The sequence below is a fragment of the Schistocerca nitens genome, chromosome 8 (assembly GCF_023898315.1).
Source record: "Schistocerca nitens isolate TAMUIC-IGC-003100 chromosome 8, iqSchNite1.1, whole genome shotgun sequence".
Lineage (NCBI taxonomy): Eukaryota > Metazoa > Arthropoda > Insecta > Orthoptera > Acrididae > Schistocerca > Schistocerca nitens.
The window spans coordinates 137,557,585-137,629,673 of record NC_064621.1 but is presented as its reverse complement, the minus strand read 5'-3'; positions in this window follow the sequence as shown (position 1 = coordinate 137,629,673).

Genomic DNA, 72,089 nt, shown 5'->3' with positions numbered 1-72,089 from the left:
GGTTCGAATCCTGCCTCGGGCATGGATGTGTCTGATGTCCTTAGGTTAGTTCAGTTTAAGTAGCTCTAAGTTCTAGGGGACTAATGACCTCAGAAGTTGAGTCCCATAGTGTTCAGAGCCATTTGAACCATTTGAACAGTGGTGCTGCAAGACGGTATGACCTCTGTTCAAACGTCTCACATACTCCAGGACCGGTTCCGTGAGGATGAATCATCGCATGTCTACTGGCCACCACAGTAATCAGAGCTCAGTATTACTGAGCCTTTGTGGTCTGCTTTGGAGAGAAGAGCGCGTGTTCGCTATCCACCTGCATCTTCGTTATCTGAACTTGCCTCTATTTTGCAGGACGAATGGTATAAGATCCCTTTAAAACCATAGAGGACCTGTATTTGTCCATTCCGAGAGGGCTAGAAGTTGCTTTGAATGCCTACGGTTTTCCCATGTTAGGCATAGTGAAAGGTGGCTACACTGAGCCACAGCGCCAGAGATCGCTAGAGAGCATTGTTCCGCCGCCTCCACTGGCAGTGATTATTGAGATGTCGTGTGGGCAGTGCTTGTCCAGGACTCGTAGTAGTCAGTTCGTGTTCAGATGTGCTAGTAGGGAGTGCTTGCTGAGATGTGATACTGAAAAGTTCTTGTTGAGATGTGGTAATAGCGAGTCGGTGTGGAGATATATTGTAATGATTAGAGTGATTTTGGTCAATATATGAAGGTAACGAAACTTGATTTATTTTTCATTATTTCCATGTTTTAAATAATGCGTCATTACAGGTTCAGTCAACAAAGCATCTGGCTTGTGTTCTTGGATTAGAGTGTAATTCTGGTTCTCTTGAGTAATTATGGTATTTTTATTTTCTTTAATTAATTCAGTATAAATTATATTTAAAATTTCTTGTGTTGTTGAAGAAGAACCGTGCCAGATGCGTACGTTGAGTCATACTTCCACACACAGAACAGTTATACTTGTGCTTTGATTTCGTAGGTTTTATAGTTGCTGGGGACTTAATTAATTAATTGTGTTAATGAAAATTTCCATTTCATTCTTTGTTGTTGTTCTAGCAGTCAGATTGCGTAATAATACTAGTCAGGGCCAACCGTTACGAGACTTCGTAACCGAACAGACAGTTACTGAAACAAAAAATTAAAATTATTTTCATTATATTTTAATTAAGCCCCCATGCACGTGGCGACCGCTGCTTCGGATCGTCCCTTGGAATTCTTCTGATTGTAAAAATAGTAGACAGTAGTATTGTTGTAGTAATTTGTAGTTTAGTAATTGTAGTCTATTTTGCATGTGTAGATTTGGTAATTGTCATTCTTCTAATGGTATTTTTTTTTCTCTGAATTTGATTTGTTGTCTTGTATACGCGTTTGACGATTTAGTGCAATTATTTCAATTGTTCGTTAATCGTGTTTGAGGGAAACATTTCGAGTGAATGGTATTGCTGGAGATAAAGAGTCATTGTGTATAATTTCCGTACAGTGACGAGTTTTGTATGTTTTGTAAATGATTACGCGATCAATGAAAAAGGCGAAAATGATGGATAGTGAGAATGACGAAATTGTTAACATGGCGAACTCGCCAACAGAGGAAAACAGTATGATGGATAATGAACTGGAAAACAATGTAATAAGTCGGGAAAATAGTCCGGAACCATTTCAAAATTTTTCTCAATCAGAAAATTCACAGAATCCGAGATTAACGACAGAAGATTCTGAAACAGTATCGAACACAGATAGCTTTACAGCCATGACGAAAGAAGTTGGTTTCGCGGGAAATGTTGGGGGCGAAAACAATTTCGAACCGGCTATTACGGAGCAGTTGATGAGTGCTATATTAAATTTGGGAGCACGAATGGAAACAATTAAAACAGAGATAGGAACTTTAGCAACACGGTTAGACTCACAGGGATCACAAATAGGAATAATTACAACTGGTATGGGAACAATGGAGCAGTTTCGATCTGAATTTAAAACAGAAATAGGAACAATTAAAACTGAGATGGGAACAATGGAAACACGGTTAGATTCACGAATAGGGACATGTTTCAAAAATATGAAAGATGAATTAAAGAAAGAAATCAGAGAAGAAGTACAACCGATTTTGAATGCTCACAATAATAGATTAATTGCAGTAGAGATTAGACAAATGGAACAGGATAGAGAACAGGAGGAAAGAGATCGCGTGATAGTACGAAAATTTTCAGAGTTAAATTTACAATGCGCACACGATAAGGAAGAAATATTTGAGAAAATCGAGGAATCCGTATCAAATGACAGCATAAATAACTTAACGCAACAGTGTGAACAGTTAACTACTAAATGTGACAATACCGAAACCCGAGTCGCGACACTTACGGAAGACGTAAATAAACAGAAAGAACAAATAGGTGATTTATCGGAAAGAGTTGAGATTTCAGATAAATTGACAAGTCTTAGTTTACATGGGGACAGAGATTCGGATGATACAGCTCCATTACCATTTGCAGAAACCGAAGAGTACCAGAACATAAATAAGCATGTTGAAAATCAGGGAAAATTTAATGATCGCGTTAAAAGGGAAGTTGAGGCATTACAAAAGCAAGACAAACATATTGAAAGCGAAATCGTAGGAAAAGACAACAAAAGAAATTTAGAATCACAAATAGCAGAGGGGTTTGAAGAAAGTAATTTATTTCATTTACGGGATGTAACAAGAGAGCGCCAGGCGCGGGAACTTGACAATAATCGACATTGGGACTGGGACAGACGCGGTAGGTCTTTGTCGCCGCGAGGCGGAAGCTTTGACTGTAAACACTTCTTGACTGTTCGGAAATTTAAGATCTTTTGCAATTCTAGGAATGACATACGTCCATGTTCATGGTTGGATCGATTTACGTGCGCACTTCCGCCAGATTTGCCACAGTGTCACAAACTGGAAATTATGTGCAGGTATTAAAGTCCTCAGGGGATTCACTACACTAAGTGAATATGTGCCGTAGCGCTCACAGGGCCCCGAGCTGTAGTGGTGCTATTTCCCTTTTAGTTTTCAGCACCGCTGCCTACTCTTTCACTATTCTTTGCATCTATAAAAACAACTCTTCTACTATCCATCTATTTAGACAGTAGTTAAAGAATAACCGGATTTGACTGTTTTACCCAAAAGTGACTTTGGAAATTACCGTTTGGACTTATTATATTTTCTGCAGCATTCATTCGTAGTTTAAATGAAATTTTACCTGTTTATCTTCGTGACAATATTACTTCATATGTTGACGATATTCTTATTGCTAAACATTCTTGGAGTGAGTACAACAAAATTTTGGATTCACTATTACGTATTTTTGCAAGAGTTTGGATTACAGTGAACTTAAAAGAAAAATCTGAATTTGGTCGTTCTCAGGTGAAATTTCTCGGTCACATTATTTCTACAGAAGGTATTCTTCCCGATGCAGAAAAATTAGATGCTATTCGTAATTATGCTGTTCCTACCACAAAACGTGATGTTCGTAGTTTCCTTGGTGTCTGTAATTTTCTTAGACGCTTTGTTAGATTGGATGATTTGGCCACACCTCGTTTACACATTTCAGTTATGCACACTTTGGTCCCAGAAAATGCTTTCATAAATTACGAGAAAATTGCTACTTCAGTAATATGGAAAAACGTATTCGATCTGTTCTTGCCAAATGCAAATTATGTCAACAGGCAACGTTAAAATTTTTGTGGAATGACATACTTTTGAGAAATCAACAGTTATACGTAAACATGCAGAGAATACAAGGATACCGCGCCGTGTTCCGGCGGCGGCACATACTCAAAGCAACAGTCAAGTCGGCGCGCCGCACAAGGCAGTCGTTGACCGCAAACAATCGCTTCCTACGTCACGCGCCTACAGCTGATCGAGCGCTCAGTGCGAATGCACTGACAGACGTAAACAAATACACAGTCTAATTTCTCCGACTAAATTCTGTATAAAGCTATAAGGACTTCATAAATTATGTTATTAACGTTCAGTATTTTTCAGGATACGGTTGTATAAAATATTTAAGACCTTCAGGTAAATTCTATGTGTGTCCGACGTTAAAAGGACTTGCTATGGAGAAAATTTCAGGAAGAATGTAATTTAAAAAACAAAAAAAAGAAAGGAAAGGAAGTAAAAAACCAAAAAGGTAACGATTAATTGAGTTTATTTTTCAGGTAACATATTTCCACTTAGGTACGTACTTTAGACGTAATTTGCTGCTCGCGATTACGTGATTCATACTTTGTGCTAAATTTCATGTTCTATGAATTTACTAGTGAAGCGATGTGCTTGCGCACATTAACTGATTTTGACAATGACTGACTAATGAACAGGGTTGTTATTTGTATATATTATGCGTTGCTTGGCTGCACTGCTTTTTCACTGATGTCATATTTTTTAATTATGTGCCTGCTGTGCTTATTTATTTAAATTGTAATTGTCACCTGATTAATTGTGCTGATATGGTTATGTATGTAGGTTACACTTTGTGATTTCTCTGCTTGCGCCTTCATGTTTACTTATTAAGATTACATATAAACATTTATTTGCTTATGCTGATATGATGCTAATGACTTGTTTATTACGTAAGATATATGTTTGCTGCTGTGCGTATGGATTGCATATTTACACATTTTTTTGTTGTTGTCATAACTACTCTTCAATTTAGTATATAGAAATGCTGATATACTGTGTACAAATATAGAGTTTAGGTTACACTGTGGTATTAATTATAGATTGTTCGCTTGGCAGAGCCTCGTTGTAGGAATTGTGCTGCATCCACTTGTTGACATTCAGTTCTCTACTGGTATATTTACTCGCTATTGCATGTTTTGCTTATGCTCAGTGCCTTATCTTTTTAAGATAAGAAAATGAACTGCTATAATTCGACGAACGACATGAGTACAAGAAACTTCATAGAAGTCACATGAGCTGAGGTTTTATGGAAGCTGTATAAATTTATGCTAATAGGAAGGAAGCTAACGACATGACATACCAAAACTAGGTTTAGACCATTGACAGTTATTACACTGCATTTTTCGTGAGCAATTGAAATAGGAAGTGACACTTGACACAAAAAATACTCCACATGTTTGCTTCTGCTATGATTCTTGAAGTGGTGTACACACTGTGAAATATTATGATCATTCACACTCCGTAATCGTACTTAATTACTGAGAGTTATTCGAACTAAGTCTGTTAGAGGTCATGTATGCATTTCTTTTATTTAATGATGGACAAGGAACCAAAATGTATCTTATAATTTATAATGAGTAGAAAATTTGGGTCAGATGGATTACACAGAGGTTGTGTGTAGACACTGTGTCTTCGGATTGTATGGGATGATGAATTGAAGTTGCACTAGGATTTTGTCTGTACTTGTTCGAGGAGACTGACTAGAGGAAAGAGTTGTTATGGAAGTGAAATGATATTGGTGCTGAGGTTTATATATATCGACGTAGTGAAGAGGTATTATTGAAGTATTAAGATTAAGTGATGATTATTGGAGTTTTCGTGGACAAGAGGTAAGGTAAATGATATTGATGATAAGGTTTATATGTATCGACGTATTGAAGAGGTATTAGTGAAGTATTGAGATTATGCTGATGATTATTGGAGTTTTGGTGGATAAGAGGTAAAGTAAGTGAGGAGCATATTTTTTTTGTTGGTCCATATGGAACAAGGAGGATGAAGATGGCAGACTAGAACACTCAAGTAGAAGGAAGATTGTCTACACACACACTTTGTCAAATCACAAAGCAGTATATACTTTTTTTCGAGAGAGGAAGCATTTGCATATCTTGGTACACTGACAGTTGTTCAGCAACCGTACATTTTGATCTGGCTTGGCAAACATTGGTCTTGACATGATGACTATGACGTTGACTTAACTATTATTGACTGTTATACATTGCTGCCACTACTACTTGGTACACACGATGAACATCAAATCTTGGACAGAGTTACATTTACACAGTTAACACTATTCAATTACACAGTAGTACTTAATGTGGATGAAAGATGAGTCAGTGTGTTTTGTGTGTTTTCCTTTCCTAATCCTACCCACCTATCTCCTAAATATTATTTTATTTGTTGGTAGTGGCTTGCACTGACACCCATAAATGTTATAGGTTTACTGGTATTTGTGTATTGTAATAGTTAATAGGACAATTATCTGATATCATTTGTGTGTTTGTTATGATTTGTATGTTTAGTGTAAAAGCATTGTATGTGTATTCAAACTATTGTTCATGCCTGAACTGTCTGATTAGTGATGGTGCTGCACTTTTCAACATGATGTGTGACATTTAGTCATGTTTAATTTCTGCTGATGAACTGTGTGATCAGTGATTGTAAAAATTATGGACTGTTACTTGTACCTTTTCTACATGATTGGTGCCACTAGGACATGTTTAATTTCTGCTTATAAACTCTGATGAACAGTGTGATCAGTGATAGTGAATTTTATGGAACTGCTTCTGCTGAGAAATGTGACTTGTTGCTGTGTGTACCTGCTCAACATTGCTGGTTACCACTGATGGACTGCTTCTACTGAAATGGTGTTACTTGTTGATGTCTGCACCTGCTCAACATTGCTGGGTGCCACTGATGGATTGCTTCTACTGAAAAGATGTCACCTGTTGATGTCTGCACCTGCTCAACATTGCTGGTGCCACTAATGGAACTGCTTATACTGAAATGGTGTTACTTGTTGGTGTCGGCACCTGCTCAACATTGCTGGGTGCCACTGATGGACTGTTTCTACTGAAAAGATGTCACCTGTTGCTGTGTGCATCTGCTCAACATTGCTGGTGCCACTAATGGAAATGCTTATACTGAAATGGTGTTACTTGTTGGTGTCTGCACCTATTCAACATTACTGGGTGCCACTGATGGACTGTTTCTACTAAAAAAAATGACATTTGTTGGTTTTGCACCTGTTGACCATTGCTGGGTGCTACTGCTGGAACTGTCAACTGCTTATTCTTGAGCTATGGAAAGCGTTTATGTGAATATCTGTATAAACTGATTTTTTGTGTATTACTGGTTGTGAAAAGTTATGAGACTCTTACCTGCACATATTCGTCATTGCTGACGCTATTGATTGAATTGTTTAACCACATAATACTTGTGTAAACTATTATGTAAAGTCACATGTATGAAAGAATTTGTATTGCTTACTGTATTCTATATAATAGGTTATTGAAAGGTCAGTGCAAACCCAAAATTTTATCTAGTTATATGATATTTACGTATTAATATTATCTTTTATTTTTGTCTGTATTTTTTTGACGAATTTGGTGGTATTTTCACCACCAATGCTGGCAAAAATACCATCAAATTCTAGCCGTGGAGGAAGGGCATATGAAAGGTGGCTACACTGAGCCACAGCGCCAGAGATCGCTAGAGAGCATTGTTCCGCCGCCTCCACTGGCAGTGATTATTGAGATGTCGTGTGGGCAGTGCTTGTCCAGGACTCGTAGTAGTCAGTTCGTGTTCAGATGTGCTAGTAGGGAGTGCTTGCTGAGATGTGATACTGAAAAGTTCTTGTTGAGATGTGGTAATAGCGAGTCGGTGTGGAGATATATTGTAATGATTAGAGTGATTTTGGTCAATATATGAAGGTAACGAAACTTGATTTATTTTTCATTATTTCCATGTTTTAAATAATGCGTCATTACAGGTTCAGTCAACAAAGCATCTGGCTTGTGTTCTTGGATTAGAGTGTAATTCTGGTTCTCTTGAGTAATTATGGTATTTTTATTTTCTTTAATTAATTCAGTATAAATTATATTTAAAATTTCTTGTGTTGTTGAAGAAGAACCGTGCCAGATGCGTACGTTGAGTCATACTTCCACACACAGAACAGTTATACTTGTGCTTTGATTTCGTAGGTTTTATAGTTGCTGGGGACTTAATTAATTAATTGTGTTAATGAAAATTTCCATTTCATTCTTTGTTGTTGTTCTAGCAGTCAGATTGCGTAATAATACTAGTCAGGGCCAACCGTTACGAGACTTCGTAACCGAACAGACAGTTACTGAAACAAAAAAATTAAAATTATTTTCATTATATTTTAATTAAGCCCCCATGCAATAGTAACGTGTGTTGTTTTTGATATTTGCTCCTCTTTTTACCCACTCCCTTTATATCTTCCTTGCTTCGTCCTTCACGTGATCAACTTCGTGTTCCTAATTCTGATGTTACGTTTACCTTCATTTATTTCGTGAACATCTGCTCTCAGAAGAACACAAAATACTATATTGTTTTTTCCAGTAATATGGATCTACGTGGCATGCATCTAGGCAGTCGCCGTTTCGTATTCATCAAGTCTTCATATAATAAATGTTAACCAAGCAAAAGTTTGAGTTGCCTTGTTCACAGGACTTTTGAGTAGTGGGGCAACAGTGCCATCGATCTATATTGTGCTCAACCTACATCAGGGCCAAGCATATACCCAGGGGCAAACCTATTGTTCTCTTTTGATTGACAGGTTCATAACCTACTGTTCCCCACCCCCCCTCTACTCCTCCCCCTCCTCTTCACCCTCCCCCATTCCACTGGGAACTCGCCTCAGCGACACAAGCATACTTTTGATACCAATTTGATTAACTGGTTAATTAAATCGAACAATTAATTAAATCATTCCTCTGGGTAACCCCCAGCCCTCCCCCTACCCTCCCACTCCCGGAAATTAGCGGAAATAAGACTCAGTTGATTGACCATTTGGAGAGAAATCGATTGCAGTTTATTGCTTGAGCAATTTAGACAATGTGTGGAATATCGTTTATTTAAACTATATACGGGACAGAAGGTGATATATGGAATATTTAAACAATTTCGTTGCTTTTTCATTCTGATCGCACAAGGAATACCATCATGAAACACTCGTCACACATACACTACTCGTCATTAAAATTGCTACACAAAGAAGAAATGCAGATGATAAACGGCTATTCATTGGACAAATATATTATACTAGAACTGACATGTGATAACATTTTCACGCAATTTGGGTGCATAGATCCTGCGAAATCAGCACCCAGAACAACCTCTGATACGCCTGGGCATTGAGTCACAGCTTGGATGGCGTGTACAGGTACAGCTGCCCATGCAGCTTTAACACGGTACCACAGTTCATCAAGAGTAGTGACTGGCATATTGTGACAAGCCAGTTGCTCGGCCACCATTGACCAGACGTTTTCAGTTGGTGAGAGATCTGGAGAGTGTGCTGCCCAGGCAGCAGTTAAACATTTTCTGTATCCAGAAAGGCCCGTGCAGGACCTGCAACATGCGGTCGTGCATTATACTGTTGAAATGTAGGGTTTCGCAGGGATCGAGTGAAGGGTACAGCCACGTGTCGTAACACATTTGAAATGTAACGTCCACTGTTCAAAGTGCCGTCAATGCGAACAAGAGGTGACCGAGACGTGTAACCAATGGCACCCCATACCATCACGCCGGGTGATACGCCAGTATGGCGCTTCCAATGTGTGCTCACCGCGATGTCGCCAAACACGGATGCGACCATCATTATGCTGTAAACAGAACCTGGATTCATCCGAAAAAATTACGTTTTGCCATTCGTACACCCAGGTTCGTCGTTGAGTACGCCATCGCAGGCGCTCTTGTCTGTGATAGAGCGTCAAGGGTAACCGCAGCCACGGTCTCCGGGCTGATAGTTCATGCTGCTGCAAACGTCGTCGAACTGTTCGTGCAGATGGTTGTTGTATTGCAAACATCCCCATCTGTTCACTCAGGGATCGACACGTGGCTGCACGTTCCGTTACAGCCATGCGGATAAGATGCCTGTCATCTCGACTGCTGGTGATACGAGGCCATTGGGATCCTGCACGGCGTTCCGTATTACCCTCCTGAACCCACCGATTCCATTTTCTGCCAACCGTCACTGGATATCGACCAACGCAAGCGGCAAGTCGCGATAGGATAAACCGCAATCGCGATAGGCTACAATCCGACCTTTGTCAAAGGCGGAAACGTGATGGTACGCATTTCTCCTCCTTACACGTGGCATCACAACAACGTTTCACAAGGCAACGCCGGTCAACTGTTGTTTGTGTATGAGAAGTCGGTTGGAAACTTTCCTCATGTCAGCAAGTTGTAGGTGTCGCCACCGGCGTCAACCTTGTGTGAATGCTCTGAAAAGCTAATCATTTGCATATCACAGCATCCTTCCTGTCGGTTAGATTTCGCGTCTGTAGCACGTCATCTTCGTGGTGTAGCAATTTTAATGGCCAATAGTGTAATTACCCTGTTAAAAACCTTTTGATCACAAGGCATGCACCGTCTGCCATCCCGCACCTAATGCCAGCTTACACAAAAAAAAAAAAGCATCAGTTGGCAGGTAACCGAAACAAGCGCCCTCTCTCTCTCTGTCTCTCTCTCTGTCTCTCTTCCTATCTCTCGTCCTGTAGCATGCCACTACCGGACCCGAATGCACCGTTGGTTGTTGTTGGGCCGAACCGCAAACAAGTGACTTAAAATCGATAAAATAACGAAAAAGATGGAAAATACTTATAAATTGAGGGAAAATACGCCGAATTGTGGGGAAATTGAGGGAGTAGTTGCATGTCTTCTGCTTGGTGCTGGGCAATTCTTTTACATGGGAATGGGTATGCAACATCCAGATGAATATCAGGAAACGTTGACATGGAAGTACTGGGAACCAAGGAAACAATCATTCTTCATCGACAGCGATAAGACGGTTGGAATAATTCCTATTGCCCATGTAGTATACTAAACATTTATTTACCTTTACATATTCCCCTCTCAGTGCTTTATAAATCGCTTGACACGTTACTGGGCGCTTCAGTCCGGAACCGCGCTGCTGCTACGGTCGCAGGTTCGAATCCTGCCTCAGGCATGGATGTGTGTGATGTCCTTAGGTTGGTTAGGTTTAAGTAGCTCTAAGTCTAGGGGACTGATGACCTCAGATGTTAAGTCTCATAGTGCTGAGAGCCATTCGAACCATTTTTGAACACGTTACTGGAATTGTTTTGGTTAATTTGCAATATGTTTCTTGAGTACTGAGTTGTAAACTAGATTAGCTCTCTCCTGCACCACGAAATCCCACAGTCATAGTTTGCCTGTCTTCTGCAGCTATAGCATTTCTCAAGAGAGTATTCTGTTTTGCAATATGAGAAGCCAGTTTACTGTGCAAATACTGAAATACACTCTCATACATTAGTAGGTAATGTATCTATAAAACTTGACGTCTTCCAGTTGCAGCCCTCGTAACAAATTTTGCTGAACGCTTTATTATCACGATATAATAACTATGGCTTCATCCAGGTATGTTTCCTTTTTTCCCGGTGCTTTTCTTCCAAATACACACACAGTGCATAATAACAAGTTGTTATCCGCCATCTGGAAATTTGACGAAAAATATGACGACAATGTAATACCCCTCTTTAGCGCCACGCCAAAGATCTTTGTCAAAGAAAGTTGGCCAATACTTGATCATATTTCTTTGTCAAAGAAATACACTACTGGCCATTAAAATTGCTACACCACGAAGATGACGTGTTACAGACGCGAAATTTAACCGACAGGAAGAAGATGTTGTGATATGCAAATGATTAGCTTTTCAAAGCATTCACACAAGGTTGGCGCCGGTGGCGACAAGTACAACGTGCTGACATGAGGATAGTTTCCCACGGATTTCTCATACACAAACAGCAGTTGACCGGCCCTGCCTGGTGAAACGTTGTTGTGATACCTCGTGTAAGGAAGAGAAATGCGTACCATCACGTTTCCGACTTTGATAAAGGACGGATTGTAGCCTATCGCGATTGCGGTTTATCGTATCGAGACATTGCTGCTCGCGTTGATCGAGATCCAATGACTGTTAGCAGAATATGGAATCGGAGGGTTCAGGAGGGTAATACGGAACGCCATGCTGGATCCCAACGGCCTCGTATCACTAGCAGTCGAGATGACGGGCATCTTATCCGCATGGCTGTAACGGATAGTGAAGCCACGTCTCGATCCCTGAGTCAACAGATGGGGACGTTTGCAAGACGACAACCATCTGCACGAACAGTTCGACGACGTTTGCAGAGACCATGGCTGCGGTTATCCTTGACGCTGCATCAGAGACAGGAGCGCCTGCGATGGTGTACTCAATGACGAACCTGGCTGCACGAATGGCAAAACGTAATTTTTTCAGGTGCATCCAGGTTCTGTTTACAGCATCATGATGGTCGCATCCGTGTTTGGCGACATCGCGGTGAACGCACATTGGAAGCGTGTATTCGTCATCGCCATACTGGCGTATAACCCGGCGTGATGGTATGGGGTGCCATTGTTTACACGTCTCGGTCACCTCTTGTTCGCATTGACGGCACTTTGAACAGTGGATGTTACATTTCAGATGTGTTACGACCCGTTTCTCTACCCTTCATTCGATCCCTGCGAAACCCTACATTTCAGCAGGATAATACACGACCGCGTGTTACAGATCCTGTACGGCCCTTCTGGATACAGAAAATATTCGACTGCTGCCCTGGCCAGCACATTCTCCAGATATCTCACCAATTGAAAACGTCTGGTCAATGGTGGCCGAACAACTGGCTCGTCACAATACGCCAGTCACTACTCTTGATGGACTGTGGTATGGTGTTGAAGCTGCATGGGCAGCTGTACCTGTACACGCCAACCAAGCTCTGTTTGACTCAATGCCCAGGCTATCAAGGCCGTTATTACGACCAGAGGTGGTTGTTCTGGGTACTGATTTTTCAGGATCTATGCACCCAAATTGCGTGAAAATGTAATCACATGTCAGTTCTCGTATATTTGTCCAATGAATACCGGTTTATCATCTGCATTTCTTCTTGGTGTAGCAATTTTAATGGCCAGTAGTGTATGATAGTGTAATACCGCCCTAAGCAAGATCGCTGATGTATTGCATTCCAAATGTGGACTCATACTCGATTAAAAAGGTGGCCAGAATATTTTGCCTCATTGGTGCAAAATTGCATCGAAATCAGAGCCGTCCGCGACATTCTCCTTTCCGCGACGAGTGAGGACGAGGCCTCGGTAGGCATTCTCGGCCGATAATGGCAGGGTGCACGGAGGAGAGCTGCCCGTGCCGGGGACTCGGATCGTGCTAGAGAAAGCGTAATTACGTTCGTGATGGGCGCGCGCCGTGTCGGCCTTCAGGAGCAGTCAGTGGCCGGCCCGCCCAAGGCTGCCGCCCGCTGCCCGCTGCGTGCTCGTGCCGAGCGTGAAAGCGCTCTCCGCCACCTGCCGCGACGCCACAATGGCGCTGCCCCGCGGCCGGTGCGGTCCCGCTCGTATTGTCCTCGGTGTTTGTTCTCCGCTAACCAGTTCAACCCGCTTCCTCAACGGTGTGCGGGAATTTGCCACGCCGGACATTTGCCACGATTTTACCTGATCCGAAGGGTTGGGTCCCTTGTCTCCCCCTCCTCCTCCTCCTCCCCATCGTTTACTGAGGCCTTTCCGCTGGTTTACTTAACATAGAACCAGAATCTCTTCGGATTTTCCGCCACATGTCTAGAGAGAGTTTCGTTGTGGAAACTATTAAATGCATCTCGCATTGAAATCCGCACCAAATTTCGAGCCTCAGTAAAACTTCACCAATCTTGGAGATTTTGCGTTCGTCTAAATTGTACTTGCCTTTTTCGGTGCTCCTGCAGCAGTTTTCTGTCGTGTTTTGTGTACTATGGGGGATCAGTTCCGTCTCTTATTATTTGGCCGCCCAGTGTGGCCGAGCGGTTCTAGGCACTTCACTCTGGAACCGCGCGACCGCTACAGTCGCAGGTACGAATCCTGCCTCCGGCATGGATGTGTGTGATGTCCTTAGGTTAGTTAGGTTTAAGTAGTTCTAAGTTCTAGGGGACTGATGACCTCAGACGTTAAGTCCCATAGTGCTCAGAGCCATTTGAACCATTTGAACTTATTATTTGGTATGAATCTCTTCGAGTGCTGTTAATACTATTTCTTTGAACTCACGCCACATATGGTCTTCACTCACATAGTTTGCAAGGATAGGAGACTGTCGCTTAGAAAGACGTCAACCGAATTTTCAGTTGCTTTTATAAAAAGATTCATTTTGCGTTTAGTTTTGGTGAATTTCTTTGTTGTGGAATTGAGCCTCGCTATGACTGTGTGTTCACTAATCCCTGTATCCGTCGTGATGCTCAGGATTATTTGTGGCTAAGAGGTCAAGTGTGTTTTCGTAACCATTTACAATTTGAATGGCCTCGTGAACTAATTGTTCAAAATAATTATAAAATAAAGCATTTAGAACAATTATGGAAGTTGTTTTCTATCTACAACAGGGTCTGAAAATGTATTTTTGTCAACATACGGAAGGTAGATTGAAGTCACTGCCAACAATAATTGTATGAGTAACGTACCTATTTGTGATGAGACTCAAGTTTTCTTTGGACTGTTTCATCTGAGACCGGGGGGGCGGTAAAAGGACCCAGTTATTAATTTAGTCCGGTTGTCGAATATAACCTCTGTCCATACTAAGTCACAGGAACCATCTGCTTCTGTGTCGCTTGTGAGCTGAAACACACATTACATTATTTTTTCTTAAGTTGTGCTTCTTGTTTCTGTTGTAGTGCAGATCATTACAATTACGGCTTTTCCCTCCAAAACCTAGATGCTTTCTCTGTGACCCTGTAAATACCAGAGCTAAACAATGTAGAACAACAAAGTACGGTACAAACATAGCATTCTGTATTACTTCATTTCCTTATTTCTAACATTTTAAAATTGTACGTCGACTTTAGATGACATGTCAATCATAGATGTTCTTAGCTCTATTTAGTGAACGTATTTTCAGTCATGTTTTGAACATTGACCCGCTGCACTTTATTAACTAATATTTCGCCGCTAGGGATATCGGATTTTAGAGAGTAAATTAATATGGAGTATGTCGTTCTTCTTTTCAAACATTCACGTTCCCATTTATTCTTTCAATTGTCTTTTGGGCAAGCAGTTGTAGTAATTAAAATAGGCACAACTGCAGTGATCGAAAAGAAATGATTAGCGTACATTCGCATTCTGTTTACATCGTTCCTTTCTTGTTGCTCCCATGCCGATGGACTGTTTCTATCGCAATCAGTAAGCGTGAAAGGAAGCTATCCTACAGACAGAGGGATCTATATATATATACTTGGCAGAACTAATTACATACTGACATAATCGTCGGTATTGCTTTCGTTTCCCAAAAGTTATAAATATTTCGATTTCGGAAAAGAAGCTCTGTATTTCGCCAAGATGTCGAAGAAGAAGGTCCCTTACGTACTGGTTGTATCGAATAAGATGTGGCGACGGCGGTTTGAAAGCGGACTGAAGATGTACGAGTAAGGGCGTCCCTTACCTGAGGGATCGCTACCTGGTGGAGGGGCAAGTGTGGCAAATGTCCGGCGTGGCAAATGTCCAGCATTCTCCTCAACACCTCTGTCCGCCATGACAAAACAGTCCGCTTTCAATCACTACGTACGAGGTCACAGAGTAACATCTTTGTCTCTGACAAGGGAAGAAAAAATTCCACACTTGAAGGTCAGGATGCGGTTCCTCATCCATATACCAAAAAAGAAAGAAAGAAAGACTTGTATCCAGCGAAATGAGATCGGGTGCATTTTGAAAACACGTGTATGAAAACGAGGAGATGGCTACACAGTCTCATTATCTAGCGCATCGGAATATACAGATGAACGTGTATCATCTTACACCAGTGTACCAACTGTCGTAGCTTTCGTGACTGGGGGGACATCAAACCCACATCCAGCGAATGCCGGATATTTGCCACACCGGACATTTGCCACACTTGCCCCTTCACCAGGTAGCTTGAGTAGCGATCCCTTAGGTAAGGAACGCCCTTCCTCGTACTTCTCTGTCCGCTTTCAAACTGCCGTCTCCATATCTTACTAGAAACGACCAGTACGTAAGGGACCTTCTTCTTCGACATCTTGGCGAAATACAGAGCTTCTTTTCCGAAATCGAAATATTTATAACTTTTGGGAAACGAAAGCAATACCGACGATTATGTCAGTATGTAATTAGTTCTGCCAAGTATATATATAGATCCCTCTGTCTATAGGATAGCTTCCTTTCACGCTTAATGATTGCGATAGAAACAGTCCATCGGCATGGGAGCAACAAGAAAGGAACGTTGTAAACAGAATGCGAATGTACGCTAATCATTTCTTTTCGATCACTGCAGTTGTGCCTATTTTAATTACTACAACTGCATGCCCAAAAGACAATTGAAAGAATAAATGGGAACGTGAATGTTTGAAAAGAAGAACGACATACTCCATATTAATTTACTCTCTAAAATCCGATATCCCTAGCGGCGAAATATTAGTTAATAAAGTGCAGCGGGTCAATGTTCAAAACATGACTGAAAATACGTTCACTAAATAGAGCTAAGAACATCTATGATTGACGTGTCATCTAAAGTCGACGTACAATTTTAAAATGTTAGAAATAAGGAAATGAAGTAATACAGAATGCTATGTTTGTAAGGTACTTTGTTGTTCTACATTGTTTAGCTCTGGTATTTACAGGGTCACAGAGAAATCATCTAAGTTTTGGAGGGAAAAGCCGTAATTGTAATGATCTGCACTACAACAGAAACAAGAAGCACAACTTAAGAAAAAATAATGTAATGTGTGTTTCAGCTCACAAGCGACACAGAAGCAGATGGTTCCTGTGACTTAGTATGGACAGAGGTTATATTCGACAACCGGACTAAATTAATAACTGGGTCCTTTTACCGACCCCTGGTCTCAGATGAAACAGTTGCTGAACAGTTCAAAGAAAACTTGGTCTCATCACAAATAGATACGCTACTCATACAATTATAGTTGCAGTGACTTCAGTCTACCTTGTGTACGTTGACAAAAATACATTTTCAGACCCTATTGTAGATAGAAAACAACTTTTGTAATTGTTCTAAATGTTTTACTTAAATTATTTTGAACAATTAGTTCACGAGGCCATTCAAATTGTAAGTGGTTACGAAAACACACTTGACCTCTTAGCCACAAATAATCCTGAGCATCACGACGAATACAGGGATTAGTGAACACACAGCCGTAGCGAGACTCAATTCTGTAACAAAGAAATTCACCAAAACTAAACGCGTAATATAGCAGCTAATATAGTAATAAAAGCAGCTAAAAATTCGGTTCACATCTTTCTAAGAGCAGTCTCCAATCCTTCCAATCTATGTAAGTGAAGACCATATGTGGCTTAAGTTCAAAGAAATAGTATCAACAGCACTCAGAGATTCATACCAAATAATAAGAGACGGAACTGATCCCACATGGTACACAAAACACGACAGAAAGCTGCTGCAGGAGCACCGAAAAAGGCACATATAATTTAGACGAACGCAAAATCTCCAAGACTGGCGAAGTTATACTGAGGCTCGAAATTTGGTGCGGATTTCAATGCGAGATGCATTTATTAGTTTCCACAACGAAAGTCTCTCTAGAAATGTGGCAGAAAATCCAAAGAGATTCTGGTCCTATGTTAAGTAAACCAGCGGGAAGGGTCAGTAAGTACCATTACTGCGCGACATTGATGAGGAGGAGGAGGAGGGGGGCCGGCCGGAGTGGCCGTGCGGTTCTAGGCGCTACAGTCTGGAGCCGAGCGACCGCTCCGGTCGCAGGTTCGAATCCTGCCTCGGGCATGGACGTGTGTGATGTCCTTAGGTTAGTTAGGTTTAATTAGTTCTAAGTTCTAGGCGACTGATGACCTCAGAAGTTAAGTCGCATAGTGCTCAGAGCCAATTGAACCATTTGAGGAGGAGGGGGAGACAAGGGACCCAACCCTTCGGAGCAGGTAAAATCGTGGTAAATGTGCGGCGTGGCAAATGTTCGCACACCCATCCAGCATCGAGCTATGATTCGGATCCACGTCAGGCTTATTTTTTACCTTTTAGACGTCCGCTCCCTAGTTCTTGACGTTTATAAGCAGGACATCATTTTGTCACATGACTATAGCCTATCACATAGCAATGGGATCCATTAAACTGCATGCATATGTCTACTAACCATAACTGGTCATGTAAAATTCTTGTGTGGCGGTTTCCCGATTAAGTACACAGACGATGAGAACGTTGGTAAGATTTTGGTGCTGGTGCAGCCGATAATCAAGCTGCTGCTACTGTTGCTTATGCACGTGGTGCACGGTACCTTCAAAGGCACCATCCTGATGAGAATGCTTGTCTTTGCCTAAAGCAACACCAGCAGGAAACTGCAAATCTACGTGCACAAGTAATAGACAAAGGTTGTCCAAGGATTATACGTACTCCACAAACAGAGGACGCGATTCTTGAATCCGTTCACCAATCACCTCGGCGAAATACCCTTGATATTGCAGAACAGTTCCAAATATCTCAAAGACTTGTTATTAAAATTTTTCACGGCGAAGATCTGCAGTATATCATTACACGTTAACTCAAAACCAAAGGCCAGAAAACCACATTCGATTAATACAGTTTTGTGAATCACTTTTGAATAAAGAGGAAGTTAACGAACACTTACAAATAACGTGATATCGACTGACAAATCTAGCTTCACTCGTGAAGGTATTTTCACCCTCCACAACAGCCATTATTGGTCGGAACAAAATCCATGTGTCACCTGCGAACGTGGCTTGCAGACACGCTTTGGTATAAATCTTTGGAATGGGATCGTGGAAGGTGTGCTGTTGGGCCTTTACCTATTGCCAGGCGAGTTTACCCCCACCCCAGATTTATGACCTTGCAGTTAGAAATCAACACGTCGCTCTAAACGGAACTAAATGGACAGATATAGAAGTAATTTCAGAAGAAGCGCAAGGAAGTGTTTACAATATACAGGGTGTCCCAAGAGTAATGGTGAACATTCAGGGATATTACAGGCACGATCATTCGAAGCAAAAAGCTCCAGTAATTATGGGTTCTAAAATGTATAACGTAAGAGCTACGAGCACTGTTCCATCTTCAAAATTGTGGGACACATCTCTGTAGAGAAAATGCTCGAGCTCTTAAGGTGCGCATTTTAGAAGCCATGTTTACTGGCCTTTTTTGCTTGTTTTGGTCCATGTTACTTCCTCCGAAAATATGGAAATCAAAAAATGGTTCAAATGGCTCTGAGCACTATGGGACTCAACTTCTCAGGTCATCAGTCCCCTAGAACTTATAACTACTTAAACCTAACTAACCTAAGGACATCACACACATCCATGCCCGAGGCAGGATTCGAACCTGCGACCGTAGCAGCCTCACGGTTCCGGACTGCGCGCCTAGAACCGCGAGACCACCGCGGCCGGCTATGGAAATCAAATATCTGGGCGTAGAAGAGATTTATTTCGCAGTATCGAAGTTGGAAAAGTGCTCACAGCTCTTAAAGTACGCATTTGAGAGCCCATGTTTGCCAGACTTTTTTGCTTTGAGTGAACATTCCTGTCATATCGCTGAATACTGACCATTCCTCTCGGGACACCCTGTATACAGGGTGGTCCATTGATCGTGACCGGGCCAAACATCTCACGAAATAAGCGCTAAACGAGAAAACTACAAAGAACGAAACTTGTCTAGCTTGAAGGGGGAAATCAGATGGCGCTATGGTTGGCCCGCTAGACGGCGATGCCATAGGTGAAACGGATATCAACTGCGTTTTTTTTTTAAATAGGAACCCCCATTTTTATTACATATTCGTGTAGTACGTAAAGAAATATGAATGTTTTACTTAGACCACTTTCTTCACTTTGTGGTAGATGGCGCTGTAATAGTCACGAAAGTATAAGTACGTGGTATCACGTAACATTCCGCCAGTGCGGACGGCATTTGCTTCGTGGTACATTACACGTGTTAAAATAGACCATTTACCAATTGCCGAAAAGGTCGACATTGTGTTGATGTATGGCTATTGTGATCAAAATGCCCAACGGGCGTGTGCTATGAATGCTGCTCGGTATCCTGGACGACATCATTCAAGTGTCCGGACCGTTCGCCGGATAGATACGTTATTTAAGGAAACAGGAAGTGTCAACCACATGTGAAAAATCAACCACGACCTGCAACAAATGATGATGCCCAAGTAGGTGTTTCAGCAGCTGTCACGGCTAATCCGCACGTCAGTAGCAGACAAAATGCGCGAGAATCGGGAATCTCAAAAACGTCGGTGTTGAGAATGCTACATAAACATCGATTGCACCCGTACCATATTCCTATGCACCAGGAATTGCATGGCGACGACTCTGAACGTCGTGTACAGTTCTACCACTGGGCCCAAGAGAAATTACGGGACGATGACAATTCTTTGGTCGCGTTCTATTTAGCGGCGAAGCGTCATTCACCAACAGCGGTAACGTAAATCGGCATAATATGCACTATTGAGCAACGGAAAATCCACGATGGCTGCGACAAGTGGAACATCAGCGACCTTGGAGCGTTAATGTATGGTGCGGCATTATGGGAGGAAGGATAATTGACCCCTATTTTATCGATGGCAATCGAAATGGTGCAATGTATGCTGATTTCCTACGTAATGTCCTACCGATGTTACTACAAGATGTTTCACTGCATGACAGAATGGGGATGTATTTCCAACATGATGGATGTCCGGCACATAGCTCGCATGCGGTTGAAGCGGTATTGAATAGCATATTTCATGACAGGTGCATTGGTCGTGGAAGCACCATACCATGGCCGGCACGTTCACGGATCTGACGTCCCCGGATTTCTTTCTGTGGGGAAAGTTGAATGATATTTACTGTTGTGATGCACCGACAACGCCTGACAACATGCGTCAGCGCATTGTCAATGCATGTGCGAACATTACGGAAGACGAACTACTCCCTGTTGAGAGGAACGTCGTTACACGTATTCGGTCTAAGGCGCTGCAGTCATGGACTCTGCGGCTGATCCCGGCGGAGGTTCGAGTCCTCCCTTGGGCATGGGTGTGTGTGTTTGTCCTTACGATAATTTAGGTTCAGTAGTGTGTAAGCTTAGGGACTGATGACCTTAACAGTTAAGTCCCATAAGATTTCACACACATTTGAACTTTTTTTTTTTTTTGTTACACGTATTGCCAAATGCACTGAGGTTTACGAATATAATTTTGAGCATTTATTGCATTAATGTGGTATTTACAGTTAATCACGCTGTAACAGCATGCGATCTCAGAAATGATAAGTTATCAAACGTACATGTATCACATTCGAACAACCGAAATAAAATGTTCAACGTACCTCCGTTCTGTATTTTAATTTTAAAAACCTACCTGTTACCAAATGTTCGTCTAAAATTGTGAGCCATATGTTTGTGACCATTACAGCGCCATCTATCACAAAGCGAAAAAAGTGGTCCAACTAAAACATTAATATTTCTTTACATACTACACGAATATGTAATAAAAAATGGTGGTTATTTTTAGAAAAACGCAGTTGATATCTGTTTGATCTATGGCAGCGCCATCTAGCGGGCCAACCATAGCGCCATCTGGTTTCCCCCTTCAAGCTAGACGAGTTTCGTTCTTTGTAGTTTTTTCGCTTGATGCTTATTTCATGAGATATTTGGCCTGGTCACTATCAGTGGACCACGCTGTATAAATAATCTCGTGGACAACGCTGGAGACTCCATGTGACTGTCCGCAGATGATGCCATTGTGTACCAGAAGGCAGCAACGGCAGAAACCTGTAGCGATGTGGAAGAAGAGCTGCTGAAGATTGATGAATGACGGAGGGGCCAGCAGTTGACACTAAATCTAACTATGCATATATAGGGCGTTTCACAATTCGTGTTACACACTTCTGGAGGTTGTAGAGGGGACTTAGTAGATCAAGTTTTACGTAGCAACCCATGTCTGGAAACGTCATCGAACGACGCTACAGAGAGTCAAAATTACATGCGCCGGCGCCTGTTATTATATGTATGTACAGGGTTATTACAAATGATTGAAGCGATTTCACAGCTCTACAACAACTTTATTATTTGAGATATTTTCACAATGCTTTGCACACACATACAAAAACTCAAAAAGTTTTCTTAACATTCACAAATGTTCAATATGTGCCCCTTTAGTGATTCGGCAGACATCAAGCCGATAATAAAGTTCCTCCCACACTCGGCACAGCATGTCCCCATCAATGAGCTCGAAAGCATCGTTGATGCGAGCTCGCAGTTCTGGCACGTTTCTTGGTAGAGGAGGTTTAAACACTGAATCTTTCACATAACCCCACAGAAAGAAATCGCATGTGGTTAAGTCGGGAGAGTGTGGAGGCCATGACATGAATTGCTGATCATGATCTCCACCACGACCGATCCATCGGTTTTCCAATCTCCTGTTTAAGAAATGCTGAACATCATGATGAAACTGCGGTGGAGCACCATCCTGTTGAAAGATGAAGTCGGCGCTGTCGGTCTCCAGTTGTGGCATGAGCCAATTTTCCAGCATGTCCAGCCAGATACACGTGTCCTGTAACGTTTTTTTCACAGAAGAAAAAGGGGCCGTAAACTTTAAACCATGAGATTGCACAAAACACGTTAACTTTTGGTGAATTGCGAATCTGCTGCACGAATGCGTGAGGATTCTCTACCGCCCAGATTCGCACATTGTGTCTGTTCACTTCACCGTTAACAAAAAATGTTGCTTCATCACTGAAAACAAGTTTCGCACTGAACGCATCCTCTTCCATGAGCTGTTGCAACCGCGCCGAAAATTCAAAGCGTTTGAGTTTGTCATCGGGTGTCAGGGCTTGTAGCAATTGTAAACGGTAAGGCTTCTGCTTTAGCCTTTTCCGTAAGATTTTCCAAACCGTCGGCTGTGGTACGTTTAGCTCCCTGCTTGCTTTATTCGTCGACTTCCGCGGGCTACGCGTGAAACTTGCCCGCACGCGTTCAACCGTTTCTTCGCTCACTGCTGGCCGACCCGTTGATTTCCCCTTACAGAGGCATCCAGAAGCTTTAAACTGCGCATACCATCGCCGAATGGAGTTAGCAGTTGGTGGATCTTTGTTGAACTTCGTCCTGAAGTGTCGTTGCACTGTTATGACTGACTGATGTGAGTGCATTTCAAGCACGACATACGCTTTCTCGGCTCCTGTCGCCATTTTGTCTCACTGCGCTCTCGAGCGCTCTGGCGGCAGAAACCTGAAGTGCGGCTTCAGCCGAACAAAACTTTATGAGTTTTCTGTAGTGTGTCGTGACCATACGTCAATGAATGGAGCTACAGTGAATTTATGAAATCGCTTCAATCATTTGTAATAGCCCTGTATATACTGGGCGATTCCGTGATGATGTTACATATTTTCTAGGATAATAGAGAAGGGCAAATATATCAATTTGAGGTGAGGGGTCCCTGTAACGGAAACGAACGAGTCGAAAGTTATAAGTGAAAACTTTTCTGATACCTCTGACAGTGGAATGGATGTAATGGAACTGTTGTTGCTAAGACAGCTTTGAGTGATGGTAGTATGGACCAAAACAACGAAAAAATGTCCAGTAAACATGGGCTCTAAAACGCATACCTGAGGAGCTATGGGCACTTATTCATCTACGCTATTGTGAAACACATTTCCCATATTCAATAAGTGCTCATAGCTCTTACGGTATGCAATTTACAGCTCATGTTTACTAGATATTTTTTCTTGTTTTGGTCCACACTACCGCTCTGAAAGTTGCCTACCCCACACTCTCGCTAACAACGATACCAGTACATGTGTTCCACAGAACCTCTAGAACAACCTCTAGAAGAGTGTAATATGAATTATGAAATACGTTGTATAGGAAAAGAAATTCACTGCTGCACAACTTACACTATTGTTAACAAACTGCTAGAAACAGCAAGTACCGTAAAGTACTTAGAAGTAAACTTGCGGAGCAACCTTAAGTGCAATAATGGTTCAAATGGCTCTCAGCATTATGGGACTTAACATCTGTGGTCATCAGTCCCCTAGAACTTAGAACTACTTAAACCTAACTAACCTAAGGACATCACACACATCCATGCCCGAGGCAGGATTCGAACCTGCGACCGTAGCAGTCGCGCGGTTCCGGACTGCGCGCCTAGAACCGCTAGACCACCGCGGCCGGCTAAGTGCAATAATCATACCGACATCTACATACATACTCCACAAGCCACCGAACAGTGAGTGGGGGGAGGGTGGACTGTACAACTACTAGTCATTTCCTTTCACGTTCCACTCGCAAACAGAACGAGGAAAAAACGACTATCTATACGCCTCCTTATGAGCCCTAATTTATCGTACCATATCTTGTTCATTACGCGAAATGTATGTTGAAGGCAGTATAGACTCCTTCGGCAGTCAGCTGAAAATTCTGGTTCTATAAATTTTCCCAACCGTCGGACCTATCCAGAACAAATCTAGCACCTCGCGTTTGAATTGCTTCATATCTTGCTTTGATCCGACCTGGTGCGTATTCCAAACACTCGAGCAGTACCCAAAAACAGGTTCTAAGAAACAACCAGTAGGAGAAGCAGATGCCAGACTGCGATTCATAGGAAGAATCTTCAGGAAATGTATATGTTCCACGAAAGAGGTGGTTTACAAAATGCTTTCGCGGCCGATTCTTGAGTAGTCCTATTACTCACCAGTCTGTGTCCTTTACTAGGTTGGATCAGTAGAAGAGATGGACAAGAACCACCGTAGAGCGGCGTTTTTCGTTATAGCATTGGTTGGTCGGAGCGAGGGCGTTACGGAGATGCTCAACAAACGCCTGTGGCAGACGCTACAAGAGAGGCGTTGTGGATCACAAGAGGTTTACTACTGAAATTCCGATACGTTCCGTTCGGGGGATAGTCGGCCAATGTATTACCTCCTCTCACACACGTCACGAAATAAGCTTCGACGAGAAAATTCGAGAAATTAGAGCTAATACAGAGACTTATCCACAGTCATTCTTCCTACCCACGATTCGCCAATGGAACAGTGAAAGGGAGATCAGACAGTTGTACGAAAAGTAGCCCGCCGTCACGTGTGGATTAAGATACTGCTCAAGCGCCAAGAGGAAATCATTAGAATATCTCAAATACAGGCGCTGATACAAAGAGAGCGTCATTGGGCATAAGACCCCCCCCCCCCACACACACAAAGAACAACTTATTAACGATGTATGTGTTATTAAGAAGAACGATGTAACTTTTCTTTGGGCATGGATATATGTCCTAAGGGGCAGGCACTGCGGCCTCTACAGCCGTTAAGAAATACACTCCTGGAAATGGAAAAAAGAACACATTGACACCGGTGTGTCAGACCCACCATACTTGCTCCGGACACTGCGAGAGGGCTGTACAAGCAATGATCACACGCACGGCACAGCGGACACACCAGGAACCGCGGTGTTGGCCGTCGAATAGCGCTAGCTGCGCAGCATTTGTGCACCGCCGCCGTCAGTGTCAGCCAGTTTGCCGTGGCATACGGAGCTCCATCGCAGTCTTTAACACTGGTAGCATGCCGCGACAGCGTGGACGTGAACCGTATGTGCAGTTGACGGACTTTGAGCGAGGGCGTATAGTGGGCATGCGGGAGGCCGGGTGGACGTACCGCCGAATTGCTCAACACGTGGGGCGTGACGTCTCCACAGTACATCGATGTTGTCGCCAGTGGTCGGCGGAAGGTGCACGCACCCGTCGACCTGGGACCGGACCGCAACGACGCACGGATGCACGCCAAGACCGTAGGATCCTACGCAGTGCCGTAGGGGACCGCACCGCCACTTCCCAGCAAATTAGGGACACTGTTGCTCCTGGGGTATCGGCGATGACCATTCGCAACCGTCTCCATGAAGCTGGGCTTCGGTCCCGCACACCGTTAGGCCGTCTTCCGCTCACGCCCCAACATCGTGCAGCCCGCCTCCAGTGGTGTCGCGACAGGCGTGAATGGAGGGACGAATGGAGACGTGTCGTCTTCAGCGATGAGAGTCGCTTCTGCCTTGGTGCCAATGATGGTCGTATGCGTGTTTGGCGCCGTGCAGGTGAGCGCCACAATCAGGACTGCATACGACCGAGGCACACAGGGCCAACACCCGGCATCATGGTGTGGGGAGCGATCTCCTACACTGGCCGTACACCACTGGTGATCGTCGAGGGGACACTGAATAGTGCACGGTACATCCAAACCGTCATCGAACCCATCGTTCTACCATTCCTAGGCCGGCAAGGGAACTTGCTGTTCCAACAGGACAATGCACGTCCGCATGTATCCCGTGCCACCCAACGTGCTCTAGAAGGTGTAAGTCAACTACCCTGGCCAGCAAGATCTCCGGATCTGTCCCCCATTGAGCATGTTTGGGACTGGATGAAGCGTCGTCTCACGCGGTCTGCACGTCCAGCACGAACGGTGGTCCAACCGAGGCGCCAGGTGGAAATGGCATGGCAAGCCGTTCCACAGGACTACATCCAGCATCTCTACGATCGTCTCCATGGGAGAATAGCAGCCTGCATTGCTGCGAAAGGTGGATATACACTGTACTAGTGCCGACATTGTGCATGCTCTGTTGCCTGTGTCTATGTGCCTGTGGTTCTGTCAGTGTGATCATGTAATGTATCTGACCCCAGGAATGTGTCAATATAGTTTCCCATTCCTGGGACAATGAATTCACGGTGTTCTTATTTCAATTTCCAGGAGTGTACATGAAATGTATTCGGAGTTAATACAAACAACTACCAGCTGTATAAGGGAATGACGACAGTGAAAATCACATAATGTGTGTACGAGTACATGTGGAAGCTTAGGTCTGGCTGTGAGTCGTGCATGGTTAGCCCTTTGTGTACAGCAGGAAATCCGGGTTCTAATTCCGGTCTGACAGAAATTTTCATTGTACTCATTACATTATACAGCTGATGGTGGCTCGCATTTGCAGTTGCGAATACATGTCACGTATTTCATAATGGATGTAGTCGGCACAGTACCTATTCCTTCGGACATACATCGATGTCCAAAGAACAATTGTATTGTTATTCTTAAAACCACAGGAACTGCATTTTCGTATTTAACAAACCTATATCAGGCACCACCTGTCCTACCTCTTGGGGGATTACGTTACGTCTACAAGTACAGGTTGTGACGCAGGACCGACGACATGGGTTTGGGTCTAGCCGTGGGTCGCGTACTAATAGCCAAACCGCTCGCGTAAGAACAGAAAGAAAGCTAGTATTCCGCGTGCCGACTCGACGCACTGTACAACGCAGGTAGTGCGCGTATGGGTGTACACCAAGGTTACTAAATAATAAGGTTGGGCAGTAAGCGCTCTGCTCTGCCATTGGCTGGCCTAGTGACGTCAGCGTGGAAGCAAGCGCTCACAAGCAGACGACACGGCATGTGCGTTTACGTCAAGTTTTTGGCGGAAGATTTTGTTTATACCAGAAATGAGATGTCTAAACTGCTTTTCTGCTGCTAAAATATTACAGTTAAAACTGATGAGTTATACTCTTTCGCAGCTTATGACTCACACATCGGTAAAATGTCAGATCACAACCACACTGACACACACTTGACATTCGAAACCTCGGCTCAAACAAATCAGAAACTATTCATTTAATCGCATTGAAATGAATTTACTTAAGAGCTCGAAGTTGCACACACTTGTTTGTAAGAACAGCATTCCTTCTTTCTAAAGCCGCTATAGTATTCATCAAAGTAACTTTATCTGTGTCTGAAAAAAAACTGTCATCTGTATATGTGCTCTTATTATGATGTTTCTTATTTGGTGACAGCTTTTCCAGAGTTTCCAGAGATTTCTTATGTAGTTCTCGTTTCTTATACCGTTTGGTTCTGTCTTCTGTTGCGAGTGACACATTGACAGTCGCACTACTGCATGGCAAATTGCACGAAGGAACTGCATCTGGCTTGAGCATTCTTTTTCGGGGCAAATTAAGCAATTCAGACTGTAAATCCCTTAAGTAATCTGTTTCTGCGAAATGGCGAGAACATATTCTTGCATGCGCAACATTTACACTGTCTTTCCTACAACATTTCGACAACCATAGTTTTTGTCATGTTTCATTACGCGGGAAACTGTGATACATTACGTCAGTTCCCTTTGTGCTCCAGTTGTAGGAAAAACAGGCCTTTACAGCACAGCCTGGCGTTGTAAAAATTAATTTTCTCACTCACTTGTAGATTCTCCAATAGGAATTTCACAGGACGAACGATAAACTATAGAGCTGGCGAACACAATGTTGATTCCGCTGTCCACTATCGCTAACTATTTCAGTTCCGAATCAAATATTAATTACAGCAAAACCGTTAACACTCCCGAATTCCGAATGTTTCCGCTGTTGACTGAGTACCTCAGAAGAAAGAACTCAATCAAAATACTCCTTCAAACACAAAACAACACAAGAAAAACAATCACACACAATTCGAACTGTGTAGTTTGGCACAGCTGCTTCCACCGTGACGTCATGCGCACAACTGAGAAAACACGTTGCTTTCTGCACATAGCTGTCTGCGCCCCCCTGGGTGTACACAGTCAACGCTGGTTAGACCGCTAAGTCAAATGCAGCTGTGCCATTGCTGATGGAGCGTCAGAAGTGCTCCGTTAGCTCTGTAGTCTTTCTTACCCGATTTTACAGATATTACTCTTCAAAAAAAATTGATTTTTAATTTGCGTATAACTTTATATCTCAGCTTCATGGTGACGTGCCCATCATCTCGCAAATGACCATACTAATTCTCATTTAAGTAAGTCGCTGTGTGAAATTCGGGAAAGTTTGCAATGAAAAATATGGGTCGCTGTGATTTTGCGTTTGGTGCTTATTACACCATATGTCACTTGTGACATTTAGCGTTCGCAGCTCGTGGTCGTGTGGTAGCATTCTCGCTTCCCGCGCCCGGGTTCCCGGGTTCCCGGGTTAGATTCCCGGCGGGGTCAGGGATTTTCTCTGCCTCGTGATGACTGGGTGTTGTGTGATGTCCTTAGGTTAGTTAGGTTTAAGTAGTTCTAAGTTCTAGGGGACTGATGAACGTAGATGTTAAGTCCCATAGTGCTCAGAGCCATTTGACATTTAGCCAAGATATTGAATTTTTCTTTAGACTCGGGAGGAGGTCTCTGTCCGTCTCCAGTCTCGATAAAATGGAAATTATGTAGCACGTACACTTTGACCGTACAAACGCGAGAATGAAATATTCGCAACATACCTCATATCTCCTAAACCGTTCGAAATAGCGATACGAGATTTTGGCAAGTGATACCACGCATAGACAGAGTATTTTGCTATGTGGTTAACATTAATCAGAATCTAAGGAGAAATCAGGTCAACAATTACCAAGAGGTATACCCCCGATAAGAAAATGAAGCGTAATTTCTTCACTTATGCTGTTGCAAAGCTCCACAGCAAATCTCGTTTCATCACCTACCGCTGGCCCTTAAAAATTACGTTGTTTCATTTCTTTACGAACAGCTTCAGACTACTTATTACGGCTGAAACGGATTATAAATATATATAATCTATTTTTAACACATTAAAAGATAATTGTGGTTGAGAAGTTCACCATTTCACTCTGAATGGTAATAGGAACAGAAATATGGTACACTATTTGCTGCGAATTACTTTCGTATTTATAAGTTGAAAAACACGGAGAGAACCATTCATTTTTGGAACACAACCTACGACCAGCTTAGAGACAGAAGTGATGACACTTTCTGCAGGACCTGACCATCATTTTACAGGACAATGCTCAAGCACGTACAGTGCAGGCTGTTACTGATTTGTTTGACTGATGGGGCTGTTCAGTGCTGTACCACTTACTGCACTCCCCTGACTTAAGCCCTCGTGAGTTCAACTCGATTTCTAAAGGAAGGAAACACGTCACGGCATTCGCTTCAGAACTGCTACAAATTCGTCGGGCAATAGACCACGCCGTTCGAACTGTCAACACAACTGGCACTGCTAAGAGTATCGTACGACTTCCACATCGCTAGCAACGGGTTATACACAATGCTGGTAACTACTTTGAAGGTTAGTAAAACTTTGAAACACGTATCTATTTTGTACGAGCTGTAAATAAATAGTTGCCACTGTTAAAGTTCCAACCATTGCATATGTAGCAGCATGACAAGAGCTCAGCTTAAGCAACACTTCATTTTCATTTAATGGGTATGATCTACACAGCAAGCTGCGAAAAGCGAGTTATCATAACGGTAAGAAAAAGACACGATGAAATGAACATGAACCACAAACAACACTGGCACAACCAGATCAGTGTAGAACACAGATAGGAGAATAACAAACAGTACACACTTAGATGTAAAGCTATGTATGTGAAGACGTCTCTAACTAAAAGGAAGGAATAAGGAAAGAAAATTTAAAGAATCTTCTCTATTCTATATTTATCTATCGTATATCTTTTTATTAATATTATTAATATTTGTATTAATATTTGAAACTACCAGTTGATAATTGGCGCAAAGTTGCGCTCCGAGTCTCGTGGAAATGAAATCCACCCCGCCACATCCAGTAAACTTGCAGTAAAAACAGAAATTCACATCTTAAATCTGAGACGATTCTGTGAGCTTAACGTCTGAGAACTTAACGTTGAAATTTTGTTGCGAAAGTAGCCAAACAATTTAGCAAACCGCATTTTCGATGGGGAAAATGTGTACTGTAACTTCACAAGGCGTGCTTTCCAGATGACCTACATATACACAAGATTCCATTTCAGTATGCTGGAGCCGGCCGAAGTGGCCGTGCGGTTAAAGGCGCTGCAGCCTGGAACCGCAAGACTGCTACGGTCGCAGGTTCGAATCCTGCCTCGGGCATGGATGTTTGTGATGTCCTTAGGTTAGTTAGGTTTAACTAGTTCTAAGTTCTAGGGGACTAATGACCTCAGCAGTTGAGTCCCATAGTGCTCAGAGTCATTTGAACCAGTATGCTGGAATCCCAAGGCAGTCTCACGTAATCCATTTTTGCTTATGCCCTGAGTATCACTGAGAGGGAGCAATACCTCAAATAACTGTCGTGTAAATAATAAATTGTAAAAAAGTGTGGTGCAGCTAGTGATGTTCTCAAACAAGTAAGGATTGTGCTCATGAGGAAGAACTGTATGAAGCAAGACTGTTACGAAGTTAAATTAAAAAAAAAAAGAAAAAAAAAACGACTAGAAATGGGGAGACTACATTCGAGCAGTTTCAGTGTAGTAAAGGGGAAACTGTGGTATAACACAGCAGTGGTTTGTTGGTTGATTTGGGGGAAGGAACCAAACAGCGAGGTCATCAGTCCCATTGGATTAGCAAAGGATGGGGAAGGAAGTCGGCCATGCCGTTTGAAAGAAACCATCCCGGCATCTGCCTGAAGCGATTTAGGGAAATCACAGAAAATCTAAATCAGGATGATCAGATGCGGGTTTGAACTGTCGTCCTCCTGAATGCGAGTCCAGTGTGCTAACCACTGTGCCACCTCACTCAGTCAGTGTTTTGGCCCAGAATTGTTTGTGATGTCCGAGTTGTGAATATTGAGTTATACAATACTGGCAATTTTTACGTGCAAAGCTATTGTACTGAAATGACTGAATACATCAGATTAACAACAAAGATCGATGTAATGTATGAAAACATAAAAACTCTAAATTATGTGTCATACATTTGCTTGTTATTGATTACAAGGCTGCAGTCAACAAAATATGTTTTTGGTGTAGACAGTACCATAACACACTCATTACGCAAAGAATATAAAATAAAATAAAATAAAATAAAAAATAAAATTCATGACTCATCTCCTTACTGACACACTCATCACACATTATTATGAAATGGTCCATACATAAATATCTGTCACATCTCTTGCAAGTATATTTTCTTTCTCAGTCTTCTTTCCTTGGACATTTGACACAATTACTTTGTTTTTTTCTGAATTTTGTTGCAAGGTCCTTGAGGTAAAGATTCTATTGAATGTCATCGGACACTTGCAGTGAGTTCTGTAGGGAGATTCAAATTTTGTCTCTGATTCACTTGGCTCCTAATATGCTGAAGAGACAAATTCCTCAAGAACTTCCAACATATATATTTCGTTATTGTATTAAAATCATAAATTATTTGAGCATTAATTCCTGACACATTCATTAGAGCAAAGAACAAGGTCAGTGGCCACTGCCTACAATTTCTTGATTTATCATATGAGGCAGAAAGTTAATTTACAACATCAACACCACATTTTGTAATATTTTAGAAATTATTGATTGCCGGCTGACTCCTGTCACCTGTGGAATCATCAATGGCAGCATCATTGTGCACTGTTGACATCAGTAATACCACTTTATTCTTCTTGCGAATATACAAAACCAAAGTTTTGCCCTCATGAAAACCGAAAATGTTGGAATCAACTCTTCATCCTTGTGTGTTTACGAATGATGGTGGAATCTCTCTCTTGTTTTCCCATGTTGTACCAGCCGTTGTAAGTTTATGTTCCTTTAGAGGTTTGGAGGCAAGGCCGCAACTCGTGAACAACGTATCTGTCATAACATTCCTACCAGAACCCGAAATTAGTTGTATAAATCGTTCCACTAAGACTTCTGTTTTATTGATAACTCTGAAAGTCCCGCCTGGCTGCTGACCTACATTAACTTGTAAGTTCATGGTGTAACACACCCTGGCAACCACGCAACACTTCTAATTTTTCGTCTAGTGTGACATATTCACTGACGGAGAAATGTTTCTTACAGTTACCCACGGCCTGGGTAAGAATATCTCTAATTGGAGCCAATTTGTCTACTTCTTTTCTGGCTGCTCGAGTACCTTGGTCATCAAAGCTAAGGCACTGCAAGAGTAATCGCAATCTTTGGAGGGGCATAGTTGCCCGAAAAATCTCTATACCAGTTGCATGTTTCGTTGCAGGTTTTAGTAGGTGTTCTTGTGAATACTTCCCTTTCTGACTCTCTATGCCCTTATTTATACACAAAACAATTTGTTCAAAAACATCAGGGCATACGAAGAGACTGAAATATCCTAATAGTGTAGCACATTGCTTGGAATCACCAACGATGCCTGGAAGGTGGATAATAATACCGCGCGACCTTGTTCTAACATTTGATCATGGGAATTCTCTACATCATTTAGTAGTTTCGTCTTTTCCATCACTGACCTCATCTTTATAATTTTCATATTCTTCTTGCTCTGATGATGTGTCGTGGTCACTTACACTAACAGCATTTTCCTCATCATCGGAATCAATAGGCCTCTCGTCAAGTACATCACCAATCAACGCTCGTAGTTGGTGTGTAACAATATTTGCTAATAATAATTATACGATTAAATGTTTTATCTTACGGAAAGACGTTCAAAAATGCAATGAATTGTTATCTTCACTTTTCTTCTTGCGGGAAAATAGTGTGTGTTGGGGTTTTACAAACCCCAATCTGCTCCAAATTGTTTCAATAGCACCTCATGAAGACCTGTTCACAATTAAAGTTACGGAAACTCACTTGTATTCCTCTACGGACATCTCGCGTCAGCTACCTGGAACAACAAATCAGGTCGACGTGACATCTAGCGATTATCAACAGAAATTCGTTGTATGGGGTGCACCACACCCCTACACACCATTGCTGGGTTAAGAAAGTTTTGTTCCCGTTGCGAAGGGGGAGTTGTTCCGGACTTGGCTGGTTCAAATGGCTCTGAGCACTATGGGACTCAACTGCTGAGGTCATTAGTCCCCTAGTACTTAGAACTAGTTAAACCTAACTAACCTAAGGACATCACACACATCCATGCCCGAGGCAGGATTCGAAACTGCGACCGTAGCGGTCTCGCGGTTCCAGACTGCAGCGCCAGAACCGCGCGGCCACTTCGGCCGGCTATGTTCCGGACTTGCAACGGTGGGCAGTAAAGGTATCCAAAAGCAGCATGGCGCATGCAAATGAAGATTAAGCTGTGTTACTTACTGGAATATAGTAGTAAGGAAGGGACTCTCGACTTCTTTAACACCCTTGTTACTCTTCTCTGCGTTTGGAAGAGCCTGGGGCACGTAAAACCACGATGAAAGAAAACACTAGGCACCTACGCTCGTGACACACGTACAGTTATATAGGACGCTACATCGATCGACTGTGGTGGATAAAAAACCCAATTGCCGAGCTGTGGACCGTACGTTGCATTATACACCCATGTACGTGCCAGCATTCTTGCCGCCCGACGAACGTAGGGACAAGGTGAATTTTAAAATCTGAAGCGCAAAGACACTTATGCAAGTGCGTATTGAGGGTTTCTGGAGAAAAAATAAATGTACCCCCAGTAAAAGCTCGTGAGTTACCACAAAAGAAGAAATCTCGAGACTTTCCAGACCTAAGATTACTGAGAATGAAATGATGATTTAAAAAAGGAGAACGTACTATTTTTATATATTAGATAAGTTACAATGATTTTCTTGTGAATAAATACATTGTTGTTACTATAGTCGAAAGAACAGAATGAAAGACCATTTCATATTACTGTAAAAACTGATATGTGAAAGAACCAAATATCAAAGAAACGTGGACTATAATGAAAACGAAGATTTTGCAATGCCCGAGAACACTCTGGCGCAAGTGAAAGGCAGTATGTAACAAACATTTTGTGAAGTGAATCATTGGGCTCAGACGTGTGAGTGTAAACTGCCCGGCTTCGCCCAAAGGGGCAGTGAAGCGTTACAATAATTAATTCCGGTGTAAGATGGAGTATTATGATCTCTGTAGAAAAACAGTACCTATGTTAAGGTTGATCTTGTTTTGTCACATTCTTGTATCTTTGCCATTTTAGCGTTGAGTAGGACTTGGGCGCCGGCCGGCGTGGGCGAGCGGTTCCAGACGCGGTTCCGCGCGACCACTACGGACGCAGGTTCGAATCCTGCCTCTGGCATGGATGTGTGTGGTGTCCTTGTTCTAGGGGACTGATGACCTCAGAAGTTAAGTCCCATAGTGCTCAGAGCCATTTGAACCATTTTAGGACTTGAGCAGATGGGAGCAATTCCTTTCGTTATCTAATAATAACCATTAAAGTGAAGAAATCGGTGTACACAATTATTATTATTGTCGTGTGGCATCTTTTACTGTAGAGAAGGCGAAGAAGTTTAGCTGTTCTTCGAGGCTGTAAGAGGAGGTAAGTGAAAGGATTAATTCCTGGTTGGCTTTCATTGTGTCAAAATAGCCTCTTGCACAGAACGTAAAAATTACGCGCGTATATTCTCACCCTTTTCAAGATCTGGCAGTCTTTAACTTTCAGATTTCACATTCAAAACATAAAAGGAATAATACTTTGCCCCAGGTCAGCTCATCAAAGAAACCCTCTGCCTCCTGCCTATCATACCGATCTAAAGCGAGACAGGTTTTTCTTTTTCTTTTTTTAGATCGTAAAACTAACCATAATCATTAAATATGACACCAGGAAATAACCCGTTCGTACCTCTCTCGCTAATGTAAATCCCTTTTGGGTGCTGCGACTAACGATTCCATCGAAAATCATCCTCAAATTGTGGGTGTGCCTGATTTTCCAAATTATTAAATTATTTTTTTCTCACTAAACAGTCAACAAATCTTCTATCCCTATCAACAAACGCAAGTAATATAGAAGGGGATTTTACACAGCCCAATTATTGTTGGTCGTGACTTCAATCTACCCTCTACATGTTGATATGGAAATGAGCGTTTGGCGTCATTGACCGGGAGGCCCCTTGCGGGGCAGGTCCGGCCACCTTGGTGCAGGTCTTATTACACTCAACGCCATTTGGGGCGACCTGCGCGCCGGATGGGAATGAAATTATGATGAAGACAGCACAACACCTAGTCCCTGAGCGGAGAAAATCCCCGACCCAGCCGGGAATCGAATCCGGGCCCGTAGGACGGCAAATCCGTCACGTTGACCACTCAGCTATCAGGGCGGACTATATGTTGGTGAAAATACATGTTTAAAGTCGGTGGTGGACATAAAACGACGCCCGAACTCGTACTGAATACTTTTCCAGAAAATTATATTGAACAATTAGTTCAGAAGCCCACTCTAAGTGTAAATGGTTGCGAAAACATACTTGACTAAATTACAGACCCGTATCACTAACATCGATTTTCAATAGGATTTTGGAACATATTCTGTTTTCGAACCTTTTGAATTATTTTGAATAATCGTGAGCAAATAGGGAGCATCATGATGGGTACCGGGATTGGTGACAACGAGGTCGTGTAGCAAGACTGAATACCGTAACATGTAAAAATATGTTTAAAACAACAGATAAGAATTCGTTTGACGCCTTGCTAAAAGACAGTTTCCGTTCCTTCTAATCTGACTAGGTAGGCGTAAAGCAGATGTGGCTTAAATTCAAAGAAATAGTGTAACTGAGAGATATATAACAAGTAAATTAACAAGAGATAGTACTGATCCCCCACAGCACAAAACGAGGTAGAACACTGTTGTACAAGCAACGTAAAAGGCATACCAAATTTAAAACCACGCACAATCCCCAAGATTAAGTTTTACAGAACCTCGAAATTTAGAGCGATCTTCAATGCTAGATACTTTTAATAGCTTCCACGTCGAAACTTTATATCGAAATCTGGCAGAAAATCTCAAGAGGTTCTGGTCGTACATGAAGAACACTAGCTTCTAGACGCAGTCAATATCTTCACTGCACGATAGCAATGATAATGTTACTGTGACAGTGCTGCTAAACCAAAGTTACTAAATATGGTTTTTCGAAATTCCTTCACTAAAGAAAACGAAGTAAATATTGCAGAATGGGAATCAAGAACCATTGCCAGCAGAGGAGCTTGAACTTAGACATCCTCAATATAGTGAAGCAGCTTAAATCACTTAATAAAGGCAACGCCTCCTGTCCAAATTATACACCAGTTATGTCGCCTGCGGAGCATACTGATACAATAGCTCCGTACTCAGCATTAATATACAAACGCGCGCTAGTCGCAAGATTCTGGAAAGTTGTACAAGTCATATCAATACTCAAGAAAGGAAATAGGAGTTACCTGCTGTACTACAGATCTGTATCACTAACATCTATTTGCAGTAGGATTCTGGAACGCATACTGTGTTCGAACCTTATGAATTACCTCCAATAAAACGATTTATTGACAGATAACCAACAAGGATTCAGAAAATATCGTTGCTGTGAAACACAACTGGCATGGACAGGGGATCTCAGATTGATTCCATGTTTTCAGACTACCAGAAGACTTTTGACTCCGTTTCTCAAGAGGGACTTCTAATCAAGTTGTGTGCCTGCGAAGTATTGTCTTCGTTCCGCAATTAGATTCGTGATTTCCTGTCAGAAAGATCACAGTTCGTAGTAAGTTCCAGAAATTTATCGACTAAAACAGAAGTAATATTTGGCGTTCTCCAAGGAAGTGTTATAGACCCTCTGCTGTTCCTTACCTATATAAACTATTACGGTGTAAAGTCAGCGCTGGCACGTCAGTAGAGAGCGACAGAGAAGAGGAGGCTGTGAGAAAAGGTCACCCAATCTTACGCTGATTGAGCTCCCCTCCAGAACGACAACGTGGCAGCAGTGGCCCCTTTGTGAAGAGGACATAAGCGCCGCGCCCGACTGGTGGCAGCCCACTTGGATAGCAGCTTTAACGTTAGCCACTTCTGAGCCATGGCTGGCTCATGTTATCCGTTGGATTAAACCTTGGTTGCTATTCTGTGTTTAGCCTCCCACGACTGGCAGCAGCAATGTGTATCTATATTCGCACCTTGTACTATCTTTGGCCTGGCGCTGTTTCTGGCTGTGCTGTATGCGACCAGTTAGTCGGTTGGCATAGAGCAGCGAGGAAATCTCTGCGGTACGTAGTTTGGCTGGGGCCGCTGGCGGCGTCTATGTGTGGTTGGAGTGCATGGTGCTGTTACCATTGCGATGAGGTCCGTGGCTCACCGATCCTGGATATGAAAGTTGAGTTTTGACTCAATCTACCAGCAAGTCACGACTGTTCACATAGTGTCATCTGGATTTTGTTTTCGGCTGTTGGGACATTCCCGCGAGCAACAACGTGTGTTTTCAATTGGCTAATCTTAACCACCCTCCGGTGGGGCTTAACTGTGCTTGGTTATTTTGAATTAAAATGCAGCAGCGGAATTATCTACCTTGTGGCCATTAACGTTCCGGTTACTTGCCCTGGCCGTTGATGTAAATTCAGGTAGTGTATTTTCCTCATCGTGTTGTCGCTGTCCAGCACGGTGTGTAGTTTGACAGCTCAATGTATGATTGGTTGTGGGCACCAATACTTTCTACGTTGCTCCATTGAACTCCCTGTTGTGTGCTGGTCAGGTGGAGCGGCTTGCTAAGAAAGGACCACCTTGTTTACGAGTTGGCAATAAGGCACACACCGATTGAGGGCAGTGTTCCGGAATAGGAAGCCCGTTTGTGCACTGCCATTCTTCAGCCAGTTGACGTCACGTCAGTGGTGGTGGGTGAGACAAGAGCGGCAACTAAAATTTGTTTGAGGCTATTAAAGGCCTTGAGGACACTATTTGTCTTTTGGAGGGAACCCAACCTAGTCACAGTCAGTTGCATAGGGTGCAGGCACAGCTGATGCATTTAACTAATTGGATAGCGGATCTAAGTACATTAGATTTGGAAAATCATCACAAAAAATTAGCCATAGAGTTGGCAACTTTCATGAGCGCGTTACAGTTTAAGCTTTCGAATTGGATGGAAGGTTTAAGATAGGGACTTGTTGCTGTCAGGAAGAGTGCCAGCCTGTTAAGTTAGATGCTGTGTTTGCCAAGGTGCCTAACCCTCTGGCCTATTTCTTCCGAGATATTACTGAATTGGTTGTGGAGCGACTCAGTCAGGTGGAAAAATTACTGTGGTTATTGGTTCGTCTAGAACAACATGCGACCATCTTTCGCGTTCCACTCCAAGTTATTTTGTCGTCGTTGTACCCGTTAGCTAGAAGTGAGTTGCAGAACCTCCTCTCGCGAGCGATGGCGGAGGGGTTTTCTTTGCAGCAATTAAGGGAGCTCGTAATGAGGCAAAGGTTGACCACTGGGGTTTGTAAACAGCTTGAGTGTCGTTACATTTGGGAAGTGCAGCGGGGTGAGGAGCAATTACATCAGTATGTCTATGGAGTTCAGACAGCCTCTTTGGCCTTGCTAATTGATTTACCTGGACAAGAATTGGTCTCTATCGTTCTTAGGGGAATGCGTGTGGTGGATAAGTCAAATTTTGTCTTCCGTAAGCAGCCTTCAACCAGGGAAGAGCTCCGTGACGTGGTCATAGCAGCATCCGCATTACCACTTGAGAATCATGTAGGTCACGCGGTTAAGGGGTGAGACGTCGGCGCTAATTCCGGAGTATCTACATCCGCTGAAGTTATCAAAAGGAAACCCCGGAGTTGTTTCAGGTGCAGCAGTACGGCTCATTTGGTGTGCACTTCACCCTCGTGCACCCAGAGCCAATAGATCACACAGGGTTGGGCCACGAACTCAGGTTCGAGCATTCAGACCTTGACGTACTCAGGTGGTCGCTCCGTCATCATCCCCCTTGCCTAACGTTTGTTTTCAGGTAGGTGGCGAGCTGATTTGTGCTCTTTTGGATTCTGGTAGTTCCTTTTCGTTATTGAGCCTCGAGTAGTTTTTGGAATTTAGGCATCTTACGAAACTTCAGTCAGTCCCTTCGCCGGTGTAGACATGTTGGGTGGCCACGTGTTGCTTTTGGATGGTTGGTTCTGGGGGAGTATATCGGTCGGCGATTTTCCCTGCCCTGGGTCCTTAGCCTTGGTTAAGGAACTGCCCGTTAATCTAATTTTGGAGTGTGATTTCATCAACAAAACTGGGTTGGTCTTGGATTATTCCGGACACACGTTTTCCTTAAAGTTCGCTCCTGAAGAGAAGTTCGGCCTTTGCGAATGCGCTAAACCTATTGTGCATCCAACTGTCGGATCGTCGGCTGTTGCTAACGAGTTTTATCTGGCCCATCTCTTGCCCCATCAGGCTTCTCAGTTACACAATTTGTTGCACAGTTTTCCCCAGCTCCTTAGTGATAACCTGGGTGTGACTAACGTTCTTGATTATCATATCCGTCTGTCCGACAATATTCCGGTTAGACAGTCCCCATAACGCCTCTCACCCCCTAAGGCTAAAATATCTCAGATACTCCAACAAGGAATGATTAGGCCTTCTATATACGCTTATGCTTCCCCAATATTTCTTGTACCTAAAGGTCAGGGGTGTGATTTCAGGCCTGTGGTTGACTACCGCCGTTTAAACGCTAAGGGAACCCATAGCTGATCTGCATAATTCTTTTACTTGGTTTCCCTCTGCTAATTGGTTTATGATCCTTGATTTCAATCAGGCCCTATTATCAGATTTCATTGGCTGAAGAATGTAAAAGTGTTACCGCATTTTGAACTGATTCGAATTTGTTTAACAGAGTTCCTTTTGGGCTAGCAACTGGAGCGGCCATGCTTACTCGTTTGTTGAATAATATCCTTGTCTGTGTGTATAATTATTGGGACGACTTGGTCATCTATAGTCATTCGTTTGAGGATCATTTGGTGCATATCCAGCAAGTTCTTTTGAGATTACAGGGAGTCGGGCTGACCCTTAAGCCTAGTAAGATGACGCTAGCCAAGCAGCAGGTATCTTTCTTAGGTCATATAGTGTCGGGTCAGAGTATTCGCATTGATCAAGAACGAACTAAAGCCTTACGGGCTTTGCCTGGGCCGACGGATAAGCGTTATTTCAGGCGTTTCTTACCCAATTTCGCTCAGTTGGCAGCACCCTTAAGGGGCTCCGGAACGCCCTATACTTGCAATGTTAAAATAACGCTTATAAATTACATCTTTCCTCACAAAGTATTTGAGGTAGGAAGTTGAACTTTTTACAGATTATTTATTGGAATATGGGCGACAACTTAACACAGGGATTTTACAAAATTTTAGTTCAGTTATTAAAGATGATTTTTTTTTCAATTGTAATGAAAATTCACAACATTTTTTTGCAATTTTTTATTTATATATTCAAAAATATACAGTTTTTTGGAAAAAGGCTGTGTTAAATTATGCAGAAGGTACTGTGTAACATTTACTGAAAGTTTGAAACAAATATGTTTGGAAGATCCTTAGAAAACATGTAATTAGTATGAGAAAATAAAAGTTTTGGGAATCGAGCGACAAAGATTGGATTAACTTTTTAGTGCATTCCAGGTCCATAGGATGGATTATCTTCATCCTCTGCAAACTCCTCCTCCAGCTTCCTCTTGTTCCTCCTCCTGTTTACTCTTGCTTGTATTTCTAGACTCTTTACAGCCCTGTCTGCAGCCCGAAGGCGTTCCTTGTCTAAAGCAAGCATCGCTCGTACCATGTTAGAACCTATCTTCATTCCCATATTTCTAAATACCTTGCACCTTACAATGTTGCCATCATTGAAAGTCGCAACAGCATCATACACACCAAAGTGAAGTGTTTCTATTCCAACAAATACAGTCTTGGGGATTCTCGACCATATAACACTATTTACACTTTCATTGGGGTTTTGAGTTTTTCCGTGAATACACTTTTTCAACAGTTCAGGTGCTGCTAAGTCTCTGAAAATAGGTTTTATCACCTCCATTATTGCATGAGGCAGACTATGCTTATGAGTGTACACTTCACCAGTTAGCAATCCTTTGTTATATTTACACCAAGTGTCTTCTTCTTTGGGACACAAGCTATGTTGGGGATTTTCATCGTCTTTATTGTTTACAGTAATAACACATACCTTTGGCTTTCCAACATTTCTCCTTTTCTTAAAAGCCTTCAGAGGATTTCTAATAACTTTACTTTTACTCATTATTATACTTCAACAAAACAGAGACTCAAGAAACAGAATTAATTACGAATATTTTCGTGATAACGACAGAGTAAATAAACATGAAACAATCGACAATCACACCAGCGATATATATTGAACCATCACAGGTTAGCCACAACACATACTTCATCTCACATCACTAAAATGTACATGATGAACACGGACGTTAATAATAACACCATTTGACAGCAGTTTAACAGCGCCACAGTGGGTCACGCCCATGTAGAACACATTTCAAAAAAAAATTTAAAAATAGTTCTAGTCTTCGGAATTGAATAAATTATATATCTATTAAAAGGTAATAGTCTACAGATTCAGAAAACGCAAAAAAGTAAAAATTGAACTTTTCATGATTCTGAGCCTTTCCGGAGCCCATTAAATCAGTTACGCCGGAAGGGCACCCGTTTTGAATGGCGACCCGACCAGGAGGCTGCCTTTGAGCATATTAAGGCAGTGATAGCCTATCCTCCGGTCCTTGGGGTACCCGATTTTAATAAAAGGTTTATTGTTCAAACTGACGCTTCTAATGCTGGTATTTCAGCTGTTTTCCTCCAAGAGTTTGAGGGGCAGAGACAACCATTAGCCTACGCATCTCGTCGGTTAACTGATGCCAAACTCAAGTACTCAGACTATGAGTGTGAGGCTTCGGCCATTTTATTTGCATTAGGGAAGTACTGCTTCTACCTTGAACTACGGGTTTTCCAATTAGAAACCGACAATCAGGATTTGAGCTGGGTGCTGGCTAGGCCGCGTAAAACTGGCCGTATTGCCAGGTGGGCAGTACGCATTTCGGCATTTCAGTTTGAAGTTAAACATGTGAAGGGCTGTGAAAATATCCTTGCGAATGTCCTCAGCCAGATGTTCGCCGAAACTACACCTAGTGAGAGAAACCAGCAGGTAGAGGGAGACAGTCTTAATTGTATGGTGTTGGGAGAAATTCCCCTCTTGTTTGAAGATGTTGTTTAGCATCAGGATCAGGACCCTGTTTGGGGCCCCATTAAGTAACGTGTGTTGGCAGGAGAGCTGTCGGATGAGTATATTGTTAAGATTGGTGGACGATGCTAAGCAGTCTAAGATCTGTGACTCTTGAAATTTTCCTGGCGTATCAAATATTCCACAAGATTTCGGGATTGCAGCCGGATCTCATCGACTTCTTTCCACGATATTTCGGCTGACAACCTTGCAGCCATCTTCAGGCGAGTGTTTGACACTGAAGATTGCTAGTGCAAGTCGCTCTATTTATACGTAAAAGTGCCGCAGGCGTGCATGCGCAAGTTACCGTAGCATGCGCGCCACCTGTCGATTCCAAGGCCCTCTACAATATTACTGCATCTATGGAGCGCCAACGAATGCGAGAAAAAAATAAAATATGCACGCAGACGTGTCCAAAACAATAAAATGCAAAATTTCAATATTAAAATTAAAATTACTTGTTGCTCGACATGTCAGAAGCCATAAAAAGTTTTCTTTTGGTTGAAGTTAAAGAAATCAACGGGTCCCAGGCCTTATTCAATAAAAAGCCGCCATCACGATTAATGAGATTTTCCGCTAAACGTATTTCCACGGATTGATTCACAACTGAATCCCAGAAGGATCTCGATGGGGCCAAGATTTTCGTGACCGAATAATCCATAGTATGTCCTGTGGAAATACAATGTTCGGCTATGGCCGACTTACTAGGCTGTAAAAGGCGAGTGTGGCGCTCATATTCAATGCAGCGGTCGTGTACTGTGCGTGTGGTTTGACCAATGTAGGCTTTCCCACACTCGCAAAGTACTTTATAAATTCCAGCCTTCCGTAATCCCAGATCATCCTTGGCTGAGCCCAGAAGAGCACGTGTCTTTGTAGGTGGCCGGAAGATTGCTTTCACACGATGTTTCTTTAAAATTCTGCCTACTTTCGATGAAATGTTCCCGACATATGGGAGAAATGATCTGGACTTAAACACCTCCTTATCCTCTTGATCTTGTGGGTGGTCACGTTTTTTTCCTCCTTAAAGCAGTACTGACCTGATGTGCAGAATATCCATTATGTTGAAATACCGATTTCAAGTGCTCAAATTCGTCTGCAAGGCTGTCTTTATCAGACACGACATGTGCCCTATACACCAACGTTCGAAGAACACCAATAGTTTGTGACGGGTGATGACAGCTTGGCGCCTGCAGGTACAGATCCGTATGCGTGGGTTTTCGATAGACAGAATGCCTCAATGACCCATCCACCCTGCGTTTAACCATGAGTCCAGAAATGGTAGGCAACCATCTTTTTCAACTTCCATCGTAAACTGAATGTTTGTGTGGATGGAATTCAGATGTTGTAAAAACCGTGAAAGCTCTTCTTCACCGTGAGGCCACACTACAAAGGTATCGTCCACGTATAGCCAGAAGACTGTTGGTTTCAACATCGCCGAATCGAGAGTCCTCTCCTCAAAGTCTTCCATATAAAAGTTTGCTACCAGAGGGGACAAAGGACTGCCCATGGCAACACCGTCAAGTTGCTCAAATATTCATTATTAAATATAAAGTAAGTAGAGGACAGGGCATGGTGAAACAGCGCCGTTATATCGGCCGTAAACTTATTGCCGATAAGTGACAATGAATCCAAAAGAGGGACCCTCGTGAAGAGTGAAACTACATCGAAACTTACTAACAAGTCCGAATCCTTCAGCTGTAGTGTTCTCAGTGTATTGATAAAGTCCGCAGAGTTGCGAATATGGTGCGTACATTTGCCAACGAAAGGTCTCAGTAGCGAAGCCAAATGACTCGATAAATCATATGTTGGAGCACCGACATTGCTCACTATGGGGCGTAAGGGCACATTATCTTTATGGATCTTTGGAAGACCGTATAACCTAGGTGGAACTGAACTGTGAGGTCTCAATCTTTTCACAACTTCTTGCGGCAGAGAAGAGGAGTTTAGCAACTCTGACGTTTTCCTTTCTACTTTCCGAGTAGGGTCTTTATCAAGCTTCCTGTACGTTGTCTCACTCAGCAAACTATATATCTTCTGATCACACATATCACGTGGCAACAGCACAGTAGCATTCCCCTTATCCGCCGGAAGGACCACCGCCTGAGGATCTTCCCGTAACTTGCGCAGCGCAGCCCTTTCCATTGAAGAAATGTTGCTCTTCTGAGGCCGAGTTCTCGTAAGGGTGCGACATGTTTCCCGCCTGATTTCTTCTGCTGCTTCACTGGATAGAGGCCTGACAGCTTCTTCAACAGCACTAATAAAATCTGTTAAAGGTAAGGTCCTAGGTGTCGGTGCGAAGTTCAGACCTTTCCCAAGTACCGACAGTGTCACGTTGTCTAAATCCTTATCCGTGAAATTTACCACAGAGCGTCGAAAAACATCTTCTTGTCGTGACGTTGCTGAGAGTCGGTCGAACTTCGATGATTGTCTTAAAGAATACTCCTGACGGACCCAGTCTGATTTGGCCCATGTTACACCATCGACCCATTCCCAGGAGAGGGAAGGAAGATTAGATGCAATCTCCATATGCCAATAAAACAGCTCTTTCGAAACCATGTCCAGTTCCCGGCGAGTGAAGCGTATCCTCTCCTTCACTAGGGCTAAACTTGCTTTACGAGTGATGAACTTCGCAGCGGCGGTCTTGATAAAATGTGTCACTCTGGCGAACTTTGGAATAAGGCCATTATCCCGGCACTTCAGTAAGAAACATAAAGCACTTAACAATCTCACACGTTTGTTTCGTAACTTATCCAACTTCTGGATGTTAAGATGCCATCTCCTCCCCGAAGAGGTATTTGATATGACTCTTGAAATTTTCCCGGCGTATCGAACATTCCACAAGATTTCGGGATTGCAGCCGGATCTCATCGACTTCTTTCCACGATAATTCGGCTGACAACCTTGCAGTCATCTTCAGGCGAGTGTTTGACACTGGAGATTGCTAGTTTTTTTTTTTTATTATTTTTCCTTTATTGTATTTCAATTCCCCATCGGGGCGGGCTGGCAGCAGCATAGGCGCTGCTCTTCAGCCGAAAGACATAGAACAAAACAATAGAAGACAGTTAAAAACAGCAAAGGAGAGAATAAGGTGAACATAGATATAAAAAAGGGGAACATCATGGAAGGCAATAGACAAAAAACGGGGTGACTAAAATGGAGATAAAAAAACTGTTTAAAAGTAGCACACACAAAAAGCCACACACTGCGACGGTTAAAAGAACACGAGGCACAGTATGACTGGAGCATAAAGGTAGCGACGTATGGCATAGCACATAATGTAACACTGACGGCGAACCTCAAGGCAGGACACAATTAAAATCACAACTCTTGACGCACACGAGAAACAGCACTAAACAACACTGATGTGGCACACTGATGAAGAGCAACACAGAGGATCTGCCAGGCGCTAGGAGATGAGGGAGACCTGAAGAAGGGAGGGAGGGGAAGAGATGGGGGAGGTGACCGGGGGGCGCGTGGAAGAGGGCCAGGGAGGGAGGGATGTGGGAAGGAGAGAGGCAAGTATGGGGTGCAGGGTCTCAGGGGTGGGGGGGACAGAGGAAAATCCGCTCTGGGAGAAGGAGGAAAGAGGGAAAGGGGCCCTGGGGAGGGGGGGGAACAAGGCCAGGTTATAGTTGGAAGGAAGGGTAGATGTCACGGCGAAGTTCGTCATCCGGGAGGGGGAGGCGTTGGAAATTGCCCTGATGAAGGAGATGGAGGGTGTGGAGGTGGAGAGAGGGAGGGATACAGCGATAGAGGCGCGGTAACGGGCGGGGGGTGGAGAGGAAGGAGGAAACCAGAGGGTGGGGGGGATCAAGCCTGCGAACAATGTAAAGGATGCGGAGATGTTGGAGGAACAGGAGGAGGTGGGGGAAGGGGATCAGTTCATACAGGAGCCGTGTGGGGGAAGGAAGGCGGATACGGAAGGCAAGGCGGAGCGCGTGGCGTTCAAGGATTTGGAGGGCCTTGTAAAAGCGGGTGGGGGCGGAGATCCGGGCAACGCTGGCATAACAGAGGATAGGACGGATGAGGGATTGGTAGGTGTGGAGGATGGTAGAAGGATGCAAGCCCCATGTCCGGCCAGACAGGAGTTTCAGAAGGCGGAGGCGGGAATGGGCTTTCTGCTGGATGGTCAGGAGATGAGGGGTCCAGGTGAGGTGGCGGTCAAGGGTGAGGCCAAGGTATTTCAGGGTGGGGGTGAGTTGGATAGGACGACCATAAAGGGTGAGGTAGAAATCATGGAGGCGGAAGGAGCGAGTGGTGCGGCCTATGATGATTGCCTGGGTTTTGGAGGGGTTGAGACGGAGGAACCACTGGTTACACCAAGTGGTGAACTGGTTAAGGTGGGTTTGGAGGGTACATTGAGACCGTTGAAGGGTAGGATAGAGAGCCAGGAAGGCGGTGTCATCAGCATACTGGAGAAGGTGGACTGGTGGGGGTGGCTTGGGCATATCAGCTGTATACAAGAGATAAAGGAGAGGGGAGAGGACAGAACCCTGGGGGACGCCAGCCATGGGATAAAAGATACGGGAGTTGGTGTTGTGGAGGGTGACATAGGAAGGACGGTGCGAGAGGAAGGAAGCGACCACACGGACAAAATTGATAGGCAGGGCGTAGGTTTGGAGTTTAAAGAGGAGACCGGGATGCCATACACGGTCATAGGCATTTTGGAGGTCAAGGGAAACAAAAATGGCGGAGCGACGGGAGTTGAGCTGGAGGGACAGAAGGTGAACAAGGTTGAGGAGTTGGTCGTCAGCAGAGAAGGAGGGTCGGAAGCCACACTGGGTAAGGGGGAGGAGGTGGTGTTGAGCAAGGTGCTGATGGATACGGCGGGAGAGGATGGATTCAAAGACCTTACTGAAGACGGAGGTGAGGCAGATGGGACGATAGGAAGAGGCGGCAGAAGGGGGTTTGTTGGGTCTGAGGAATAAGAGGACGCGGGAGGTCTTCCACAGGTCAGGGTAGAAGCCAGTAGAGAGGACGACATTATAGAGATGGGCGAGGACAGTCAGGAAGGAATAGGGGCTTTCGCGAAGGTGACGGTAGGTGACACAGTCGTGACCAGGGGCCGTGTTGCGTTTGGACCGGAGGATAAGTTTAATGTCTTGTGCTGTGATGGGAGTGTTTATGTCGGAGGGGGGCAACTGCCCCAAGTACTGGAGACTAGGAGCAAGAGGAGCGACCGAGGTATCGGCACGTTCCATGACCGAGGGGAAAAGAGAATAATCAAAGTGGGGATCATCGGGGATGGAGAAGACCTCGGAAAGGTGGGAAGCGAAGTGGTTGGCCTTACTGAGGTTGTCAGGAAGGGGGCGATCGTTATGGAGAAGGGGGTAGTGGGGAGCGGAAAGGGAACCAGTAAGACAATGGAAGGCGGACCAGTACTTGGAGGAGTTGATAGGGAGGGTGGCGTTGAGTCGTGTGCAGGTCTGGCGCCAGTCTCGGCGTTTCGTTGCTGTAATAAGGTTCCGTACGTGGCGCTGTATTTGCCGGTGGCGTTGGAGTGTATCCCTGTCACGAGTGCGCAGGAAGGAGCGATAGAGGCGGCGGGATTCACGGAGGAGGAGGACAGCCCGCGGAGGGAGAGTGGGACGGTGTGGGTGGATGGGTTTAGTAGGAACATGGGCCTCCACGGCGTCAGTAATTACCTGCTGAAGGAAGGACGAGGCGTGGTTGATGTCGTCAGGATGGTGATAGGTAAGAGGGTGGCTTTCGACCTGGGCGGAGATGGAGTCCCGGTAGGCATCCCAGTTGGCACGGCGATAGTCATGGACGACCTTGGGAGGGGGTGCAGGGTGCGGAGCCGGAGGGGGGCGGTTTGCAGATGTGATGGTGAGGAGGACAGGGAGGTGATCGCTACCTGTGGGGTCAAGGACGGCGACAGTGATACGCCCAAGGAGGTTGGCGGAGGCAATGACAACATCGGGGGTGGTGTTACTTTCAGGTCGGGTGTGCTGGGGAAGAGGAACAAGGTCACCTTGAAGTGTGGAGAGGAACTGATGCCACCGCCGAAGGGCAGCAGGAGTGCGGCTATGGATGTTGAGGTCGGCGGCAATCACATAGGTGGAGAATGTGTGGTCAATGTGTGAGATGAAATCATAAGGAAGAGGAGCAGTGGGGCGGACATAGATGATGGCACAGGTAATGGGGAGGGAGGGGAAGAAGACGCTAAGGATAAGGTGTTCAGTGGGATCATTGAGGAGAGGTTGTGGCCGGACAGGGATATGCTTAAGGTGGCCAATCGCGACTCCACCCTGCGCACGAGGACCAGGAGCGTCAGTGCGGTGGAGGATATAGGGGGAGGTGCGGATAGAATGGTGGGGCTGGAGAAAGGTTTCGTTCAAGAGGAAGGTGTCGACCTGGTGGTGGGAGAGGGTGTGCATGAGGAGGTATTTGTTGGAGCGGAAGGAGCGAATGTTCTGGAAGAGGATGCGAGACTCGTGCCGCGCCATGACGGGAAGGAGGGGGGGAAGAGAGGGAAGGGAAGAGACTTAAACTAGGGTGTCGAGGCGGGTGAAGGTGAAGTGGGCTTGGTTGTGGGAGTAAGTGGCGAAGGCGTTCAGGTGGAAAACAGAGCGAGCAGCAAGGGATATTTGTTGGAAGGTGTGGGGGCGCTGAAAAGGGTGAATGTTTTGGAGGACAACGGTAATGAACCGGATGATGTCCTCGGCCGTGGGGGGTGGACGGAGGGAATTGTTGGGATGGACAGGGGGATCGACGGGACGAACTGGGACCGTAAGTTCAGGGGTGGCTGGAGGGGGTTTAGCTTTACATTTGTGGGAGTATGTGGGATGGGGGCCATTGCAGGTATTACAGGAAGGAGGAGCAGCGAGGTTGGGGCAGTTTTTAAGAAAGTGGGAGGCCTTGCAATGGGGACAGGTGGGGGGGTTTTTGCAGTTGGGAGTCAGGTGGTCATTGTACATCAGGCACCGCTGGCAACGGTAGGATTGGGGAGGGGATTTGGAGGATTCAACAGGGTGGCGACGGTGGTATATCAGGGCACCCTGGGTGAGGAGATGGTCTATGGATGGGGCGGATTCAGAGAATACCCGCATGAGGTAGGTGGGACCAGAGGCATTGTGGATACGGCGGGCAGAGCGGATTTCCAAGTCCGGGTGGGAGTTCAGTTCTACCAACACTTCATCCTCTGTGATCACCGGGCTGAGCTTGGTGATCACAGCGGTGTAGGTGGGGGGGCGACGGGGAGGCTGGGGCTGACGAGGAGTGGAAGCGGAAAGGAAGGGTGTCAGAGAGGCGTGGGGGCCAAACATAACTCGTGGGAGTTTTCGCAGGAGGTCTGTGTGAAAGGATGGGGACGGGGACTTGATAAGGACTGAGTCCCTGCGGGGAATGAGTTGGGAAATGGGAGCACCAGGTAAGTACTTTCGTATTTCCTTGGTGAGGGTACAAGCGTCGAGGAACTTAGGATCGGGAGTTGACAGGACGAAGGTGTGGAGGGTGGGGGCCAAGGTATGGGTGGCAGGAGGGGGGGTGGTGTCCATGGTGACGGCAGGGGGAGGGGGAGGTGGTGTTGATTTTTTGTGGGAAGTCTCGGGAGCAGAGTCGGTAAGGACGCGCTTTTGGGGTTTTTTGGAGACTGGAGGCTGGGAGGAGGGGAGAGGGACGGGGAGGAGAGGGAGGTGGCGGGTGGCAGATCCCTGTGGCGTAGCGGAGGCACCGGGAGAAGCAGCTGGTTCAGTGGTGGCGATGGTGGCTCGGCGCGACGTGATGCGTGCGGGAGATGCAGAAGACGAAGCGACGGGGTCGGTGAGAGAGGGGAAGCCAACGACCTGAGGGGCGGCAGCAGAGGCGGCAACAGAGGCGTACGTGAGGGCGGGGGTAGGAGTGGGAGCTGTTGAGGGCGTGGAAGCTGGAGGAAGGGTGTAGAGGTGTGGGTATACAGCAGGGGAGGATATAGGGGGATGTGTGAGCGGGGGAAGGGAAGGGGAGGCGGAAGGAGGGAGGCCAGGGGCGGCACTCCAGGAAGTGACTGTGGGAGAAGGGGAGGGGGAGGTGTAGATGACGGTGGAGGTGGGAGTACTCATTGCAGACGAACGGCGACGGACAGACGGACGTGCAGCAGGCAGCGGCGGCGTCAGCGTCGGCGTCGGCGATGGTCGGCGGCGAACAGCAGGCGGCGGTGGCGGCGGCGGCGGCGGCAGCGGTTACGACGACGGCGATGGACAGCGAGCAGGCAGGCAGGCAGGCGGACGGACGGACGGACGAACGAACGAACGAACGAACGAACAGCGACAGCAACAAGCGGCGGGCACACAGACAAACACACACAATCTTCGAAGACGGAGATTCCACCCTGAGAGTAGCCCAGGCTTTGCAATCTGACGCTTTCGAAGGAGGGGATCCAACCCTCTAGATGGAGATTGCTAGTGCAAGTCGCTCTATTTATACGTAAAAGTGCCGCAGGCGCGCATGCGCAAGTTACCGTAGCATGCGCGCCACCTGTCGATTCCAAGGCCCTCTACAATATTACTGCATCTATGGAGCGCCAACGAATGCGTGAAAAAAGTAAAACATGCACGCAGACGTGTCCAAAACAATAAAATGCAAGATTTCAATATTAAAATTAAAATTACTTGTCGCTCGACATGTCAGAAGCCATAAAAATTTTTCTTTTGGTTGAAATTAAAGAAATCAACGGGTCCCAGGCCTTATTCAATAAAAAGCCGCCATCACGATTAATGAGATTTTCCGCTAAACGTATTTCCACGGATTCCTTCACAACTGAATCCCAGAACGATCTCGATGGGGCCAAGAGTTTCGTGGCCGAATAATCCATAGTATGTCCTATGGCCGACTTACTAGGCTGTAAAAGGCGAGTGTGGCGCTCATGTTCAACGCAGCGGTCGTGTACTGTGCGTGTGGTTTGACCATGTAGGCTTTCCCACACTCGCAAGGTACTTCACTCCTGCAACTACCATCTATATGCCGACGACATCCAACTGTACATAAGTGCAAGCCCCAAGAACATTTCTGACGCAGTAGCGAGTATGAACGCAGATCTTTGCTCTGTTTCTCGATGGGCACAGAACCTAGGTCTGAAACTAAACCCCAAGAAATCCCAGGTCATACTTATATCTCAACCAAAGTTAATCAGTCGGTACTTTCGCGAAACAGTCCCTCAAATACTCCTCAATGGTACCCAACTACCATACCAAAAAACAGTAAAAGACCTTGGAATAATCTTGGATGAACACCTAAACTGGGAAGAACAAACAGTCACAGCTTGCCGGAAATCGCTCTCCTCCCTACATGCAATTCAAAAATTTAGAAAAATATTTCCAACCCATGTTAAACAAAAATTAGTCCAAACACTAGTCTTGCCTAATCTTTACTACTGTGATGTAGTTCAACACGGCACAAATAGTGAAAATTCGAGATGCCTCGAGCTAGTGGTGAATGCTTGCGTTAGATACGTATGCAATATACGGTTGTATGATCATATCAGTCCTTCATACTCCCAGCTAGGTTGGATACGCCCACATAAGGCACGCGATCTCCACACGATGTGCTTACTTCATCGATTTCTTAGCCACTGGTGCCCCCAATACTTATCTTCTCACATTAAACACCTCTCATCATTCCACAACCGCAATACCAGATCGGATACGTCTAGCATCTTGGCTGTACCTTTACATAACACAAAATCTTTCTCCGTGTCATTCTCCATCTCAGCCATACGACTATGGAACGCGCTCCCCTGTGATCTGCGTCTTATCCAAAACCACTCAGCATTCAAGAGGGAACTCAAGACTTACATATTAGGGACGGTATAGCCACCATTGTTGTGCCCCTCTCATCTTTTTCTTTCTCCTCTCCATCATAACTTCGAATTTTACCATTCTATTTCTCTTCCTCTAACCTATCTACCTCTTCTATATCTCTTTCACCCCATTCCATCGTCTTATGTCTCTGCTTGCTGAGAATAACTCACAAGCTGCAAGAATATAACGAGAAAATTCCCAACTAGCAATAGGACTGACATTCATAAAAGAAAAATATGTTTACTTTCATATACAAAGTCATTATTATTATTATTATTATTATTATTATTATTATTATTCTTGATTGTTATAATTATTTTTTGATTGTTATAATTATCATTGTACTACTTTTATAATCTCTATTTTTTTCTTTAACATTAATACTGTATAACATGTTATATGGCCTTAATGTTCTGTAGAAACTGAAATTTGTTGAATCTGAGTATGCCTGGTTAGGTGTAAGAGAGGGCCTGAAGGCCCTAATCTTGCCAGGTAAAATAAATGCATAAATAAATAAAATAAATACTTTATAAATTCCAGCCTTCCGTAATCCCAGATCATCCTTGGCTGAGCCCAGAAGAGCACGAGTCTTTGTAGGTGGCCGGAAGATCGATATGTACTAGTTATTATCGATTCGTTCACCAGATTTACTTCGCTGCTCCTAAGCCGTAACATTACCGCTGCCACCTCTATTTATCATTTAACTAATGTCTTCAGTGTTTTTGGCCCACCCAAGCAGCTTGTTAGCGATAATGCTCCTGCTTTTCTTTCGGCTTCTTTCAAGGCCTTCTGTTTTCAGAACGGTGTCAAGCATATCACCACCATCCCATATTATCCACAGGGGTCCTTTGCGGAGGGAGTTAAACGAAATCTTAAGTCCGCGTTGATTATTTATCATCAGTCTTCCCTGGCTTAGTTTTGCCTTTAATACCACCAGTCATGAAGCTTTGCGATTGCGAGCTACGCCCGCTTCCTTGATCCTTTCCTACCCAGTTAATTCCTCTCATTCGCACTTGTGGGGAAGTGAAGTCAAGATCTTATTCCAGCCGCTATTAGTCCTCGTGTTATCAAGGAAAACTGGAACCGGGCCAGGTGTAATACACTCAGAGCCCATTATAAAAAACCTGAGCGTTATAATCATAATCGAGAAACCTTTAAGAGCAGGCCAGGGGATCAAGTTCATGTCCGCAATTTCCCAGGGACGCAGGTGCGTGGCGGGAATCTTAGTAAATTTCCTCCTCAATTTCTGGGGCCTTGCACTATCGTGACTATTTTAGGCCCGGTAAATCTGTTGGTCAAGGAGAACAGTGCAGGTAAGCAATATCGGGTTCACCTTAGCCAAGTTCGGGTAGCTCAGGGGTTGAATCACCCCCTCCCTGTGTTAAGTTTGAGGGGGGGGGGGGGTTTGAACCATTGCTGGCTCATGTTATGCATTGGATTAAACCTTGGTGTATCGATATTCGCACCTTGTACTATCTTTGGCCTGGCGCTTAAGTTTCCAGCTGTGCTATGTGCGACCAGTCGGTCGGTTGGCGTGGAGCAGCGGGAAAATTTCCGCGGCGCATAGTTTGGCTGGGGCCGCTGGTGGCGTCTACGCGCGGTTGGACTGTGTGGTGCTGTTTCCATTGCTGTGAGGTCCGTGGCTCACCGATCCTGGACACGAGAGTTGAGTTCTGACTTAATCTATCAGCAAGTCATGAATGTTCACATTGTGTCGTTTGGATTTCGTTGTCGGCTGTTGGGACATTCCCGCGAGCAACAACGCGTTTTCAAGTTGACAAATTTTAGCCACCCTCCAGTGGAATTTAACTGTACTTGGTTATTTTGAATTGAATTGAAGTGCTCCAGCGGAATTTTCTGCTTTGTGGCCATTAACATTCCGGTTACCTGCCCTGGCCATTGACGTAAATTTAGGCAGTGTATTTTCCTCATCGTGTTGTCACTGTCCAGCAGTTCAATGTGTAATTGGCTGTGGGCACCAATACTTTCTAGGTTGTTCCATTGAAATTCCTGTTGTGTGCTGGTCGGGTGGAGCGGAAGTTATCTTGTCGGTGGGTCCATAGACTGTCTGTCGGTTGGGTTGTCGTCAGATCGAGAATGGTTGGGCCGACTGCCTGTCTCACCTAAGCGAGCATTAGTGTTTGAATTCCAGGCCGACCCTCGGAAACTACTGAGCGCCTTTGGGTGTACTGTCTTTTCTTATTTCTTCTTGTTGTTTGTATTTGTATGGCTTCTAGACGACTTTTAAATTAGGGTTGTTTTCCCCCTTAAAGCGTAAGATTTTTTGGGCCATCAGCCTAATTTAAAGAACTGTTTTAAGTAAGGCCTTTGGCCTTTCTAAAAATTTAAATTTGTTGAGTCTTATGTGATGGGCCTTCAGCCGATTTTGAACTGAAGTTATTTTGCTCTTAAGGTGTCAGACTGTTTGGGCCTTCAGCCTAATTAATGAACTGTCTTAAGGTAAGGCCTTTGGCCTTCTAAAAATTTATTTTGGTTTGAGTCTTAAGAGATGGGCCTTCAGCAGTATTTTTTTATTTAAAGTTGTTTCGCTCTTAAGGTGTGAGATCATTTGGGCCTTGAGCCTAATTGAAAGAACTGATTTAAGATAAGCCCTTCTGCCTTTTAAATTTCCATTTTGGTTTCCGTTTTAAGTTATCGGCTTTCAGCCGATTTTAAATTAAAGTGGTCTTGCCCTTAAGGCATGAGTTTGTATGACGTATTCAGCTGGTTATTAAGTTCCAAAAACTAATGCTGTGTGTTTTTTTTTTTAATTTTCTTGGATCTTGTAATGTTTGGTCAAATAAATAATGTTGTATGTTCGAGTGTAACTGACAGCCGCTTATTTTGGCCCCTTTCCACAATTTAAACTACCTGTCCTGTCATGCAGGTTTAGCAGGGCGTCTCAACTTCCTTAGAAATCTTTAGGCAGCACAAACTAGTGTTTGTCTATACTGAAGACTGATTATTTTGTATGTCGACCTTTGCTTGCGACACGTCTTCCAATGTTAAGTACTGTAATTGTCTTTTGTAATAAAACTCATTAATAGTAGTTGTTTGAATGTTTGTCTAGCAAACCGAGTATGCAGGATTCCTAGACACAACGTAAACAATTTGGAGACAATCTGAGCAGCCCTCTTATGTTGTTTATAGATGACGATGATATTTACCGTCTTTTAAAGTCATCAGATGATCAAAACCAATTGCAAAATGGTTTGAATAAGATATCTGTAAGATGCGAAAAGTGGCAATTGACTCCAAATAATGAAAAGTGTGAAGTCGTTCATACAAGTAGTAAAAGAAATCCGCTAAATTTTGGGTACACTATAAATCGCGCAAATTTAAAGGTTATGCGTTCATCTAAGTACTTAGGAGTCACAACCACGAATAACTGAAACTGGAACTATCACAGAGATAATGTTGTGGAGAAAGCGAACCAAAAATCGCTATTTATTGGCGGAACACTTAGAAAACGCAACAGGCCAACTAAAGAGATTGCCTACACTACGTTCGTCCATCCTCTTCTGGAGTAATGCTGCCTAGTGTGGGATCTGTATCAGATAGGGCAGCCGGAATATAAGGAAAAAGTTCTAAGAAGGGCAACTATCTTTGTATTATCACGAAATAGTGGAGAGGGTGGCACGGATATGATATGCGAATAGTGGTAGCAGTCATCAATGGCGTTTCTCTTTGCGGCAGTTGCTCCTCATGACATTTCAGTCCCTAGCTTTCTCTTCCGAGTGCGGAAATGTTTTGTTGGCGCCCACTTACGTATGGAGAAATCATCTTCATAATAAAATAAGAGATATCAGAGCTCGCACGGGAAGATTTCAGTGTCCGTTTTTTCCGTGCGCTGTTAATGTGTGCAGCGGTAGAGAAATAGTGACTGTGGTCCGATGAATCCTATGCCAGGCAGTTAATTGTAAATTGCAGAATAATCATGTACATGTGGAAGATTTTGTGCAGAAACTTTTAACAATCGGTCGTCTCGTTAGCTATTAATACAAGACCTTCATGTGGTTAACAGACGCATTGCCACAAACTTTACTATACATACCATTACATACTGAGCTTGTTTACGAGATGTCGATAGAATCAAAATGCAACTTTTGATCAACAAGATTTCCATGTATTTCCAGTGTAGTCTGCGTCTGTCTCTGGACTCTCTGTGTCTTACTATTATATAATCTCTCTGAAATCTTCCGATGGCCCCAGGTTTCTTCCACGTATACAATTGTTTTTCGCGACACTTATAGCAAGTGTGGGCAATAATGAAATTGTCTTCTGTGGAGAAAACATACCATGCAACAACCCCTTTCATTTCTTTCCTCAGTCCCCGTTGTCCTAATTTTCCATCTCTTCCTCTCCACCCCCCCCCCCCCCCTCCTTCAACTGCCCCTGTCGCCCTACATCCTCCCGCCTCGGTACAATAAAATTTTCGTCTACTTCAACTATCCGAATAATTTCTTTTATTTCATCACACATTCTTTCAATTCCTTCATAGGGTGTATTGCAGCTGTATGCAAACACATTGAATAATTTTCACTGACATGTATAGAAAGTTGTGCGGAGTTGTAGTGGGTTCGAAATACATTTGAATTAGTGAGAATTTTTGGAAATGTGACAGAATTAGTGAAAAAACTGCAAAAAATTCTGTTGGATATCGATGACACGAGGTGGTAAATAATAACACATTTGTATAACAAAAAGCACTGTTAAAACAAAGCCAAGAAAACACTGTAAAGAATTGCTGTATTTAGGAATCGAAACTATGAAATATAGATAATATGCGCCAAAGTGGCGTGACACGTGCATATAATAGTTTGAGAGTGAATACATCGAGAATGCAGAGAAAAGTCCAGAAATTAAAAAACAAAAGCGCCAGCACATAAACCCGCGGCCTCTTGGGAGGAAAGCCTAGTTGGACAGTTGGAAGCTCATAGGACTGAAGGGATCATAAAGGTCTCTTGAACCGCAGGGACACATTCTCAAACCTCCATAATAAAGTCGGTTGTTTCCGTCAGTCGTGGATTCGTATTGGTATGACACTGGGCTGGTTCCCGGGAGATTTCGCTTCAAATTCCCGCCCAGACATCAGATTTACGTTTTCTGGGGTTTCCCCTGTGACTCAAATAGTCAGGTGGTTCCTTTCAACGGGACACGGCCGATTTCCTTCCCTATTCTATACGTCTCCTAATTCGAGCTTACGCTTCGCCCTTAATGACCTCGTCATCGACAGGACTTCAGAACCTACTCTTCCTTCCTCTTTGTTCGAACATCGATATAACGCTGCTAACATGGTGCAGCATTGACGTAACATTCACAATGGGACATATCTGGTGGAACCAGTATCCTCGATGAGAATTTGTATTTCTAGTCCTCGGTCTTCCCAAACGCTAATTTAATGAATATAATAAAGCTGTTTTATTTCACATTACTTATACTCAGAATGTTAAATGGTTCAAATGGCTCTGAGCACTATGGGACTTAACATCTTAGGTCATCAGTCCCCTAGAACTTAGAACTACTTAAACCTAACTAACCTAAGGACATCACACACATCCATGCCCGAGGCAGAATTCGAACCTGCGACCGTAGCAGTCCCGCGGTTCCGGACTGAAGCGCCTAGAACCGCACGGCCAACGCGGCCGGCTTCAGAACGTTAAACGCAATAAAGTTGTTACACCAGTTGTCAGATAACTTTTATGCATGTTCTTAAGCCCAGGAGGTTCAGTTAATTTTACACTCTTTTAAGGCCAGAGCTTTTACACTCTTGAGAAGCAAGGAGTTCCCGTTTAACAACGCACTCGAAACTACTGCCTGAGGGAGGTGTTACACATAAGCTTTAAAGCTGTACCACCCCCTTTATGAGGTCCTGGGCACAAAAAGCTGACAGCCCTGATTTTATTGCATCGCTAACAACTGTAAGACACTTTTATACACTGCCAGTTGATGACCTCCCTGTTAACTTTCCTGAAGCTAATTCCATTTTTTGTACAGAAGAAACAGATATAACCAACTGGTAGAACATGCTCCAAGACGCCTCGTTAAAGAAGGTTTCATCATTAAATCTTGCTCTGAGACAGACAAATGACTTATAAACGTGGCTAAAAACGTCACCTAAACTACTACGCAATGCAAAATGTGACTCGTTCTAATCGACTCAAATGTGTATTCTTAATCAAGGATTGTAATCATTACACAGATACACATCGTTATATAATAAATAAAAGAATTTCTAGAAACTGCGGTATAATGTTTTAAATTAATGTCTTTTTCATCTCCCCATTCATTGGGTATAACGATAAAGCCGCCGGCCGTGGTGGTCGTGCGGTTCTAGGCACTCTAGTCCGGAGCCGCGCTGCTGCTACGGTCGCAGGTTCGAATCCTGCCTCGGGCATGGTTGTGTGTAATGTCCTTAGGTTAGTTAGGTTTAATTAGTTCTAAGTTCTAGGGGACTGATGACCACAGCAGTTGAGTCCCATAGTGCTCAGAGCCATTTGAACCATTTTGAACGATAAAGCCCGGTGTACTGCAATTAAGGTGAGAGTGTATTTACATTATGATGTCACCTACAATTACAATTTAGTTATGTCTTTTGATGTTGGTAAATAACAGAGCCGTGTCATCAACTGCTTAGATGTACAAAGTGAAGTACCTACCTGCTTCACCTCAAATGTTTTTTGACCTGTCTTAAGGATATTGGTTAACTGTTTTCACCAATACGAAGAGTGACAAAAATTTCATTAAATAGCTAAAAATGTTTTTTCGTAACCTTATGAACTATTGACGTACAAGCTTCAACTTTTTTTCTCAGGTACAACATACTCTGTCATTAGAACAACAGTGTGAAAAAATCTATGATAAAACTACAATCATACTTGTTAAATTGCAGCACCAGGATGTATGCATGAGCTGAAAGTAACATTGTACTGCAGATTAGCTATGTGACAAGACCCAAAAGACTGGAACTGTAGAATTATTATGATCTCTGACATTGAAAATTCTGTATGTGATAACCAAACCTAAATGACTTCGCCTTCCAGCAAAGAGCTGTTGAGAGGTTAGTTTCACATCATCAGTATCTTTATGATTTAAGGCATCCAGAATTACCTTTAACGCATTTCAGGAATACTTTCCACTACAAAATAAAATAACTGAAAAAATCGGTCAAATATTTTGTGTAATCTACATGATTTCGAGCATCATTCAACGGCTCGTCAAATGCTATTTTAATTTATTTCTCACTTTTACACCAATCATTTCGCAAAACATGTGATAGATTTTTTTTCAATTTCTTTAATTAATTTTCAAGTATTATTCAGAAATCAAGTTGCTACTTACACCTCATTTGCTTTCCTAGCGTCTTCCGTTCTCGAAATGTCTTGAATTTAGTACTTGATTCGAGAAACATCATTCTGTCAATTAAGGACCACACTAATGTAACTTTTTGTGCACAAAATAGCTACGCCTTGAAAAAGATAAACTTTTTGACATCTCGTCAGCCTTTCTAGCATCTTCTATTGTCGAAATGTCCGAAATTTGGTATTTGATTCGAAGGAAGTCATTTCGACAGTTAAGTATCACAGCAACGCGACTTTTTTTCCCAAAAATTGCTTTCTTAACGAGATGAGCTTTTCTGGTACTTCATGTTCGCAGCATCAGTCACTGTTGGTGAAATATTTTGATTTTTCTTCAAACCACTAAATAAGTTTTTCTTCATTACCCTTATTACTTTCAAGCAATTAAATAAATTTTTGCAAAACTAGACCTCACGCTGGTTGGTTTTATATCGCACTTGTTGATTTCTCATTTTTCGTTTGAGTATGAAAATTCGTACAAAAATTCATCGTGTAATTTTCCCTCAAATTACAAAGTTTTTTCTTAATAAATATTTTCCTGTAAAAGTAGACCTCACGCTGGTCAGTTTGGTATCCCATTTGTCTGTTACCCAACTCTTCATATGGCTCTGAAAATTTGTGCAAAACCGATTGTGTAATTTATACGAAGTCTTGTTTTGCTCTGCTCAAACATTTGATCAAATACAAAATTTAATTAAAAAATAATGAATATAAGCTCGTTAGTCTTATTTCACAGCAGATTTGCTTTTGACAGTATAAACCGAGAAAGACAAGTCTTTAATGAAATGAATTATCTCAGTAAAACATGTTGGTTAGACTTCAGCACTTGGATCACTGTTGTTAGTCATCACAGCAGTTAAGTTTTCGCATTTTGACTATTGCATTTATCTCGTCTTCATTACAGTGAAGCTGTCGATGGTGGGAAGCTAAATGGGTTATAAGATTCCACCGAAATTGCTACAAAAGTGACGATTTATTTTTATCAGTCCTGATACCCTTTCTTTTGTCAAAATACAGCACATTCTACAAAACTTCACGTTGCTCACCTTATAATACAGTAGCAGTTAAGACTGAATCCTGAAACAGAGTGATTTATTGTCAATAACTTATGAGAAAAATCATTACCGGTATAAAAACACACGTGCAGTTTCTTCTCTTACACTGTTGCAATCCCTTAAAAATTACATTATAACATTGAAATAAATAATTAGTTCTATATCTCGCTATGTAAGAAAGTTTCACATTTTAATCATTTGACCAAATATTCCTGTCTTTGTTTGTTTATCGAATCGTTTGAGAAGGATTGCAGAGCAACCATGCGTAGCGAGTCGGCCACTACCAGTTGTGAAAGTGGTGAACGCCAAAGGATCAGTTCACACACGCGCCCCTAATGAATGGGTCATAATGCAACACATGCACTGGGAAAAATCGTCATCTCAAAAATGAACATGCACTCTCCTTAATTTATGATCACAAACTACCCAAATTTGATGTCCTCTTACCTCCCCTCATTCCTCCCACTCCCTTCCTCCTCCACCAAAGGGGAATATACACGCTTTTTCAAACGGTCAACTGCTATCATACTCCACACATTTACCTGTGGCTTACCGCCTTCCAGCTGGTAGATGAGTGGCACCTGGCCCACCTTAAGGTGACAGTCTATCATCGGACCTTCGCCAACACAAAAGGATGTAACATCAATTAAACAATACGAGATAAACGATGGCCGCCACGCCCTGGTTGGGGCGCAGCTGCTTAGGTCAAACCTCTCCCCCCCCCCCCCCCACCCACCCACACACGCTTATAATCAAGCACCTGTGAAAAAGAAAAACATGATTGTGACGATAATACACACATTCTTCCCACTAAAATAGGCGCAGTCCATTTTCTTTTAGTTTTACGAGCAAAGTCTATGTAGCTTTTATGTTCGACTTCAGGATACAAGTCGCATCTCAGTTTTTTTCGACATCCAACGAAGTGCACCACCGCTGATTACAAACGATCAGATTCCAGAGGCCTATACATGTCCGCCCTGCATGAAATTGGGGGAAAAAAAGTTCCACTATTTTGCTGCGAAAACTACCAATAATCACACACTGTCCTAATTATTTCGAGACCATCATCCAAATAAAGAAAAAGCTAGAATGTAAACTCGGAAGAAAAAATATTTATGTTGAGTAACTTTTTTCAGCTCGATGGACAAATTACACGACCTGAGAGTATCTCTCGCGTTCAAATAAGTATCTGTAAATAAACTGTCATACACCTGTGTACTACAAACATTACGGAGTACAATCTTTCACGCCATTTGGTCACATGTGGGAAAAAAACACAATCATTTTATGTTTGACAAGAAGCTTAATTCAGGAGTATGTTGCTGTGTTGTACACTATGGCAGGTTCCGTTTTACCAATGCTAAGCAACATCACACTGGAGTTTACGAAACAAATCGTGAGAGCCTGTCTTGTAATTGAAACTCCTACAAGATTTTACCATGTCTCTCTCTGTCTCCCCCCGATACATCGAAATCAAATACCGGTAGTGTGGCTATATTCGACATCTTTTATGCATAACTCACCTCTACCGACCTGTCTGTAAAGTTTCTGTCATACAGAAGACAATGAATCGCAATAGCCGCAGATTCTTGTGTTCTACACTCCTGGAAATTGAAATAAGAACACCGTGAATTCATTGTCCCAGGAAGGGGAAACTTTATTGACACATTCCTGGGGTCAAATACATCACATGATCACACTGACAGAACCACAGGCACATAGACACAGGCAACAGAGCATGCACAATGTCGGCACTAGTACAGTGTATATCCACCTTTCGCAGCAATGCAGGCTGCTATTCTCCCATGGAGACGATCGTAGAGATGCTGGATGTAGTCCTGTGGAACGGCTTGCCATGCCATTTCCACCTGGCGCCTCAGTTGGACCAGCGTTCGTGCTGGACGTGCAGACCGCGTGAGACGACGCTTCATCCAGTCCCAAACATGCTCAATGGGGGACAGATCCGGAGATCTTGCTGGCCAGGGTAGTTGACTTACACCTTCTAGAGCACGTTGGGTGGCACGGGATACATGCGGACGTGCATTGTCCTGTTGGAACAGCAAGTTCCCTTGCCGGTCTAGGAATGGTAGAACGATGGGTTCGATGACGGTTTGGATGTACCGTGCACTATTCAGTGTCCCCTCGACGATCACCAGTGGTGTACGGCCAGTGTAGGAGATCGCTCCCCACACCATGATGCCGGGTGTTGGCCCTGTGCGCATCGGTCGTATGCAGTCCTGATTGTGGCGCTCACCTGCACGGCGCCAAACACGCATACGACCATCATTGGCACCAAGGCAGAAGCGACTCTCATCGCTGAAGATGACACGTCTCCATTCGTCCCTCCATTCACGCCTGTCGCGACACCACTGGAGGCGGGCTGCACGATGTTGGGGCGTGAGCGGAAGACGGCCTAACGGTGTGCCGGACCGTAGCCCAGCTTCATGGAGACGGTTGCGAATGGTCCTCGCCGATACCCCAGGAGCAACAGTGTCCCTAATTTGCTGGGAAGTGGCGGTGCGGTCCCCTACGGCACTGCGTAGGATCCTACGGTCTTGGCGTGCATCCGTGCGTCGCTGCGGTCCGGTCCCAGGTCGACGGGCACGTGCACCTTCCGCCGACCACTGGCGACAACATCGATGTACTGTGGAGACCTCACGCCCCACGTGTTGAGCAATTCGGCGGTACGTCCACCCGGCCTCCCGCATGCCCACTATACGCCCTCGCTCAAAGTCCGTCAACTGCACATACGGTTCACGTCCACGCTGTCGCGGCATGCTACCAGTGTTAAAGACTGCGATGGAGCTCCTTATGCCACGGCAAACTGGCTGACACTGACGGCGGCGGTGCACAAATGCTGCGCAGCTAGCGCCATTCTACGGCCAACACCGCGGTTCCTGGTGTGTCCGCTGTGCCGTGCGTGTGATCATTGCTTGTACAGCCCTCTCGCAGTGTCCGGAGCAAGTATGGTGGGTCTGACACACCGGTGTCAATGTGTTCTTTTTTCCATTTCCAGGAGTGTAGTTTTGTAAGCAATTTGATCTTCACAGCCTGTTCCAAACAATTCACTCATATGTAAGGAAAAACATTATGATTCTAGGTTCCACAGTGAGCTATAATTCAAGTGGTGTGTTCTTTATAATTAGATTTTATAAAGTATGAAATAACATAGGACTTGCGGTAACACCTAGTTTTACACACGCAATCATGACAATAATAATAAAAATTTCATGTTTCCACAAGAAGAGATACAGCAAATTTCCATTAGTTTTATGAGAAAAATTGGTGAAGTTTTGAGAGAACTATCTGCATAATAACTTGAACCAGTTATGCCTTGTAGTAGAACTTTGTATAAGATTTTACCACGTCTCTCTCTTCTCATCTATCGAAAAACAAATATCGTCTGCATGTTGACATTGAGCATATTACATATAGACGTATGACTCCATCGAGGCCGGTGACAAGTCGTCAAAGTGGCCTGCACAGACCTGCATAAAGTTTTATTGACTGTACTGGAGGAAGACCATATCCAACAGACTATCAGTCACACGAGACTCTACCTATATTGTTCCTTCTTAAGCACTTTAATACATTCCTTTTTTTTTTCGTGTGCAACATATCCAAGCCGTGTACGACTACAGATTTGTACACAAATACTCGCTTTGTTCTCTACCATGACTTCGAGCTCTGCGTCAGGTGCTAAAATGACATTAACATGTTTCGATCCACTGGCTCTCACAGAAAACTGAACATCACATGGTTTAAACTACGCAACTCCCACAACACACAGATTGGTAGAAATAAAACACAGAGACTATGTTTCTCAGTGACAAAAATGTAGAAGATATCGTAACATATGGAAACTGGAAGAGTTTTTCGCATTGTAGAGCGTTTCCAATAGCTATCCGAAATTATGACCTGTGCAGTTAATTTAATCTTCCACAGCAACAGGGTAGCAGATGTCTGAATGTTCCATTTCAGCCGGCCACGGTGGTCTAGCGGTTCTAGGCGCTCAGTCCGGAACCGCGCGACTGCTACGTCGCAGGTTCGAATCCTGCCTCGGGCATTGATGTGTGTGATGTCCTTAGGTTAGTTAGGTTTAAGTAGTTCTAAGTTCTAGGGGACTGATGACCACAGATGTTAAGTCCCATAGTGCTCAGAGCCATTTGAACCATTTTTGTTTCATTTCAGAGAGCATTTTCCCCATTTTACAGTCGTGTGCATGATTACTGTTCCGGTGTTGACCATTGTCAGAAAGTGTCGTTCACATCAAGCATAAGGTAGCAGAAATAAAAAGACGTACTGTAATCTTATTGGTGAGAAAAAAGAACATGTGGAGGGTATCACAGCATACGGAAACAGGATGAGTCTGCAGAATTGAAAACGCTTCCAAACAATTATCTGAAGGTGATGACTTCTACATTTAATCCCATGCTCCACAGTGACAAGTAGCAGATATCCAGTGTTCCGTCAAGGCTCTCCCATCTCAACAAAGTGGTGTCAGTCAGTCATTATGTGGTAGTCAACAGTGTACCAGTGGACAGACGGGACTGAAAAGACACCATTCATATGGGACGATGTACTCTAATATGAACTCCATTTGATAGAGCTATCAATTTTTGCAATTTTACCACTTGTTCCATAACTTCAGTGCCAGCCAATGACATAGCAGATTACTTCTCAGTGTCTGTATCGTCGCTAAATCACCCCTCTACTACTTTGCAAGTTCTGTATACTAGATTGCAAATGCAGAAAGATGACTGTGCAGTACATCCATTTGGCCACATACACCAAAGTACACCAGACAGCGTCCTATACCGATGCAATTAGGTTATCTACATATTTCCAGCGCATCGACCATAGTGCAGATTTTATGATTACGACAGGCCACCTTTCCCTGTGTGGGTGAGTGTTACAGAGTATTCTCATATTCGTAGGATGAAGTCGTGATAGACAGACCCATCCCACATTGTCGTTGACCAATCCTCCCTTCAACATCTATCTTACCCACTGCACCCCCTGAAATGCACTAGATCTCCCCAGATGCTGTGTGTCAAGGAGGGCAGCACATCTTGTCAGTGTGTAATAGAAAGGAGAGTGTTGCAGTGATGTTGCTCGTGTATGATGGAGCTCATGAAGGATGAAGTTTAAACATTTCACGTAAATCAACCGTGCTATCAATTCAGAAGCATTATTCCATGGTCTGGAGTAAGTACCAGGAAGGTACCGGCATGAGAGAAATGATTGTAGAGCATAAGCAGACACTGCTTTGGTTACACGGTTCTCCACATGAAAATTCTATTTTGTTAAAACAATATGGTTTCCAAAGTGTCAGTCATGATGAATGCAACGCTCTTAACACTCTAATGCAGGATATATTCGTCCAACATCAGACATACAACCACCCCGCACGTTCCTACCCCTATCACTATTGTGATAAACTTTAAAATGGTAATACTACTTCATTCTACACTATTCTGGCGTCCTAGGAAGGCGTTATCTGTGTATATCCGCCGCTCGATCTCGTTATAAATCAACTAGAACGAAGTCAGGAGACTGTTGTTCGGTCTCTTAGGAAATCAATGGATTTTATACGTATTTTTAAGCTGGAAACGTAATTATACTCAGTCACACTTCCCACATCAACCATGCTCATCATTAGTAGTAATAGTATCGGTTTTGACGTATGGGCTATGTTTCACTTGGAAATAGAGCGAGGAAAAACCGATATGAATATTTTCGGTAACTGGCACGCTGAGGTACCACCTAAGCCCTGCTGCACGAAAATGCACACGAAGAAGCAGTAGTTTCTTTCGAGGGAGTAAGCGCCACAATTGGTAGCCAGAGGAGATGTAACAGTCTTGTTACTGTTTACAGTAGCATCACCACAGCTCTGGTATCATTCCTCTTGTACAAAGAAGTCCTAGTCTGATGTTAGGTAGTTCAATATAGCCCCACAAAAAGCAGTCGCGTGTGTTCAGATATGGAGAATATGGCGGCCAAACGAAACCCATGCCAGTGGGTTCTGGCTACCTGAGAGCCAGAATGCAGTCGCCTGCTTCGATGAGGTCGAGCTCCATCTTGCATGAACTACATCTTGTCGAAATCAGGGCCACTTTGGATAGTGGGGATGAAATCGTCTGCTTGTACTTTCGGTAGTTACTGTGCCAACAAGGAATATCACACCAGTTATTCCATGACTAGACATTGCACACCACACAGTCTCCCATTGAGGGTGAAGAGACTTCCCGATCGAAAAATGCGGATTCTCAGTCCCCCAAACACGCCAATTTTGCTTATTGACGAACCCATCCAAATGTAAGTGCGCTACATCGCTAAACCAAACCATACATTTGCATACCAATTCCCACCATGCCAGCAGCCACCCATGCAGTTTGAGCATCCAACGAAAACCGTTCACAAGTTGTGACGATTTCATTTCATATAATTCAATAACTATCATCTCGTACTTATGGGAAAAAAGTAGATCAACGAGAAGAGGGGAATTGTTAGGATTTTTTTGTAAGTTGGTGTACATGACACACAAATATCCTCGAGTAGAATCAAACAACAAGCGGGTATGCCGCCAATGTGACCATACACATATGGAAAACTCTCAAAATGGAAAAAAAATGACATCAAATTGGTAAAAATCAAGGAAAACCTGGAACAATTACAACAACTTGATGGAAAATACGTAAAGTTGAGGGGAATACGACGAAATATGTAAAATCACTAAAAAAAACTTCCAAAATTACGTAAGTTGACTGAGAATACATAAAATTAGAGAAATAGTGCCATGAAGTGCAGGGAATTGAGGTGGGTTGGTGGTACCCAGACACTCAAGACAGACAAAAGCTTAAAAATTATGCTCTGGCTGCATTCACAATTAACCCAGCACTTCCCCTCTAAACTATAAGGGTTTTCGTAACACATACTTCAAAAAAAGTGACAAAAGTATTACACAGAAGCGCCATATTAAAGCAGGGAAAACGTACATATCTCAATCCAAACTGTGTTCTCACACATGCAGTCGAATATAGATATTACCAACTTACAGTTGGTTCTCACAAACAATTTTATTCCTTAAGCATTAAGGAGAAGAATCGATGCATTTATTAGACTTTAACTCATTCCCTAAGAGTGATTTGTAGGAGAGTGGACTGATGTCATTTAATAGTGTGAGGGGGGTGCATTCAAGAGTGTAGTGTTACGAGGAAATAGCTGTATTATCCTACACATGAGCAAAACTACCTAACATCAGATTAGGACTTCTTTGTGCAAGTGGAATGCTACCAGAGCTGTGGTGATGGCTCTGAGCACTATGCGACATCTGAAGTCATCAGTCCCCTAGAACTTAGAACCACTTAAACCTAACTAACCTAAGGACATCACACACATCCATGCCCGAGGCAGGATTCGAACCTGCGACCGTAGTGGTCACGCGGTTCCAGACTGAAGCGCCTAGAACCGCTCGGCCACCACTGCCGGCTGCTATGGTGATGCTACTGTAAACAGCAGTAAGACTGTTACATCTTCTCTGGCTACCGATCACGGCGCTTACTCCTTCGAAAGAAGTTGCTGCTTCTTCGTGCAGCAGGACGTGGGGGGTACCTCAGTGTATACCTCAGTGTATAAGCTATCGAAAATATTCATGTAGATTTTTCCTCGCTCTATTTCCAACCGAGAATAGCCAAATACGTCAAAACTGATACTACTGCTCTACTACTAATGATAAGCATGACTGACGTGGGGACAATGATTGGAGGGTACTTATGTTTCTGACTTAAAAAGATGTATAAAATCCATTAATTTCATAAGAGACCGAACAGCAGTCTCCTGACTTCGTTCTAGTTGGTTTATAACGAATCGAGCGGCGGATGTACACAGGCAACGCCTTCCTAAGACACCAGACTAGTAGAGAATGAAGTACTATTATCATTTTAAAGTTTATCACCATAGTGATTGGGGTAGGAAACGTGGTTGTATGTCTGATGCTGGATAAATATATCCTGCAATAGAGTATTAAGAGCGTTGCATTCTGAATGGCTGACACTTTGGAAACCATATTGCTTTAACAAAATAGAATTTTCAGGTGGAGAACAGTGTAACCAAAGCAGTGTCTGCTTATGCTCTACAATCATTTCTCTCGTGCCGGTACCTTCCTGGTACTTACGCCAGACAATGGAATAATGGTTCAGAATTGATAGTACGGTTGATTTACATGAAATGTTTAAACTTCATCCTTCATGAGCTCCATCATACACAAACAACACATTTCTTCTTAAATGTCTGTTGTTTCATCACAACACTCTCCTGTCTACAATACACTGATAAGAGGTTCTGCCCTCCTCGAAACACAGTATCTGGAGAGATCTAGTGCATTTCGATGGGTGCCATGGGTAATATTGGTGCTGCAGGGAGGATTGGTCAAGGAAAATGTGGGAGGGACCTGTCAATCTTCGATTTTATCCTATGAATGCAAGAATATTCTGTGATGCCTATTCACACAGGGAATGATAGCCAGTCATAATCGTAACTTTTGCATTATGGTCAATGCGCTGTAAATATGTAGATAACCTAACTGTACCGGTGTAGGACGCTGTCTGGTATACTTTGGTGTACAAGGGCGAATGGATGTACTGCACAGTTGTCTATCTGCATTCGCAAGCTAGTACGTGGTACCTGCAAAGTAGTGGAGTGGTGATTCGGCGATGATATAGAAACTGCATAGCATTCTGATTTGTCATTTTCTGGCATTGAAAATACGGAATAAAGGTACAATTGCTAAAATTGGTATCGCTACCAACTGCCTTGCATATTACAGTACATCATGCCATATTGACAGTTTCTTTCCCATACCATCTGCCCACTGGTACACTATTGATTACCACATAACGATTAACTGACACCACTTCGTTGAGAAGGAGGGAGCCTTGACAAAAAAACTGGATATATGCTACTTGTCACTGTGAAGCATGGAATTATGGTTCAAATGGCTCTAAGCACTATGGGACTTAACATCTGAGGTCATCAGTCGCCTAGACTTAGAACTACTCGAACCTAACTAACCTAAGGACATCACACAGTCCATGTTTGAGGCAGGATTTGAACCTGCTACCATACACAATCAAGGACACCAGTAGCTGTATTTGAAGAACAAAACTCAACTGTCTCATTCCTTTCATCACTTTTAGTGCTGCCATCCTCAATAAGTGGTGGTCTTAAAGTCATATCTTCTTCTGCATGCAAAAGCATGAGGTCATTGTCACTAAATTTGGTAGGATTTAGAGGGAAAATTGTTTTGCTGAAGCCAGGGATACCCTTTTCACTATTTGCAGTCCTCATGAAATCTTTGCTAAAGATAGGACAAATGTCATAGGGTGTTATTTTTATTTTCTGGTGGGGGTTAGACTTCATAAAATTGACACATTCTTGAATAAATGAAGCCTTCAAGCTGCTGAAAAAGGTGTAGCCTGTGATAGCAGTGAGGTGGTAGTGTTACCACAACTAGTTGCAAAATTTGTGGGTTTCTAGTAACACATGGCTAGTGTGATTGTCTAAAATTAAAAGAATGGTATTGTTCTTAGATGCCTTGATAAAGTTAGCAAAATACTCCCAATACTTTGGAAAGAGATCTCCAGTCATCCAAACATTATTGCTACAACTTTGTGGGCCTCCTCTCTGTAAGGCAGGTGTCATCCAAGCTAAGGAAAAATAAACATGGGAGGTACATATGTCCTGCTGGCAATCACAGCATAACACAATGTAAAGCTCTTCCAATGCTCCCAGTTTGTTTCTGAGCTAATTTGTGTAGCTTCTTTGGGTGCTAAGATTTTTCCTAGTTTTTGAACTGTTGATATCCCTATGTACAGTTTCAATGAAATTCTAGAGGCATGGACCTTATGGATGTTCCTGACAGCAGTGAGCTTTGAGAAAAGGAGTTTAACTTCATTCACAGCTGAGATCTGATGAAGACTGGTAGCCTCAGGTTTTCGAATGCAGAGTGACACATTTCTAGTACGAAACCCAGTGAGCTAATCCTTTCCAGCTGTTTTGAATAATTTACTAAAATTATGCTGAATATTATTTTCCTTGTTATATTCATATAAATCTTCTCAGCTCCACTGAAGATATTTCATAACAAAAGCACATGCTTAGCTGCATCATCTTCCTGTCCTTTAGAAAATGTAGGTTTTCTTCTTAAGCTTACTTTAGAACAGTCTATCTCTTAAAGCAGAAAAAGGTATTCCATACGATCTTGCAGTTCCTCTCTGTAGCTTTCCGGTGCGCAAGTCACTTCGTGTTCTGTCCACCCTTTCCGCCTTACAGTCATTCTGACTCTTTTTCTCCCCATCTGTGTTAAAAATAAATAAAAAATAAAATAAAAAAATTAAAAAAAACAACTTGTGAGATGGCATACATTTCCAAAAATCAGATTCATGAAAATACTACAACAAATTGCCAGATGAGGCAATAGAGTTTAGCATGGAAAAATAGTCTGCATCCAGAGTTGGGTTGCCCATGACAACATGACCCAGAATTTTTAATTCTGACCAAAAAATCACAGTGTTTAACTGCTAACATTTGATGTTTAAAACAAGTTCAAGAAATGCATAATTAAAGCGAGCTACTTTAAATATTGTTACTACTAACATACTTCACTTACCTCTGCACTCACGATTTTATTACAAACAAGTCGAAATCAAATGAAATCAATTGTTAAATACAACTGACAGGGTCTGGGCTCTTTCAGTGAAAAAAAAAAAGAAAAGAAAAAAAGAAGAAAAGAAAAAAAAATTGACCATGTGCAAGTAGGGCTCAGGCACTGAAAATACCATATGAAATTAACTATGGACATATAAAGTTTATCTGTTCCAGGAATCATGGATGTTTACAATTTTTGCCTGTTATGGGCATTGATGTTGGCAATATATTGGTCTCAAGGATTCCAAGACTTTCAAGAATGTTTTAATTTCATGTTTGGAGTTAGACAATAAATTACAAAAGAAATATTTTTTCATGTGATGTAATTATAAATTAACAATTTCGCCCTTTACTTGTACTATGAAATTTTGATTCTTATCAAAGTTCACAATTCTAGGTCAGTGGGAAGTACCCTATAGGTTTTGATGAAAG